Genomic DNA, 70911 nt, shown 5'->3' with positions numbered 1-70911 from the left:
GTTGAATGTGTTATAAAACCACTTTGAGATTCTTTAAATATAAAGCGACATAGAAATGAAATTAATTAAAACCCCCCCCCACAAAAAAAGGGACTTAAGACATCCCATTGTGGTGCTGTAACCTAGATTTAAGGTGCCATTTGGCAATTAGCTTATATACCTGAGTTTCTGTTCCCCAACCTGCCAATCTTGGGTGATTTTATTTAGCTTATATCAAACACGCAGAACTGCATGTTTTGAGTGTCAGGAGGCAGGCAGGAAAACAAATGCATCATTGCAAAGGTTGGCAAAATGTCGTAAGAGGAGCATTTGCATCTTGAAATGTGAAGTCATGCAAGCTATGGCTAACTCAAAATACAGTTTGTGTTGGGAATAAATTAACTTTTTTTTTTTAACTCAGCATTTCAACACCACCCTTACCTTGGAATTTTGGTTTGGCTGAGGTTAAGACGGACTTGCCAGTGACTAGTTACATATTAGCAATCAAAATCGGGGCTCAATTCTGAAAAGTTACATTTGAAAAGATGCAAAATTGCAATTGTCACAGAGGAGAAAACACAGGTCCCTAATCAGAATACCACACTGCTGCCCATTTAACTCCTTAAAAACCTGGAGTCACGAAACATGCTTTACTGTATTAGAGATTTGCAAACTTCTAAATGCCCTCCCCCAAAACCAGCAAAAAAACACCCCATTTCCCCTCAAAAATTGGAAAATAAATTATTTGCTTTATGAATGATGAATTTTTCTTAAAGACTAGGTGCTTATATATTTAGCCCCCCCCCCCCGATTTCTAAAACTGTAACAGGAAGACTTTTATGCAAGCCCATGTACAGTATCAGATTAGTGCAATTGCTGTACACCGAGGACAAGCAAGTCCTGAGTTATACACTGAGATTACAACTCTCAAATGCAAGAGCAAGATGCATTTCTGCTCTTGGAGGCCACACCCTTTGTCACAAGAAAAGGAAGGAGGATTCAATGCCCTCTCTGTCTGTGGCCTTCCTCTTGTTGGTGGATCTTCTTGACTAGGCTCCAAAGAACTAGGAATGGGAGGAAGTACAGGGAAATATAACTTTGCTGGCGTCCAATTCATGCTGCTGCACATCTGTTGGATCCATGTTAAGCGAGGAAAACATTGCTCCTGCACTTGCCTCGATTACAAAACAAGCAGCACACTTAGGACTCAGTGTTGGAAAGGTATTTTCAAACACTGCAGGTAATTGACCAAGGAATGCTGTCTGGGATTCCGCCAAGCGTACCTCTCCTGCAACATGGTGGCAAGGTTTTTACACAACCCAACTCCCTTGCTTCTTACCCACTTCAGATTCACCCAGCTCCTGCAGCATGTGAAAGAAACTGGTCTATTTTTGGAAGTACTCACACCAAATCAAGAAATAAACTGTGAAAGGGGAGAAGTTTGTTTCAAGCTGGGCAAACCTTCCCTTTCTAGAACTGCAAGAGAAATATGATGACAAATATGGAACAACCGAAACTGATAGAGCTAGCTTAGAAAAAGAGAATGATTAAATTTCATGTAGCGTTCATCTGAGTTTTGTTTCCCCTTCCTCCTTTTCTTAGCTACTATTATTTCTGCTTGACACTGTGGAAGACTGGAGAAGACATAATTTTCAGATTAATTATCTGTTTTACTGTAATGTTGGTTGCTGTGTGTGTGTGTGTGTGTGTGTGTGTTAGTTATGCCTTCTCCTCCAAAACTGGCAAAACCAAAGAGATGCTGGACTTCTTACTGAACTGCAGCTTACAGCTCCATTTATAACTAAAATTTAAAATAAAAAGGAATTTGTAATTACAATGGTACCTTGGTTCTCGAATGGCTTGGCTCCTGAACAAATCAGCTTTTGAACGCTGCAAACCAGGAAGTAAGTGTTCCGGTTCATGAATGTTTTTTGGAAGCCGAACATCCGACCCAGCTTCCGATTTGAGCGCAGGAATCTCCTGCAGCCAATCAAAAGCTGTGCCTTGGTTTTCGAACGGTTCTGGAAGTTGAACAGACTCCCGGAACTGGTTAAGTTTGACAACCAGGGTACCCCTGTATTGTCAGAATGAACTACTTTTAGTATACCACACATGATGCCAAACCAGGTTTTACAAAATGCATTTTGTCTTCCACACCCAGCTGGCTTACTGTGTGGTCTCGTTCCTGGAGAAAGACGCGACTCTCACTGAGCATGTGAGCCAGGGTTTTGATGTGTAGGGTACAGAGGAGAAAACCAAGCCCTATGAGGAATGGTTAAGGGAGCTGGGTATGTTTAGCTCAGAAGAAGACTGAGAGGTGATAGAAGAGGGTTGTCGCATGAGAGGATGGAGCAAACTTGTTTTCTGCCACTCCAGAGGATCCAAACCAATGGATTCAAACTACAAGAAAGGAGATTCCAACTAAACATTAGGAAGAACCTTCTGGTGGTAAGAGCTGTTTGACAGTAGAACAGACTCCCACAGGTGGTGGTGGACTCTGCTTCGTTGGAGGTTTTTGAACATAGGTTGGGTGGCTTTTTCTCAGGGATTCTTTAGCTGCAATTCCTGCATTGTAGAGGGTTGGAAGAATGACTCTGAGGGTCCCTTCCAACTCCACAGTTCTATAATTCTATGTTCCTAAAGGAATAAAGTTCTTTCAATATGTATAGGGTACATAATAAAGAAGTGTTACACTTTTTCAATTTGTCCAAAAAAATAAATCCCAGTCCCTTCACCCCAAAAATGATTTTTTCTATGGTTTCTACATTTACAGAAATTTTACAACTCTAAACACATCAGTGGCTATTTGCAACTAAGATCTGTCTCAGTCTAGTACTAGGCCCAAGACTAGATATACTAAAGGAGTACAGTTGTACTTCTGGTTACAAACTTAATTCGTTCTGGAGGTCCGTTCTTAACCTGAAACTGTTCTTAACCTGAGGTACCACTTTTGCTAATCGGGCCTCCTGCTGCCGCCGTGCGATTTCTGTTCTCATCCCGAAGTAAAGTTCTTAACCTGAGGTACTACTTCTGTAACCCGAAGTGTTTGTAACCTGAAGTACCACTGTAATCAGCTCTTTTGGTGAACCCCATTCATTTCCCTTGTTGATGAGAATGAGCTGAGTTGCGCACGTCCTCCTCCTATTACTGCACATGTGAGGGGAGAAGCTTCCAGGCCTGGTTGATGGCAAACCATTGCACATGCGAGCATGGCCAATCAAAGGCGCTTTCAGAGTAACCATCTGGGTCTAGCTAGCTTTTCCTTCATACTGCAAACAACAGGGTTTGGACCAATTCAGTGTATTACAGCTCAAGTAGACACATCGGCTGCTTTTACGGTATATTTGGTTTCAGAAATGGCATGTAGTCCATGAAGAACCAACTCAACCTCTTTATCATAGAACTTAGGGGACATATGATCATAGAATTGTGGAGTTGGGATGCACTGGTGCATTAACATATTAGCCACCTGCTCGATTAACAATAAGCCTTAATGCTGCTGGGTTTTAATTGTGTTTTTATCTTTTTGCCAATCACAGCAAGAAAAAGCTGATGGGCACATTACAGCATGAAAGCTCTAATAGCTTATTGAAACCACAAACTGAAGGAACTTCACAACCACGTTATGAGAGAAAGAGCTAGCTCCAATGAATTTATGGGAAAACTCATGAAGATGTATGGTAATGCTACTCAAACACACCACCCAAGTCATGTGGTATTACACTACACTTAAGCAGCTCCTACACCTACCCAATACAGCAGGGTGTAAGGGTGAGTGGGTCCAACACACACTCAACTTCCTGGCCACTAGATACCAAAATTACCATCAAAAAGTGAATTCTGCACCTAATGAAGACCAATGTTTTACCTACACACATCAAAACCACTACCCCACCCCAAATACAGTGGTGCCCCGCAAGACGAATGCCTTGCAAGACGAAAAACTCGCTAGACGAAAGGGTTTTGCGTTTTTTGAGTCGTTCCACAAGATGAATTTCCCTATGGGCTTGCTTCGCAAGACTAAACGTCTTGCGAGTTTGTTTCCTTTTTCTTAAAGCCGCTAAGCCGCTAATAGCCTAATAGCCGTGCTTCGCAAGACGAAAAAACCGCAAGACGAAGAGACTCGCGGAACGGATTAATTTCGTTTTGCGAGGCACCACTGTATAAGCTAAAAAATTACTTTGTAGGACAGCAAACATTATTAAGTAAGTTTGCAAATGAAAATTAACACCAAGACTACTGATGGATTATATCTTTTGACTCATCATTTTTACAGAATGAGTAATATTTGCTATGATGTACACCTCTTGCTTTTTATGTGTCAATCCTAAAAATGTAACTCAGCTACAGGAAAAGGGGAGGGGGAGTCTTTGACACATTGTGTTCATAGATATACTGAAGAATACATTTAAGATTCCAGTGGCGGTTAATCCATTACCAGGCACATGTCACAGTTAAGGCCTCCTAACATCTAAATCATAATTATACTTAATTACAAGCCCTATCTGTAAAGTGTCATCTTGAAAGAATAAAGGCTCAAAAGAGCACTGTACTATCATCAGACTACTGGGGGCACTATCAATAATGACTGCCACTCTATTGGTCACCTAGAATCAAATTCATTTATAAACACTCCTGCAGAACTCACCGTACTGAGAAATCTTCCCTTCCACAATTTATTGTTTTATTTAAAGGTGACAAAGTGAATCAAAGATGCTTCATAAAACAAAACAACACAATTTGGGTGTAAAAAAAAATTGAAAATTTTAATCAAACATCATGCAATGTTTAAAGTCAATTTATGCCAGCCGATGCTGTAAAAAGATGTTCTGGCCATAATTCAATTATGTGTACACAGCCTGTCAGGCAATCAGCAATCACACTCCATCAAGTATTCAGGGAAGAGGGGGGCTCTAGAGGTAGGCCCCCCCCCAAGCTTCTTCTGTCAAAACAGCTATTCAGCATTATTGTCTGATATCCAACCATAGTTGGATTAGGCCTGGGACCACTACACAGCACCCATATGACCATGCAGGGGCCCATTAGATGGACCAGGGCAATTGCGTTTGCAAATGACTTACATATATAAAAAACAAAATGTATGAATTTGTATGAGCACATTACCTTATAAAGTATCCAGTACTGCACATCTATTAAGAACACTTGGACCACTTCACTTGCCTTATGCTAAAAAGCAGAGGATTCTGACCATAGATTACTACTGTTCTGTTATCAGAGTTAAGATAATCATGAATTGATGCTATTTTAGTGGGATTTTCTTTTAATAAACTGTTCTGCATTGCCTTTTGAAGAGACATTTAGTGTAATACCACCGCCCTCTTTGTACCTTCACTACATAATGCATAGCTAAGATGTCCAATTCCCTCAGCACTGCACAACCAGATATAATGGCACCTGAGCAAAAACAAGCCAATAGCAGTTTTAAAAATAGCACACCCTACTAGTTGCAGCTGATTTTTTTATTTAATTAATTTATACGGTCTTTCTGGAATCTACATTGCCAACCCCATTCTGCTAGGATTGCATCCCATCCTTCTGAGCACTGGCTGTTCTTTTATTGTAAATCCACACGTTTGAAACGAGTTTATACATCCACACATTTAATAATTCTAGACATTAAAACCTCAATTTAAGGATTTTTAAAACTGGCTGATGAGAGGGAAAAGGAAGAAACACCCTCCCCCCCCACACGCACCAAAAAACCCCCCTCAAAGCCACCCAAAAACTGAATCAGCAACCATTAATTATTAATACAGTATATTCAATTTATCTGCAGAATCCCAAAGCTGCATTAGAGAGGAATATCTTTCTAAAGTCAAAGAAGACACTCCTAGTTTGAAACCATGTTAACGAAGAAAAAACACTATGTGCTCAATTAGCAAACATAAATCTGAAATTAGGAGTAATTGCCATGGAAAAAAAACCAACCCCCCTAAATTCCATCACCGGAACAGGGAAGCACCAGATGAGAGAGTCCTCCTCGAACAACCATTTTATAAAAAGGGTGGTTCTGAATCAAGCAGAGAAACAAATAGGCATCACTTCAGCAACCCCTCCCCCTTGCATTTAGCACCCCAAAATGAACATGGAAAAACTGGGATCTAAGCCTATAGGAGAACTGAAAGGGGGGGGGGGGGAGGCACTCTCACTCTTCCTCACAACCAGCACCAGCAACCCTGTAAATCTGCATGAAAGGGCTTAATATTTAGGGCAAATTTGCTTGTCTTGAAATGCAAAACCTGGCAATTAGATTTCATTTCTAACCCTTTCCTCAGAATCGCCATGCTCTCTTTTTTTGTGCACGGGTAAACCTGGCAAGGACCCAGTTAAGACACTCGTCAAAAAGCTACCTTGGCTTTGGCTACCTAATTTTTTCTTGGGGTGTGTGTGTTGTGCCTTTTAGTGGGAGGGGGGGGAAAGAGGACCCCCTTCTTGCTGCATAAACACACCCATTATTTTTAAAACCACCCCATTTTGAGACTTGTGGTTCTGAAATGAAAGGGAGCCATATTAGCTCACTTTTTTGTGTGTGTGTCACCATACACCCTTTGCAAATCACTATCACCCCACCCTCTTGCCACAATGCTGGGAAATTTGAACTCCACTTTTAAGCTAAATTAATTCCGGCTGTTCTGTTAAAAATACCAAAAAGGGATGGGGGGGGTGTATACAACAAGAAGCCATTAATCTTTTCTAACCACACAAGTCATGAGGACGACTTTTCCTTCCAATCCACTGTGTTTGAGCGTGCTAGAAGAAACAAGGCTTTAGATTAAGAAGCCACTCTCCCTTTTCCCAAAGGCACACCCCTAGTCTCAATACTAGCTTCAAAGAGAGATATTCATCACCCCCAAACAGATAAGATTTTCTATTTAAATGACACCCAACTACTGATATTGCCACTGTAGTCCTACCATGTCTAGATTTTCAGCGATACCCCCAAACCATCATAAAAGCTGCCTGCTTAACAGGTTTTGCTTTCTTAAGTGCAGCTGCAATAAAACGGGTTTTTATAACTCAGCGGTTCATCTCGCAATTAACACGGCTGTAACTTCATGACTACCTCAATATCGCCCTTATTTAGGATATCTTCTCAATCCCGCGGGGTACTAGCGTAGGCAATGAAGACGATGATTTAGCTGCCCTCTTCAAATAGTAGTGGGGGGCTGCCTTTAAACCATTCTCTCTTTTTTAAAAAAAGGCCACACCTCCTGTCCCCTACTCCACCCATCCCTTCCGACATTTGGATTTTTCCTGGGGAGAAAAATGCTTTAATACATTACAGCAAACCTGAAGGCAGAGGTTGACTTAAATTAATGATATAGCTTATATACAGCTGCAAACCTCAAGAGCCTTACAGTATCATGCTCTAAACACACACACACACCAGTTTCTATCAAACCACATCTCCCCTTTCCTCCCCAAAACATTTGGATGCTTCTAATACTTTCTTATTTTCAAGAAACTCCTTTATGTATAAAAAACTGGATTGCAATCAACTTCACCTCCTCATTCCAATAGTGCCACACATCTCAAATGTCGGTACTATACTGTAGGTATGCTGGGTAGAAAAGTGTCCCCACCACCACCACCCTGTGGTATTTTAGACCACAAAAAAATCAAAATAGAAATTAATACAAAATACATAGGGCGAAATGCAAAGGGATAAAGGAACAGCCAGATTCAGACTCAAATTTCTGTGCTCTCTCTCTCTCATACACACACAAAAACCAGCCCTTTATCCCCTGAAATATCAATTTAGATTTCATCATAGGTTCTAAAGGGGAAATCTTTTAGAGGCACCAGATAAAATGTTGTGTGTGGTGTTGGGGAGGGAAAAAGGAAACCCCAGCACCCCCAAATACAGCCTCAATACTTCAGACCACCCTAGAGATGGATACTAGGCGATCAAGTGGGCCTTATAATCCCCCCCACCCGCATTAAAAAAGCCCCACCTGCTCCAGAACCATCTTGGCCCTTTGTATTTCCACACCTCACACACGGCCCTCTCCAAATTTAAGATAAATCGCACCCCCCCACCCCACAAAAAACACCAGGTGTGTCGGGTAATGGAGGATGGGGGGGTCACAACTGAACTCCACCTGAAGCCTCAAACCCCCAAAGGCCTGTTAGCGCGCCCTCGTCAATAGCACCCCCCAACCCGCAGGTTCCGCCGTCGTGTGAACAGCCAAGCCCGGGTTGCGGGGGGGGGGGGTCCAAGGCGAGAGTCAGGAAGACAGAGCACCCTCTTCACTCTCCCTTTGTAGGCGGCTCTACCCCGGGGGAGGGCAGCCATTGGGAGCCCGACTGCCCTCCAGTGGGGCAAATACCCGCCTGGAGCCACAAGGGCAGCGCTTTGGGAAGGGCACGGCTGGCCATGGGGAGCGGGGAGAGGGGCCTGAGGGGCGGATGGACGCGGATTCAGCTACGGGGAGAGCGGCCGAGGAGGATGAAGTAAGGGACAAGATGGCGGAGGCCTGAGCGCTCTACCGGCTCGAGCCGACCTATCCTCTTCCCTCGCACCAGCGCCGCCCTGCGAGCGCTCAAGCGGAGGGTTACCGGGGGCGAACCAGGCCGATACCCACCTCGTCTGATCGGGCTCGGTCCGCTCTATCCGGATACGAGCTTCCCGGGGGCGGAAGGGAAATCTAGGCGGAGGATGGAGGCGGATTACGCTGTCCCCCCCTCCCCCTTGCTTTGTAATTTGTCCAAGGCCCGATGCGGCAGCCTCGGCGTCTAAGCACCGACTAAACGGCCATCCGGGTCCCAGGCCCCGGCGGCGGCGGCGAAGCCACGCCCCCACACGCTGCACGGGAGGCGGGGCTAAGGGGGCAAAACCCCGAAGGAAGGGAGTTCGAAAACAGAGAAGCGGGCGGGCGGGGGTTCGAGGGAGTTCAACGGGCAGGTGTTGCAAAGGGAGTCTGGAAATTCGGCGTAATCCGTGCAATAGCGGGGCGGCTCCTGATCTTTCCTCTTTCCCTCACTCTTTGCAAAGCAGAAAGTGGTTGTATTTATTTAAATAGGGGCCATTGGAGGTTTGAATTCCAGCAACGCGTTGCAAAAGCAAACCGACCAGAGTGGCAGTGATCCTGGATGTAATCTTAAACGGTGCCTAGGAGCTGTTTGAATATATATGGGTGTGCAGTTTTAAGTACGCATAACATTTCTTTTTTTCACCAGGCCTTTGGTTCTTAATTATCTGTGGCCTCCTTGAGTGGGTGAGATGTTTTAATCCTGATTTTTTTTTTTTTTAGGATGTTTCATATTTCTCCTTACCACTTTGTTTTTTTTTAATGCTATCTAGAATGGATGTGTGTGCGTTTATATTAAAATAATAATAATAATAATAATAATTAATTTATTATTTATACCCTGCCCATTTGGCTGAGTCTCCCCAGCCACTCTGGGCGGCTCCCAATCAAGTGTTGAAAACAATACAGCATTAAATATTAAAAACTTCCCTAAACAGGGCTGCCTTCAGATGTCTTTTAAAGATAGGATAGCTGCTTATTTCCTTCACATCTGAAGGGAGGGTGTTCCACAGGGCGGGCGCCACTTCCGAGAAGGCCCTCTGCCTGGTTCCCTGTAACCTCACTTCTCGCAGTGAGGGAACCGCCAGAAGGCCCTTGGCGCTAGACCTCAGTGTCCAGGCAGAATGTTGGTGGTGGACACCCTCCTTCAGGTATTCTGAGTCGAGGCCGTTTAGGGCTTTAAAGGTCAGCACCAACACTTTGAATTGTGCTCGGAAATGTATATTGTATGTTGCTTTGAGATACCTTGGTTTTTTTAAAAGAAAGTGACCAATCAGTTTAACAAAATACGTAAGAAGGCGAAAGATTTGCACGATCTGAGAAGCCAGGGTAAAAAATAAAATGCTCCAGGGTTTTCAAGAGCAGATTTGGGGATGGCACAGAGTGCACGGTGGGGTAGAAGAGGTGTGTGTGTGTGTGTTTAATCAAATTGTGCACTAGTCCCATTATTTATTATAATCCTTCCAGAAATATGCCTGGGGCTGATGGGAGTTGGATATTTGGAGGGCACCCGGTTGGCAAAGGCGGGTGCACAGGATTGCAATTTTCAGCCTAGGGCTATACCCAAGGGTGAGAAAGCTGTTGGCCTTCACGAAGTCGCTGGATTGCAGTTCTTGGGGCTGATGGGAAATGAAGTCCAAAAACACCTGGGAAAGTGGCACAGGAATCTCAATTGTGCTATGCCAGGCAAACTCCAGCCCTCTAGATGTTTGGGACTACAATTCCCATCATCCCTGACCACTGGTCCTGTTAGCTAGAGATGATGGGAATTGTAGTCCCAAACATCTGGAGGGCCGGAGTTTGCCTATGCCTCTGCTATGCACACAGTGGGAATATGCTTACTTCTGAGTAAACATGAACAAGACTACATTGCAAACACCATTGTTCTTGGCATTACGATCAGCAGTTGTAACAGGAATTTAGTATATATATATATTTTAATGGAGCGAGTAAAAAGTAGAACAACAAATACGACCTTACAGGGAAAATACCTTCTCCCCCACCCCACCACACAATGAGGCAGAGTTCTGCCATAGGAGGACTCCAGAAAGACAGTTTCAAACGAACCCCTTATTCTAGGACATTTTCAAAAAGAAAGGCTCTCCTCTTTACGAAGAGCTCCAGGAACAGCTTGGAGACCAGAGCCCAACCATGTAGTTAAAGGTATCTTTTAAGGAAGATCTGCAATAATTTTTTTGGGCGGGGGTCCGGCTGGCTTCTCATCCTTCTCTTTGGCTTTTTCTTCATACATCAGAATTCTGCAGAAATAAGAAGGAAATATGAATTCACAAGAGATGCCCCTTCATAAATCAGACAGGTGGCAATTTAAGAAAATAAAACGAGCTCTGTTGGACCAGTTAATTCCCCCGCAATCCACCAGGTGTGTTGTGTAATGGAGTGTGGGGGGGTCACAACTGAACTCCACCTGAGGATAACAAGAGTCTGAGGCCGGAAAATTGTTCTAGGATTGGGGGTTATTCTAGATTTCATCATTGGGGTCCACCCCTAGGCTGCTTTTCATATCTAATATGGGATTCTGCATATAAAAGGACTGCTAAAGTGGTCAGGCCGGGCCCTTTAAGTTAACGGCTCAAGCTCACTGTTAAATTTTGGCTTGATTATGTTAACTTTGGGCCAAAGGGGGGACCACAGAGAGACTCAACAGCTGGATTTTCCAGTGTGGCAAGCAAAAACAACTGTGACACCTTAAAAGACAAACCAAATTTATTATAACACAAGCTTTCAGGAACTTTGTCAGATGCACAAAGTTAAATCTTAGTTGACAGGTATTTAAAGGAGAACACTGGAAGGTGGAAGTTGAACCTTAACGAGATGCAAAAAAAATACAGTCAGCGATAATTAGAGCTTAAATGTATGTTGAAGAGACAGGCCTTTAAACCTTTTATAGCAGCAGGCTGCTGAGATGGTTGTATTGAAATCGGTAGTGGGGCAGAGTCATCACTTGTAAGTTAAATTGAGAGAAAGGTTTTTTTTTTTAGCATGTTGCATGTCTTAATTAGATTACCAATGCCAGGATACACTGTATTCTGCTCTGGTCAGACCTCACCTGGAGTACTGTGTCCAGTTCTGGGCACCACAGTTCAAGAAAGACACTGACAAACTGGAACGTGTCCAGAGGAGGGCAACCAAAATGGTCAAAGGCCTGGAAACGATGCCTTATGAGGAACGGCTAAGGGAGCTGGGCATGTTTAGCCTGGAGAAGAGGAGGTTAAGGGGGGATATGATAGCCATGTTCAAATATATAAAAGGATGTCACATAGAGGAGGGAGAAAAGTTGTTTTCTGCTGCTCCAGAGAAGCGGACACAGAGCAATGGATCCAAACTACAAGAAAGAAGATTCCACCTAAACATTAGGAAGAACTTCCTGACAGTAAGAGCTGTTCGACAGTGGAATTTGCTGCCAAGGAGTGTGGTGGAGTCTCCTTCTTTGGAGGTCTTTAAGCAGAGGCTTGACAACCATATGTCAGGAGTGCTCTGATGGTGTTTCCTGCTTGGCAGGGGGTTGGACTCGATGGCCCTTGTGGTCTCTTCCAACTCTATGATTCTATGATTCTATGATAGCTGCCTGTTTCTTGCAAATGGTTCTACAGGTGCATCTGATGAAGGGGGCATGAGTCTATGAAAGCTTACACCAAGTTATTAAGGTACCACAAGACTTTTTGGTTGTTTGAATAGCTGAAGTCGAGTTCACAGGGGACCAGTGGCTGTGAAGGAGTTGGTAGTCTTGAACTAGGCTGGGGAGAGACACAGAGACTTGACTTGCTCTCTGTGCTGAATCCAAGGCTATACAGTGGTACCTCGGGTAAAGTACTTAATTCGTTCCGGAGGTCCATTCTTAACCTGAAACTGTTCTTAACCTGAAGCACCACTTTAGCTAATGGGGCCTCCAGCTGCTGCCGCACTGCCGGAGCACAATTTATGTTCTCATCCTGAAGCAAAGTTCTTAACCTGAAGCACTATTTCTGAGTTAGCAGAGTATGTAACCTGAAGCGTATGTAACCCGAGGTACCACTGTACAGCTCAGGGCCTCTCATAGAAACTTAATGGGGGGAGCAAGATCTATTGGAGAGTTAACATTGTGAGCCCTTCCACTTTATGCTCAGTGTCCAGCAGTGAAAGTAGAACATAGTCGTCATGTTTATTACATGCCATAATAAAAGCCATATACAGTGGTACCTCGGGATGCGAACGGGATCTGTTCCGGAGCCCCGTTCGCATCCCGAACAGAACATAAGACGCGGCAGCGTGTCTGTGTGTGCGTGGGTCGTGTTTCGCTGCTTCTGCGCGTGCGCGTGATGTCATTTTGACTGCACGAGCGGCGAAATCCGGAAGTAATGCACTCCGTTACTTCCGGGTCGCCGCAGAGCGCAACCCGAAAGCGCTCAACCTGAAGCGTATTTATCCCGAGGTATGACTGTATCGCTAAGACACCACAGCCTTCCATGTAATACCTTTAGGACCGCCTCTCTCCATATTAAACTTCCTGGACCCTGAGATCATCTTCTGAGGCCCTTCTTCGTGTGCCGCCTCCTCAAGAGGCCCGGAGGGTGGCAACACAAGAACGGGGCCTTCTCTGCAGTGGCTCCCCATCTGTGGAATGCTCTCCCCGGGGAGGTTCATCGGCACCTTCATTATAAATCTTTAGGCACTAGGCAAAAACGTTCCCCTTCAACCTTTGGCTGACTGACATCCAGTGCCCTTTTGTGAAATGTGTTGGGCGATTCCTGGGTTGTTTTTGGTTTTGTTTTTATTATGTAGTTTGTGTTTTTATATTGTGATTTTTATGTGGCGAACTGCCCTGAGACCTCTAGGTATAGGACGGTATACAAATTTAATTTAATAATGATGATGATGATGGTGTAAGGAAATCAAACCCAAGTTTTGCGTGGGCAAAAATCTGATATATTTGAGACTGTGCGTTAATGGTACTTACATTTTAAGGATAGCTGATCGCTTGCCCAGCATCATACGGACAAAGTCCCGGTAGGAGATGGTTTCGCTCATACCTCCAGTCACCTCAGTGATCATCTTCTTTAGCTCCAGGTGGGTCTTGGCTGCGCCCAGTTTTTCTAGCATGCGCTTCAAGGCCATGATATCTTGGGGGAAGGGAGACAGCAAACCGGTATAACTAAAGTGGACTGCCATAGAGTGCGCTAAAATGATAATAATATAATAATTTATTATTTATACCCCGTCCGTCTGACTGGGTTTCCCTAGCCACTCTGGGCGGCTTCCAACAAAAGATTAAAAATACATTAAAACTGTTATGTACTGAGTTGAATAGGATCCAAAATGCAGCAGTCTGATTGGTCCTAGAACCATAGGATTCAGAATGCAGCAGCCTGATTGGTCCTAGAACAATAGGCTCCAGAATGCAGCAGTCTGATTGGTCCACAGGAGCCACCCAATCCAGCTCCAGATGGAAGTGAATCCGCAGCCTGATTGGCCTACAGGGGAATCCCGGAATTAGCCAATCACGTGGGGCCTATTGTGTAAATAATGTAAATAAAGCAGACATTCTGGGGGAACTTCCATTCTTCCTCACCACGATGAGCTGAATAAAGAGCATGAAATCCACTCTCGACTCCGAGTATATTTCAAAAACATTAAAAATGCTGTAGACAAAGACAATTAACGAACTAGGGAGCAGGAATGTGTCTGGTGCGGAAATTTGTGCATACACAACTAGGAAGCCGTGCTATGAACACAATTCACCCACCTATATCTCCTTGTGCATTGAGATCAAAGTCCATGTATTTCTCTGGGTGGGAGAAAGAAAAAAACAAAACAAACAGGTTAACGTAAGTGTGCAATAGCCGCCTTGCTAAATTGGACGCAAAGTCTGGCCACTCCGAAATACCTGTCTCCAACTATGGCCAGCTACGTACCCCTATGAAGGTCACAAACAAGGTGCAATGAAAGGACTCGGTCTTCATTTCCGGTTCCTAGCATCTAGTACTTGAAGGTATACTGTGACTAAATATGGAGGTTTTAGTCTTAGCTCTCCAAAAGCTTTTACTAGATATATGCTCAACGGGCGTGCCTCATTCTTTTCTTTCTCTTTAAACAGATAAATTTTATTTCATACAATCGATACACAATCTATGTATTAAAAATCTATTTAAAAAATCTATAAACAATTGATTTTACAGCTTTTTACAACTTTTATAAAATTAAACCATTTTACTATTAGAGAACCAGAAAAAATATTAATAATGTAAGCAGGACTTAGTAAAGTTGCAAGTTGTTTTAAACTTGCTTTTCAATATTGTGTTTTAATGTTGGAACCTGCCCTCAGACCTTAGCGTGAAGGACAGGTAAAATAATAATAATAATAATAATTAATTAATAGCAATTAATGAAGGGTGCAGATACTTTGTCTAGTGTCAGACTTGTTCTTCTTTTTGTTTAAAGCTTTCTACTTTTCTTTAAGTGTGTTGATTTCATGTCTTCATAAATACATATAATTAATTACCTGCCCTGAAATTCCCAAAGCTTATAATATGCAGGAATGAATTACCAGCTTCCACTTCCCTAAGCCTCTCTCCTTCCTTGCATTGCTTCTACTTTAACAATGTTCAGCTGTTCCCTTACCTTCCTTATCACATCTATTAGGCTTCTGATCATAACCCCCACGCCCTTGCATAGTCATTGCTGGATGCTGTTGTTTATCAACTATATTGTGATGGTTTGCTTTAAATCTCTGATTATTCTGTTATATGTATATAGTCATACCTTGGGTTACAGCCGCTTCAGGTTGCGTTTTTTCGGGTTACGGACCCGCCGAAACCTGGAAGTACCAGAACGGGTTACTTCCAGGTTTCAGGGGTTACGCATGTGCAGAAGCCCTAAATGGATGGAATGGAACACAGTACTCTAGCCAGAACGGTCAGCTCTGAATTGGATCTGTTCAGTGATTTTGCTCAGTGTTTCATCTCAGTGATTCAGCTCAGCTCAGAGGGTGGCTGCATCTGGCTGTGCTCTGATGTCCGTCAATCCCAACTTCGTCGCCAGTGTTAAGTTGTGGGTGAACATATCAGACGACACAGCGATTCTTCAAACAGCTCTTGTTTATTCACAGGCCAGAACACAACTGAGCTGAAGGGTTCAGTCAGCCTGCTTATATAGAGCTCCACTACAACGCAACAGTAACCATTTTCTGTAACTATACCATCACTGAACGGCACTTTCAATCCCTTATTTGCATATGTGGACCTGAGTGAAAACTATCTACAGTATCCCCCTGCTGGCCCAGGGTGAAAACTTCAGTACATAACACCAGGGAACTCTGGGAATTGTATCTCTGTGTGGAATTGGGGGGTGGGGGTGGTTCCTAAACAACTCTCAGCACCTTTAGCAAACTACCATTCCCAGAGTTCTTTGGGGGAAGCCATGATGGTTTAAAGCAGCATGACATTGCTTTACACGTACGGTGCAGATAGAATCTGTTGTAAACAAAAATTGCCCTTTTCCCTTATGGGGTATCCAAGAGCCCATATAGAGTCCTTACATAGGTTCCCTATTGGTAGGAGAAGATAACAGAGGCCAACCAGAGAATATTGAGAAGCAAAGCAGCTAGTAAGCTTGATCTTTATTGATCTGTTGCAACAGGGTGCTCCCCTCACACACAGGAGAGGAGGAGGAAAATTCCTATCACAAAACCGCATACAGTGGAACCTCGGTTTTCGAACGTAATCTATTCCAGAAGACCGTTTGACTCCCGAAATGTTCGAAAATCGAAGGGCTCTCGGCAATTTCAGTGGGGGGAAAAGAGGAACGCGCTTCGGAAGCCGTTCGAGTTCCGAAAAAGGTTAGAAAACCGAAACACTTACTTCAGGGTTTTCGGCATTTGGGAGCCGAAACGCTCAGCAATGGAGCCGTTCAAGAACCGAGGTTTGACTGAAATGGAAGAAGGAAGTCTAAAATGGACCAGCTCCTGTTGCCTCCAGGGAAGGAAAGCTCAACACTGCCTTACAAGGCGCTGGACAGTTAATATGATTGAGACATTAATTTCTCCTCTGGCTACAGTGATTCAGCTCCTTGCCAAAGTTCAGCCCCCCTGCCCTGTCCAAAGCACCCCCAAATGACTCCTCTGAGAGTGTTAGGTGATGGGGCTTGGGCAGGGGTAGGCAAACTAAGGCCCGGGGGCCGGATCCGGCCCAATCGCCTTCTAAATCTGGCCCACGGACGGTCTGGGAATCAGCGTGTTTTTACATGAGTAGAATGTGTGCTTTTGTTTAAAATTCATCTCTGGGTTATTTGTGGGGCATAGGAATTCGTTCATCCCCCCCCCCCAATATAGTCTGGCCCCCCACAAGGTCTGAGGGACAGTGGACCGGCCCCCTGCTGAAAAAGTTTGCTGGCCCCTGGGCTTGGGAATCAGCAAACAGGCCTGGGGTCTCCATTCTTTTTTATTTTCTTTTAAAATATATTTCTTAGTTTGGGCAGCTGGCAGCTGGCTGGTTACGAAACAAACAAGCAAAACCAGTTTGCCACCCAGATTTCGCATCATTATTAAATATTTTCTTTTGTTTACAAAAGTACGTGTGTCTTCTCTTCCTTCAGGTTGTGTTTTCTACAGATCAGTTACATTTGTTGTGAGAGGTTGGGTGTTATATGCAGGGGGGGGGGGGAGAATCCGAATGGGCATTGTGCAGTTTTGCATTTTGGGGGGGGGGGAAGGGGGGGGACTCGCGTAAATCATTCTGCCACCATGACTAGATGACCCCAGAGTTAGATGGGAGTTCATTTATGTTGCCCTGATGCTGAATGTATTTACAGTGGTACCTCGGGTTAAGAACTTAATTCGTTCTGGAGGTCCGTTCCTAACCTGAAACTGTTTTTAACCTGATGTAACACTTTAGCTAATGGGGCCTCCCGCTGCCGCTGCGCCACCACCACATGATTTTTGTTCTCATCCTGAAGCAAAATTCTTAAACCGAGGTAGTATTTCTGGCTTAGCAGAGTCTGTCACCTGAAGCATCTGTAACCCGATGTACCACTGTACTTCGGAATAAGCACCACGTTGTCATAGAAAGGAATATTGGTTGGGTATACCTTCAGAATAGGCCCGTTAATATTAACAGACCTAAATTAGTCACGTCTGTTATCAAAATTGTAGCGTTGCAGGGTACCCCGATGGTCATCTAGTCCAACCCCTTGCCATGCAGGGGGGTCTCCTCTGTGCAGGGCTAGAATTAGATGCAGCTTAAAAGTATTTTTTTGTTACCCATTTCTGCAACAACATGGGGCTTATTCCCCCCCCATCCCACACCCCCTCCCGCAACCTCAAGTCCTCCACGGATGGCACTCACTCTTAAATATTGCTAATTTGTCAGGTAGGTCTTCGTCAGTGCTGTATTTGGGGTCATCCATAAATTCCTGTAGAAAGGCAGGTGGGAAATATTGATTAGGGTAGGAACACATCCAGTAAGGTCCAGTAAAAAAGGTAAAAAAAGGACGCCTGGATGGTTACGTCCAGTCAAAGGCAACTATGGGGTTGCGGCGCTCATCTCGCTTTTCTGGCTGAGGGAGCTGGTGTTTGTCCACAGACAGTTTTCTGGGTCATGTGGCCACTTCTGGCACAATGGAACACTGACAGAAACCAGAAATGCCATTTACCTTTCCGCCACAGTGGGACCTATTTATCTACTTGCACTGGTGTGCTTTCGAACTGCTAGGTTGGCAGGAGCTGGGACAGAGCAACTAGAGCTCACCCTGTCGTGGGGATTCGAACTGCCAACCTTCCGATCGACAAGCCCAAGAGGCCCAGTAGTTCAGACCACAGTGCCACCCGCTCCCAGTGCCGTCTAGTGACTGAAGTAGGTAATGTCATGATGCACAACAGCTGCCAGGGAAAACAGGAATCAACCCCTCAAGACAGCAGGAAACATCAAGCCAGCTGAAGGGTGGGGGATGAACCTTAGAGAGTCGCTGCCAGTCAGTGCAGGCCACCCTTTGTCAACCTGGCGTACCCAGATGTTGTTGCCAATGTTAGAAATTCCCCAGGCGTGTTTTTGCAACCGGCTCGGGTCCAGTTTGCGACCAGGTGAAAATTTCTGGATGCTAGGTTTGCAACGGATACCTCCACCTGGAAGACTGGCTTATTTACGACTTTACCGCAGTGTAAGAGCTCTGCTTCCTCCCGGATTTAGTTTTGCACACCAGGCATATATGCTGTGAAGCTAATCCTTCAGTCAGCCTCGCTCCTCCCCTTATGCTCCTCCCTGCTTATTTCAGATAATTTAACAGGAAACCTGCCTTCTGTCAAGTCAGAACGTTTGTCCACCTAGCTTAGCATTGCTTGCACTGACTGGCAGCAGCAGCTGTCTAGGGCATCAGATCTTTCTCAGTCCCACCTGATACGCCAGGGCTGGAACCACACACCTTTCCCATGCAAAGTGTGTATTCTGCCGCTCAACTGTGCCTTCCCCTCAACTTTAATGACCCCCCGTATGCCTTGCTTACTTGCTCAATTCATCCTTTTAACTTATTTGAGAGGATGGGGAAACAAAAACCTTTTTTTAAAGCAGCTGTAAAACCGCTGTGGCAACCGGACTCTCTGCGGGTCCACGTGCAAATTACGGTGACGTCACATGTGCTAGCCAGTCAGTGCTATCCACAGTCGCCTTCTACAAAGCTGTGGAACTATTTGTCAAAAAGCTTGGCTCTGGGGTGGGGAATCTCAGGCCTGGACCCTGAATGCAACCTTCCAAGCCTCTTCATTTGGGCTCCAGGATTCTCCCCACACCACACCCCCTCTCTTAGTCCAAGCCCCTTTGCTGACTCTGCCTTGCACCCTCATTGCGGGGTTTTTGTGTGTGGTTTGGCTGGAATTCATCCTTGGACTCTGATAATGTCTTGTCTGTTTGCCTGGATGGGAGAAATTGTATATAGGTAACAATGACATTGGTTGCTCCACCCACCTTGGCCTCTGGCCCTACCCACCACTCGCATCCGGCCCTGCAGAAGTTTGTTTAGAAGGGAATGTGGCCCCCTGGCCTTAAACACCCCCCACCCCTGGTGGAGAAGATAAGGTATGTGAAGGGCACCTTACCTTGTTGAGGGAGTCCAGGAATTCCTCCTGCTGGGCTTTTAACACTGCAAAAGCTTTTCCTCCTAGGAGTCGGAGAAGAGTTAATGGTTGTCATTAATGTCCTGGTTTTCAGGTGTAAAAATGGTGTGTGGGGTTTTTTTTGTCGAATCAGCAAAATGTCGGGGAAAACCCGGATGTATGGCAATGCGATGGAAAAAAAGCAGTGGAAACAGCTCCAAAAGCTTAAAATCAGTATTTTGGGGAGAGTCCCCCCCCCAAAAAAAGCTCAATAATTTTGGTGGTTTCCTTAAGAATGTTGGTGCTGACCTTTAAAGCCCTAAACGGCCTCGGTCCAGTATATCTGAAGGAGCGTCTCCACCCCCATTGTTCTACCCGGACACTGAGGTCCAGTGCTGAGGGCCTTCTGGCGGTTCCCTCACTGCGATAAGTGAGGTTGCAGGGAACCAGGAAGAAGGCCTTCTCGGTAGTGGCACCCGCCCTGTGGAACGCCCTCCCACCAGATGTCAAAGAGAAAAACAATTACCAGACTTTTACAAGACATCTGAAGGCAGCCCTGTTTAGGGAAGCTTTTAATGTTTAATAGGTTATTGTACTTTAATATTCTGTTGGAAGCCGCCCAAAGTGGCTGAGGAAACCCAGCCAGATGGGTGGGGTATAAATAATAAATTATTATATTATTATTATTATTATTATTATTATTATTATTATTATTATTAAGAAAGCTCAAACCATTTTGGGGTCCTTCTAAAAAAACCTCAGCAATTCTGCCAGTGTCAGGGATTTTATTTTTTGAAATATGCCAACCCTAGGGTGAGTGGAGTAAGAGTTGTTCGGCTGTGGAATAGACTCCCATGGGAGGTGGTGGACTCTCCTTCCTTGGAGGTATTTAAGCAGAGGTTGGAGGCCCATCTGTCATGGATGCTTTAGCTGAGATTCCTGCTAAAGGGGGTTGGTCTAGATGACCCCTGGGTCCCTTCCAACTCTTAAGATTCTATGATCTCACCCCGTTGCGGGGATTCGAACCGCCGACCTTCTGATCGGCAAGTCCTAGGCTCTGTGGTTTAACCCACAGCACCACCCGTGTCCCGTGAAATATGTTAAGTAGATATAAAAGCAATAAAGCATCTGAAGCAAATTTAAGAGCAGATGGAACAAAATCAGGCATCTGGATAGATCTTCTGAAACAGAAAAGTTTCCAGTGGACATCTAGAAGAGAACATTAATGGCGCTGGCCTAATCTCACTATGGCTGTTGAACATCTCTGGAGTCTCCCAGTTTCTGCCATTTCCTCTTTCCGACACAATTTCCTGACTTGCATGTGTGCTGGCGGTTATGTGCTTCAATTTCTGTAGACTGCTTTGCTTTTGGTTCGCAGTGTCGTTTGGCTAACCAAAGAGGAACTTAGCCCAAATTTCCTGACTCGGTTTTTTTGTTCCCTGCCTTCCCCCAAAGGCAAAAGTTGCAAAAGGGAAATGGATAGGTAAACAGCAGAAGCAGCAGCAGCTACCAAATTGAGGCATCACAGCTGTAGTGGGGAAAGTGAGGGGGGACATTTACAAAGCTGGGGGATGGGAGTACCGGTTTAGGGTACACTCTAAGGTAGGGGTAGACCACGTGAGGACTCCAAATCCCATCACCCCCAACCGTTGGCCATGCTGAAGAAAATGCTTCGGGATGCGAGACAGAAAAGGGGAGAAATTACACTAAATGGAACTTCCCTCCCACAGTTTTTTCTTTAGTCACACCTCCTCCAGACATTTAAAGCATATTTCGATACCTCTTAGGGACGCAGGTGGCGCTGCGGGTTAAACCACAGAGCCTAGGACTTGCCGATCAGAAGGTTGGCGGTTCGAATCCCCTCGACAGGCTGAGCTCCCATTGCTTGGTCCCTGCTCCTGCCAACTTAGCAGTCCGAAAGCACGTCAAAGTGCAAGTAGATAAATAGGTACCACTCCGGCGGGAAGGTAAACGGCGTTTCTGTGCGCTGCTCTGGTTCGCCTGAAGCGGCTTAGTCATGCTGGCCACATGACCTGGAAGCTGTACACCGGCTCCCTCGGCCAGTAAAGCAAGATAAGTGCCGCAACCCCAGTGTCGGCCACGACTGGACCTAATGGTCAGGGGTCCCTTTACCTTTACCTTGATACCTCTTTAAGCGGTTATAGCTCTCCCCACAATGAATCCTGGGAATGATAGTTTAGCCCTCATGGAGCTACAAACTCCAGGACCCTTACTGAACTACAGTTCCCAGGATTCTTTGTGGGGAGGCCTTAGAAGCATGGCGTGAATGTGTCACGGGTTACAGCGAAGGGACAGGCCAGAATTCTGGGGTTTCAGTAGGCAACAGGAAAATGGGTGCTGAGTTTGCTGCTTCTTCTAAAGCTTGGAAACTGGCCATTGCCCACTTCCTTATGCAGCTTCTTGATTGGATGTCATATATTTATATACAGTGGTACCTCAGGTTACAGACGCTTCAGGTTACAGACGCTTCAGGTTACAGACTCCGCTAACCCAGAAATATTAACTCGGGTTAAGAACTTTACCTCAGGATGAGAACAGAAATCGCGTGGCAGCAGCGGGAGGCCCCATTAGCTAAAGTGGTGCTTCAGGTTAAGAACAGTTTCAGGTTAAGAATGGACCTCCGGAACGAATTAAGTTCTTAACCCGAGGTACCACTGTATATGAGCGAATGGAGATGCAGGACCCGCAATTCAGATTGGAGTTGCAGTGCTGAGGAGGGGAGGTTTAATCCAGCCACGCTTAAAAAAACCCCAAAACGGAATTGTTTGCATTGGCTGCTGTTTTCTCAGCAGAATAAGGTTGTGTGCACATAATGGTGGCACGGACTTCCTCGGGAAGTTGTGGGTGCTCCTTCCTTGTAGGTTTTTATGCAGAGGTTGTCATGGGTGATGCAGCAGAGATGAAGAAGAGTTTGGATTTGATACCCCGCTTTATCACTACCTGAAGGAGTCTCAAAGAAGCTAACATTCTCCTTTCCCTTCCTCCCCCACAACAAACACTCTGTGAGGTGAGTGGGGCTGAGAGACTTCAGAGAAGTGTGACTGGCCCAAGGTCACCCAGCAGCTGCATGTGGAGGAGCGGAGAAGCGAACCCGGTTCACCAGATTACGAGTCCACCGCTCTTAACCACTACACCACACTGGCTCCCTCACAACCCGCTTCCTTCCGATTAGAAAACGGAAGCTGTGGATGAGCAGAGGTGTGTGCAGTTTGGGCAGCCCTTGTGCATGCGCAGATGACAACACATGCACAAGTGACAGCTTCAGTGCGCTGGAGTTCCGAGTATGGAAACATGAGGCAATGGGGACCGGGGGAAAACTTCCCCTCTGCACAGCAACGTAAGTATCAGGGAGGGGGAGAATTCAGATCAGGAAAATGGCATGTTGGCAAGGTTTAAGCCAACCCCCACCCCCAGTTGCTAGGACCAGATTTAGGTTCCCACCTCAACTGCATTTGCTCTTGAAAAATTAAATACCAGAGATTTGATTGTGACCATCTTGTCTAGTGCCAAGGAAAAAGAAAGTGTGAACAACTGTTAAAAATACTCCTTGACTTGTTTGAGGGAGTGAATCCGGATTGAGATCGGTGGAAGATTTAAGGAGCCAATTCACGAACCTGTTACAGTATCATCAGTTACATGATATGTTTAAACTAGATAAGAAAAATGGGTTTCTGGACCAAATCTGAAAGAGATTTATTACAGAATAAGGATAAACTATATTGTCTAAAATGTATAAATTGTAAACACAGGACGAGCTGGTAAAAGCTTCAATGATACACTGGGCAATGGACATAGGGCATAATATAGATCTAAACCTTTGGAAGAGTGATTTGAAATTTACTGCATGCTACACACTGGAAGAAAATTACATGAAAATGATTCATAGCTGGTATTTAACCCTGAGCAGACTGGCTAAGAAATATAAAATAGAATCGGATTTATGTTCGAAATGTAGGGGACTTTTTTTTCCATATGTGGTGGGCGGGTAAAAAGGTTAAAGGAAATGATTTATAATGAGATAAAAAAAATGTTTAAAACAACTTTCCCCAAGAGACCAGAGGCATTTTTGCTAGGAATCGTTCAGACAGAGGCTCCCAGGTCCCAGAAAAACCTATTTTTGTATGCAACAACGGCAGCCCACGTTTTGTTAACCCAAAAGATATTTATATTCCTCCAAGGATGTACCCAGTTCTCTCTCACGTCTCCCCGTTTTATTTTCACCACAACTCTGTGAGGACGCAGGTGGTGTTGGTCTGTCTCCCGTTGTTTCCCAGCGTGATAGGGTAGGCCGGACTTTGCCAACCTGGTGCCCTCATGATATTTTGGACTACAACTCGCCTCAGCCAGCTTAGCCAATGGTCAGGGGACGATAGGAGTCATAGTACAAAGTCTGGAGGGCACCAGGTTGACGAAGGCTGTGTACACACCATGCGCCTAAAGCACATTCCCACCCCCCTCCAAACCGTAGCTCCGTGAAGGGTCAACTATAGTTCCCAGGATTCTTTGGGAGGGATGGGAAAGTGTTTTAAAGGTATGGTGCAGCTGAAGGTTTGGCAACCCAGCCACGATCTCCTTTGCAGGCTGCTGCCCCGCTCCTTCTCCCCAACGTATTGCCAGATTTCCTCTTGCCCTGCCTTGGTTGCCTCTGCTGGTTATATGCTCCTCTCTGCTTTATGGTCGCTAACATTTCCTGCATCCAAACCTCTCTTTTTCCATACTAGTGTTCACCTTTGGATACACCACAAGCCTCCCATCTTCCTGCACTCTGGACAGTTACGATCTCTTTCCTGGACTAAGATGGTTTCCTCAGCAGCTGATACCTTGGGGGTCCATGGGTCTCCTCTTTGCCTTTTCCTCGGAGGGTTCCCCTCGACTTCTTCTCTGCTGAACTGATGTCTCGCCTTCTCAGCTGCTGCCTCCTGCTCCTTCTCTGTGTGCATATAGATATTTCAGTCTGTAATATATATGTGGAGGCAACTTCCTCTTTTGCTCTGAGAAACCACACAGCTCATTGACACTCGCACAGACCATGTGGAGAAGGAGAGAGGAAAGGTTTTCTGAGAGGGCTTGTGCTGCAAAGTGGGAGGCCTGAGAGAGAGAGAGGAAGTTGCAGGCTGCCCTTCAGCAAAAGGAAGTTGGGGGCTGAAACACAGTCCGGGCGGGGGTTGGTCCTCAGGCGCCGCGTTGTCGACCTTTGCTGCCGTAGGTCTTCGGCTGCTTGCCATTTTGAGTTGCACGCCTAACAGTTCGCACCTTTTGTGTCGCACTGGTGCGGCTAGAGGTTGTCAGCGTGGTTCCCATGGGTGCAGTGGCACCCTCTGCCACCCCCATCCGCTTCCTTGGCCACAAAGCGGTGCCGCCTTTTCCTCCCTTGAAAAGGACACGCAGCTGGCAGATTAAGTTGGAAGAGCGATGCGCTTTCCCGTGCCTTCTTTCAGCTCTGTGTGCTTTTTGTGTGTGGCTAAGGTTAGTTCTACTGGGTGTTGTAAACAAAAATTGCCCTTTTCCCTTATGGTGTATCCAGGAGCCCATATAGAGTCCTTACATAGGTTCCCTATTGGTAGGAGAAGATAACAGAGGCCAACCAGAGAATATTGAGAAGCAAAGCAGCTAGTAAGCCTGATCTTTATTGATCTGTTGCAACAGGGTCCTCAACTCACCACACAAAGGAGGGAGGAGGAACCCAGAACAATGGTGCGCAAGGCCTTATAAAGACTTTTGAAATTGCCACCCTGTAGATCAAGACCACCCCCAGAAACATCATACATACATCACAGAAGGGGTGTAACCTAAGACCACCCCCCAGATAGATCATACCTTCATCACAGAAAAGGCAGTCTAAAACAGAAATTTGAATGTTGTTTTTCTCCTGTCTGGTAGGTTACTTGATTGGATTTCCTGAGGAGCCTGGCTAGTCTTTTGTAATGATAAATACCAGTTCCTGGGCCAGGTCACAGGCTCACACCCTATTCATATCTTAAATGTGCCCTTAAGACAGGATTTGTGAGGAAAGAGACAATGGGGAGGTTTCCCACTTTGACCTTGCAGAGAAAACATTTGCTCAGTTTAGGAATCAAAATGGTTCCAGGTTGGTCTTCCTGTGCTGATCTATGTACGTGCTTGGTTGGTACGCTTTTGAACATTAGCATATATCTAAGACCTCAAAATTCCTATCACACGGGCCTGGCTTTCCCCCAGATCCCTTGGGGAAAGGCGAGGTGTGCACAGCGAATCTCTTCGCCGTTCTGTCTCTTGGGAAAGGGGCTGATGTGTTGGACAGGGAGGGAAGCGGCCAGATAGTGGTTAAAGCAGAGAGCCTAGGGCTTGCCGATCAGAAGGTCGGCGGTTCGAATCCCCGTGACGGGGTGAACTCCCGTTGCTCGGTCCCTTCTCCTGCCAACCTAGCAGTACGAAAGCACGTCAAAGTGCAAGTAGATAAATAGGTACCGCTCTGGCGGGAAGGTAAACGGCATTTCCATGCGCTGCTCTGGTTCGCCAGAAGCGGTTTAGTCATGCTGGCCACATGACCCGGAAGCTCCCTCGGTCAGTAAAGCGAAATGAGCACCGCAATCCCAGAGTTGTCTGCGACTGGACCTAATGGTCCTTTCTAGTGAGGCATTATTGTGAAATGTTTTTAATTGTTTGATTTTACTTTGGTTGCAAATTGCACTGGCTCTCCCCCCCTTTTAGTGGGAAGCAATATTTAAAATTTAATAAACGTAGTGTGGTCAACACCATCAACTCCAGTCAACATGAAAAGAAACTTTAAAAAAAGAAGAATATTATGAATCTTTGAGGCTGCAGTCACTGAACGGTTGAGAAGCACCAGTGTCTGCTGTTCACCAGACCTCTGCATCCTCTCAAGCGTAGCTCACCAGCCCTGTGTTTGGGGCCTACCAAGTGATTTGAAGAGAGGGGAAGAAACAGGGAGAAATTCAAATTACCGAAGCAACAGACAACTTAAATACACCTCTCTCTGAAGTTCACACTTCCCCAAATTTTGCAATGCAGTTCTCCTATCAAATAACATGCACAAAATTCCAAACTAGTTACAGGTAGGTAGCCGTGTTGGTCTGCCGTAGTCGAAACAAAATAAAAAAAATTCCTTCCAGTAGCACCTTAGAGACCAACTAAGTTAGTTAGCTCATACCAATAACTAACTTAGTTGGTCTCTAAGGTGCTACTGGAAAAAATTCCAAACATCAGGGTTCAGAAAGTGTGCATATATTTGTGGGAAAATACGTTCTATTAGGGACGGCTAGCTTGAGCCATGGTTTTCCCATTAGTGATGTATGGAAGTGAGAGCTGGACCATAAAGAAGGCTGGTTGCCAAAGAATTGATGCTTTTGAATTATGGTGCTGGAGGAGACTCTTGAGAGTCCCGTGGACTGCAAGAAGATCAAACCTATCCATTCTGAAGGAAATCACCCCTGAGTGCTCACTGGAAGGACAGATCCTGAAGCTGAGGCTCCAATACTTTGGCCACCTCATGAGAAGAGAAGACTCCCTGGAAAAGACCCTGATGTTGGGAAAGATGGAGGGCACAAGGAGAAGGGGACGACAGAGGGCGAGATGGTTGGACAGTGTTCTCGAAGCTACCAGCATGAGTTTGACCAAACTGCGGGAGGCAGTGGAAGACAGGAGTGCCTGGCGTGCTCTGGTCCAGGGGGTCACGAAGAGTCGGACACGACTAAACGACTAAACAACAACAGCTTGAGGCAAAACTGCTTTCAAAAGACTGCTTATTAGGAGATGCGCAGATTAAAATGCTGACTTGCAGACTCATCAGGAAATGTGGAGAACTGAACTCAAAATGAGAAATGAGAAGCATGAAAATGAGAAGCAAAATTTATGTTCCTGGGGTTGCGACCATGTTTGGCAGGTCATCTGCAGGACTTAATTTCCTTCTGCAGGGCCTGTAAGACAGAGCTGTTCCGCCTGGCCTTCAGTTTGAGTTAGCCTGATCCTCTGTTCCCTTTTCCCTTTCCTCTTCTATGAAGAAACCCTTTCTGGGACCCCACATTTAAATTCTTCCCTGGTCTCCTTGCTGGCCCTAGTAGGACCAACTTGGCCAGTTAGCCCTGGTGATCATTCAGTGTCTACTGACTGGAGTTTAACCCCCCCCCCCCATGACCCCTGAATTTTTGAATTTTAATGATATTAATGCTGCATTTTATGTTGTATTCTATGCAGTTTTATGCTGTTTTTAAGTTGCATTTTAATCAATGTTTCATATTTGCTGTTAGTCACCCTGAGCCCGGTTTTTAAACCGGGAAGGGTGGGGTATAAATAAAAATTTATTATTATTATCTGTGATTTTCAAGAAGTTGGTTGGCCTTCAATAAGAGCTGTATTTCCCAACACTGAGATGCGGTTCTGGGCGGGGGGAAACCAACAACTCTACCTGCTAAACTGAAAGTAGAAGCCTTAGTAATAACCCACACGGTCAGGTAAAGTGAATTTCATCCTATTTTAACTGCAGCTGCATCAGGTTCACTACTATTGAAATAAATAGACCTGTCTTAACCATGTTCATTATTTTTTGTGGGTCTTCTCTGAGTAAAACTTAGTTGAACACTACCCAATCTTTTAAGAATAACCCCCAAGCCTTGGGAGCGAAAACCAACCACATTAAATACGTGATAATTTTCTGCAATGGCACCCAAAAGCCCCCTCCTGCTTGACTGAGATTTCCCCAGTCTGCCAATTTCAAGGTGTGCTGTTGCTAACCTTAACAGTGCAGCTTCTTTATGTAAAGTATATTCTGGTGAATCATTAAACATGGAAAAGCACCGTAATGTTCGGTCTGGTTGAATTATGGGTTGTCTCATCACAATCCTGGTTTTGCATGAAGTCAAAGGAGAAGGGCTTATCCACACTTATTTCCTCTGCTCTTTCCAGGCATGGCCCATGATTTAAAGCTCCATTTCCTAGGGCCTATGTCTTTTCTCTGGCCCTTTCCTCACGGAAACCGGTTCTTTAAAGCTCCTGAAAACCCGTTCCTTAAAGCTCAATTTGAGCAAACGTCAATCCCCGGAAAACCCGAACTGACATTTGCTCTGATTCAGCTTTAAAGAGCGGGTTTTTGTGGGGAAAGATTGCCTGGAAAGAGTGGAGCGAAAGGTTAGGGTGGACAAGCCCCTGAAGTAAAGGCAGATTGTGGCCATGGGAGCAAAAAAGGTGAGACACTGAGAGGGGAAAAAATGGTGGTTTAAAACAATGGCAGAAGTTTGAATAAAGCAGTGATGGAGGAGAACTGAGAGGAAAAACCACGATTTTAAACAACAGAGATTTAAGAAAACTACTACAGTGGTACCTTGGGTTACATACGCTTCAGGTTACATACGCTTCAGGTTACACACTCCGCTGACCCAGAAATAGTGCTTCAGGTTAAGAACTTTGCTTCAGGATGAGAACAGAAATTGTGCTCCGGCGGTGCGGCAGCAGCAGGAGGCCCCATTAGCTAAAGTGGTGCTTCAGGTTAAGAACAGTTTCAGGTTAAGAACGGACCTCCGGAATGAATTAAGTACTTAACCTGAGGTACCACTGTACAGTCAAACCTCGGATCCCAAACACCTCCGTTTTGGAACGTTTCAGTTCCCAAACGCCGAAAACCTGAAAGTAAATGCTCCGGTTTTTGAAAGCTGAACATCCAACGCTGCTTCTGCTTGAGTGCAGGAAGCTCCTGTGGCCAATTGGAAGCCACGTCTTGGTTTTCGAACATTTTGGAAGCTGAATGGATTACATTTGACAACCAAGGTTTGACTGTACTAACAGCCACTATCCTGCCCTTTCATTGTTCCTCCCTTCTTGCTATACTCAAACGTCTCTCTCTTCCTTTCCTTAGCTGCTTTGTGTGAGGGAGATGATGGCCGCAGAGCCCTTAAATACCCCACAGTCCCTCCATGCAATGCATTTTACTCCTGGCGCTATGTATTGCCTTCAACATGAAGTTCCAGATTCAATGTAGTCGTTTAGAACAGGTATTTTATTTGTTAAGTTGTGGGCGAACATATCAGACGACACAGCGATTCTTCAAACAGCTCCAGTCTATTCAGAGGCCAGAACAGAACTGACTGAAGGGCTCAGTCAGCCTGCTTATATAGAGCTCCAGTACAACGTTACTGTAGCAACTTTCTAAAACTATCCAATCACTGAACGTCACTTTCGATCCTTCATTTGCATAACTATCTACTGTATCCCCCTGCTGGCCCAGGGTAAGAACTTCAGTACATAACATTATTAACAAGCAAACACCCGTATATGTACAACACCCACCAGCCGAACTTAACCTTCTCTAAGCTGACCTGCTTGCTTGAGTCTGTTTGTCTCAAAGGCACAGTAGCGTTTATGATTGTAGTGCGTGTGTGTGTGTTGCAGAACGGGAGGGGGGCGAGGACGGAAACGGGGAATGTGAGTGCAAGGGAGAGTTGCAAAAAGCAGGGCGGAAAGGTGGGAGGGAGGAAAAAACGAGACGAAGGTGAAAATGAGGGTACAAAGGGGGTTGCAAAAAAGGGGGGAGTAGGGGGCCTGGGAGTGTTGTCCATTTTTCTAGGCTGCTACAGGATGCGACTGTCTGCAGTCTACAGTTAAAGTATCTGTGTTTCCGTTTTCATCACTCATCAGAACCTCTGCATAAGGAGTACAGCAATCGGACCTAAAAAGGAGGACAAGGTTATAATTGTGTCAAGAACATATTACAGAATAAAACATTAGTTTGCAGCAGGGGCATCTGGTTATTTTTATGACGACTTTTTTTGTTTTATTTATTTTTTACTGAACACTTTGTTCTTTCACTGGATTTCCATGTGAACCAGTCTCAAGCTATTCTTACTCTTCTGCAGAACCCATTGGACACCCGTCCTTCTCTCCCTCCCCTCTCTCTAGTCTTGGGTGGGAGGGAGTGAATTGGGGGGGGGGAGAGGGAGTTTGAGCCTCCATTCTGTCCTCTGCCTGGACATCTCCATTTTTTTGGGGGGGGTGTGTGTTGGACCCTTGCTTTTCAATCAACATCTGCATAGCTGCATTTAGGTTTGAAAGCAGCTCCTCCCCACAAAGAAACTTCTTCAGTTTACTTGGGTTGGGAGTAAAATTTGTGATTGTGGGAGGAATGTGATAGCTGTATACACTCTGCAACTGTTTCTGGTATGTGTGTATAGCCTCTTCTCCTGCATGGAAGTGAATTGATAGAAGAAGAGGAGTTTGGATTTGATATCCTGTTTTATCACTACCCGAAAGAGTCTCAAAGCGTCCCACATTCTCCTTTCCCTTCCTCCCCCACAACAAACACTCTGTGAGGTGAGTGGGGCGGAGAGACTTCAGAGAAGTGTGACTAGCCTAAGGTCACCCAGCAGCTGCATGTGGAGGAGCGGGGAAGCGAACCCGGTTCACCAGATTATGAGTCTACCACTCTTAACCACTACACCACACTGGCTCTCTCTCTGTTAACTAGCATGGGGGAAAATAAGAGGTTGGAGCCCTGGAAACAACTGGAGGAAGAAAATCTCACCCCTCTCCCAACGAGCTTTGGGGATAATATGACAATTCTCAATACAGTGGTACCTCGGGTTACAAACACTTCGGGTTACAGACTCCGCTGACCCTGAAGTAGTACCTCGGGTTAAGAATTTTACCTCAAGATGAGAACAGAAATTGCGCGCTGGCGGCAGCAGGAGGCCCCATTAGCTAAAGTGGTACCTTAGGTTAAGAATGGTTTCAGGTTAAGAACGGACCTCCGGAAGGAATTAAGTTCGTAACCAGAGGTACCTCTGTAGGTATCATTGCTGTTCAGCTTTCCCAAATTAAGCTCAAGAGGGCGCTGTTGGACAGCTCTGTTGCACTTCCTTGACATCTGACAACCTAAGATAAAAACTGTATGTAGATTGTCTTCAGTGCGTATTTTGTTGTGTTCACATATGATGAGAATCATGGCCAGTAGTTGTTCTTGTCATGGGTTGAACCTCTTGTAGCTTCCCATGAGAACAAACTGAGGCTGCTGGTTTGTTGTTTGCACCCATCTGTCTTGGTAGACAACGGAAGAGTGTGTTTTCAGGGGTAAAGTCCATTATTATTATTATTATTATTATTATTATTATTATTATTATCCATTCATTGCTTTTTACAAAATATCCCAAAGCAAGTTAGAAAATGGTAAAATGCAGAACAAGTTCCCCAAATGCTTAAATTCCGCAACACAGAATAAACTCTAAGAATAATAAAAGTGAAAAAAGAATGAGTGGAATGAAGGCTCATCCACTCTTCTGTTTCTCCGCAGAAAACCCGACTGACGTTTGTTCCGATTCAGCAGTAAACAGCAGGTTTTCCTGGGGGAAAGTGGGGGGACGAGAGAACAACCTCTCAGACTTGTGCCTAGAAATCATGGGGCGAGCGTAAAGTGTGGGTGAACCTTGAGTCTCTCTCCACTAAAAAGCAAACACCAACTGAGGCCAGTTTCAAACCACATCATGCTTAAATTGAGATCCAAAAGCCTGTTTGTACCTGCAACCTAAAGGCTGGCACTGCTGCAGCCAGGTGACCTCTTCAGGGGAGGGCATTCCATTAGCAGGGAGTCAACACTTAAAAGGCCCTGTCTTTTAAGACACTGGTGCATAATTGGTTAAGGAGACCACCTGATTATGGTCTGGAATGCTGGGACCTCAAATCCAGTTGTCTTCTGTCCCTGTTCCTCACCATCAGCCCTGTTAGTAGGAGGACCAGAGAATCACTCCCTGGTCTCTAGGACCCTGCTTTAGGTGTGTGCTCTCTGACACTACATAAGCAGAAGAGATTTTTCACATAAAACATTCTGCAAGTGGCTTGTTTGGTCCCCCCCTTCCCCTTCATTTGGGGGTTATCTGCGTAGGAAATAAACTGAAGGTATCGCTGTGGGTTAAACCACAGAGCCTAGGACTTGCCGATCAGAAGGTCGGCGGTTTGAATCCCTGTGATGGGGTGAGCTCCCGTTGTTCGGTCCCTGCTCCTGCCAACCTAGCAGTTCAAAAGCACGTCAAAGTGCAAGTAGATAAATAGGTACCGTCCCGGCAGGAAGGTAGATGGCATTTCCGTGCGCTGCTCTGGTTCGCCAGAAGCGGCTTAGTCATGCTGGCCACATGACCCGGAAGCTGTATGCCAATAAAGCGAGATTAGCACCGCAACCCCAGAGTCGGTCACAACTGGACCTAATAGTCAGGGGTCCCTTTACCCTTTACCTTTATCCTCAGAGAACAGGAATGGGGCCTCCTCCTTCGATGCAAATATGTAAAGGCTCAATAATCTAACATAAAAGTGAATCAGGACAAATGCTGCATTAACAGGTCATCAGGAGGAGGCCCGTGGACATACATACCGATAGTGACAAATGACCTCCTTGCTGCCACCAGCCCCCTGTGGGTTGCAAGATAGTTGAGATTCCTCTGGTGTGGCGCGGACAGTGACAGCACTTTGAGCATCCTTAGCAGCAAAGCTCATGTACCAAAGGCGCTGAGAGCAGGTAGGTCTGTGCTGAATGCCGCCTGCACAAGGCATGTTAAAGTCTAGGAGGACGTGGATTGGTGAGATCTGGTCTGTTTCCTGTTTGGGTAGAGAACATGTTGATTGGTAAATACCAAAGAGTATCCACCAGTAAATGCCACCATCAACTTGGGCAGGTGCTTAATTTTATCCAGCATGGTACTCTCCAGATATTTTGGACTTCAGCTCCCATAACTCCTCACTATTGGCCATGCTGGCTGTGGGTGATGGGAATTGTAGCCCACAAAATCAGAAGGGCACTACATTGGCAACCCTGAGCTAGAGGCTCAGTCCGTTTTCGTCAGTTTCACATGCTGTTCATTCATCAATCTGCCAAGCCCAATTTCCACACGAAGGGTTTTCCAAACAACAATGGAAATTTGTCCTGAAATACATAGGTCTTCATCTATGTTTTATCTCAATGCATTCATTTCTAAACATACCTCATCGCCAAATATACATTAAATACTTTTCTGACCCAAGAATTGTGTGATAGAGTTCAGGGGCCTGGTAGAGAATGAACAGATAACGTTAAGAAGAGGAAGAGTTTGGATTTGATATCCCGTTTTATCACTACCCTAAGGAGTCTCAAAGCGGCTAACAATCTCCTCCCCCCCCCACAACAAACACTCTGTGAGGTGAGTGAGGCTGAGAGACTTCAGAGAAGTGTGACTAGCTCAAGCTGCACGTGGAGGAGCGGGGACGTGAACCCGGTACACCAGATTACGAGTCTACCGCTCTTAACCACTACACCACACTGATGACACAGTGATTAATGGAGTGTTCCTTCAGTTGGCATTCGGTATATGGATATTAGCAGTGGCCATGAAAAATCAACATGGAGTGAAAACTCACCAGGGCAGTTTCAGGAACGACCATGATGGGCAGTTTCAAGTAGTTTTGAGCTGCCGAGCTTTGAGCTGTGAACGTTGCAGTGCTGAAAGAACATCCAGTGATTATGAACTGTGTATATCCGGGGGGGGGGGGCGTTATAGATGAGAAGGGACAGTCTAGCATCTATACTTTGTTGCCCTCAGCAATCCAGCTTAGCTGTGCTACATCATTGTATCCTACTAGTATGTCATCTGGATCCACCAGTTCCTAATTCTTCGCTCAGAAAACATTGGAGTCTTGGTACCATCTTCCTCTGCTCCCCCTTCTTAGGGCTGTGAATGTGCACTGTCTGAAACCTTCAAGAGCTTTACTGTAGACTAGTGGCTCCCAGAACATTTCTGTACATTTACCGCTTTAAAATTGTGATGTTGTTGGTGGACTACTTAATGATTTTTCTGCCTCCTGTAGCAATTGAAATGGGATGTGCTTTTTCATTGTATTTCTATTGCTTCTTTTATTTTTTATATTGTAATACAATAAAATGCAATGTTAGAAGGAAAAGGAGCATTAAGAACACAATTAGAAATCAATATGTATATTTAATGTGGACGTTCCACGGAACAGCTGAATGAAGCCACTTGTGATCCACAGGCCAGTTTGGGAACCCCTGGCGTAGACAATATTCATCTAGATAAGGGTTGGCAAACCTTTTCTGGCGGGTGGGCCTTCTCTCCTTCTCTCCCCACCCTGGTGGGCCAAATTGGACAGGTGGGTGGGGTTGGGGTCTCCCACCTGTCACTTGATGTAATTGTGCTGTTCAGGTGATGCTGTGCTTTGAAGCACCGATTGTTGGGACTTCAAAGTGCAGTGCAGGGCTGTTTGAAAGCCCTTTTGCAAACAGCCCCATGCTGCTGGTTTTCAGAGGTTCAAAACGATGTGCAGCCCTGCACTGATCGTTTTACCTGTGGTTTTCAGAGGTTCAGAGAACAGCACTGGGACAGACTATCAATAAAAGGGGGGGGGGTGTCCACTGCAGCCACTGCTAAAATAGAGATTTCCCTCCTCCCTTTCAACAGCAGTAACCTCCTGGAGGAAGACATATTCATAAAAATGGCAACAACTTGCCCCCTCAAAGCAAGCTCAACGACTTTTGTGTCCGGATTTTCACTTTGATAATATGGCAACCCTAGTACAGTGGTGCCTCGCAAGACGAAATTAATCCGTTCCGCGAGTCTCTTCGTCTTGCGGTTTTTTCGTCTTGCGAAGCACGGCTATTAGCGGCTTAGCGGCTATTAACGGCTTAGCGGCTATTAACGGCTTAGCGGCTATTAACGGCTTAGCGGCTTAGTGGCTTTAAGAAAAAGGAAACAAACTCGCAAGACGTTTCGTCTTGCGAAGCAAGCCCATAGGGAAATTCGTCTTGCGGAACGACTCAAAAAACGGAAAACTCTTTCGTCTAGTGAGTTTTTCGTCTTGCGAGGCATTCGTCTTGCGGGGCACCACTGTATAAGGCAACTTATAATCGGTACCAAGTGCAGTAACTCCAAGTCTTCCGTGGGCTACTACCTACCCAGAGAACCCTCAGAACCTGACACCTCCTCTCTCTCCTCACTCCAGACGTCCACTCCTATCATCTCTTTCATTCCTACCATTTGGGCAATGCCATCCTACCTGGAGGTAAAGCTGTCACTCCCTAAAGCTGCTGTGAAGGTTGCGTTGAGTAGGGTGCTCTCTCCTGGGTTTAGGAATTTTTTGGGTGGTGTAAAGCTGCTCAGGAGACCCTGGTCATCCCAGACTTCAAAAGAGAATGAAGCCGCTTGCCCACTGTTCACCACCATGACAGAGACCTCCAGGCTCTCACCAGGCAACATTGCATCTGGAGAAATAGGAAGACATGCTCGTAATTGTTAAGTATAATGGTGTAATTGACATTGAAATGGAAAATGCCTGTATGTATATAGCTGAAGGTTTAACTGGAAAATTCCATTGGGCAATATTGAAGCTAAGAAGAGCTCTCTGAGAGCCTAGATGGGTTAATAATTAACTGTTGATGTTCTCTGTTAGCTCTCACTTGGTGTTTAATTTTAGGTCATGTGAGAGAGGTATTCAGTTGCAAATCGCCACTTTGGGGAGTTGGCCATTGAGTTTTTCTCTGGAAGCCACAGAGAACAAAAGATGTGGTCTCCCGAAGAGAAAACAGCTCCAGGCTAATGGAGTCTGTGTGGTGAGAGACAGACTTCTGGTTTTAGGTCTGTTTGGAATTATTTCATTTTTTTAAGAAGGTGGAACCTATGCTGGATGTGCACGTGATATTATACAACTAATCTGAATGTATCGTTATTTGTTCTTTTGTTTGTTTTGAAGCAAGTTCTGTCTATTAAAGCTTCTGAATCTTATCTATGGGCCTGGACCATTTTTATTCAAAGAGGAGTCAGTTTTTATGCCTCCTACTGCTTCAAAGCTGTGCAATATTAATACCTGCAATAGTAATGTAGACAGCTATCAGCATTTGGGTGCTTGTAGCGGCAAGGAAACACCACCACCGGTAGTAGCTGCTGCGAGGAAGCACCTGGGGTGTGTGCATGTTGCAGGTTGCTTTGGATCTATTCTGCTTTATTATAGGTCCTGTGATGCTTCTCCAGCGTTACCACATTCTATCTGCTGCTGGCTTGTTCCATCGCAATGGGAAAGGGGGAGAGAACCACACTCACTCTCTTGGTTTGGCAGGGGCACAATCTGCACGGACTCTGTGCTGATGGGATAGCTGGTGACTCGTGAAAAGGGGAGGTTCCCGGGAGACAGGCCTTCCACAGTCAGCAGGGTAGTCTAAAAGATAATGGAGAAAGAACAATTGCTATTGATCTTTTACAGCACAGCTGTGGAATCTGTGGCCTTCCAGAAGTTCTTGGACTACATCTCGCCTCACCCTTGACTTTGGAGCCATGTTGGCTGGGGCTGATGGGAGTTGTAGTCCGGTAGCATCTGGAGGGTTCTCCCATTCCTGCTTTTCTCTGATGATGATGATGATGAATTCAATTTATATACCGCCCTTTGTCAAAAGATCCCAGGGTGGTGTGCAACATTAGAGAACCCATTTTTATAGAACGGAAATGGTTTATTGAATATTTGCAAACAAATTGTAAACAGTTAAGAACATTGGCAAAATAATAACCTGTGGTTTTATAAGAGTATGCATTTTGAGGAGATGAATAAATGAACAAATTAAGTTGGATATACAGAAAATATTAAAAAATAAATTTAAGGAACCACAGAAAGAGGGGGAAGGAAGTCAAGTTCTGAAATGTTAAAATGGCTGTAAAATTATTGAAATGTATAAACCTGAAATTCATAAGCAAAATATTTTAAAAAGAACCCATTTTATGGAGCATCAATAATAAAACATAATAACAGACAGCATAATTATAAAATATTTATAATAACAACCACCCCCTCAGCTTTAACAAGCCATAGATTGTTTAATGGCTGAAGGCCTGGGTAAAGACGAATGTTTTTGCCTGGTGCCTGAAGACAAGGAATGAAGGTGCCAGGCAAGGCTCTCTGGGGAGAGCATTCAACAGTCAGGGAGCCACCACAGAAAAGGCCTGTTGTCATGTTGCCATAGTCTGAACCTGCTGCGGCCTGGGAACATCTGAAGTGAGCAAGTGTCAGGAGCAAGGAGGAGGAGCCACTGCTTCTCCTTGGCCTCCACTCCATCTCAGTAACGGAACGGATTGGGCTCCAGGAAGGGGTGGCCCAATACATTTTGCTTCTTGAGGCAAAGGGCAAAATGGTGACTCCTTCCATATAGAAAAGCCCAACAGATTGGCAGATAAGACTTACTTCAACACGGGCCACAGAACAGTGTCCTGCACTGCACCTGAGGGTAGCAGGCTAGTTCATGTATTTATCCGTCTCTTACATTTCTATCCTGCCCTTACTTCCAAAGAAGTCCAGAGCAGGAAATGACAGAAAATAAATAAGAAAAAGCAAATCAATCACCTATACTATTTTACCCTCAAAACAACCCTGTGAGGTCAATTAGGTTGAGAGAGAATGTTCCAGGTCACCCCGTGAGTTTCACAGCTGAGCAGGGATCATGAACCCTAGTCTCCCAGGTCCTAGTCCAACGCTTTAACCACTACACCACCTTGTCTCAAAGACATCTAAAAACATCTCAAGACAGTCACATATCCTCACAGTGAATGATTTCAGGGTTGCCGAGAACTGAACCTTCCAAATTTCAGTGCCCATAGGCGCCAGCTCTAGGGAGCCCTGGGTGCCAGGGGACCCACAACTTTTTTTGGGTGGGTGCCCACAATGCGGGACTCCAACACGACTTCTAGTTTCTACTGGAAGTTGCGTCAGACCCCAACACAACCTCCCAGACGATGTCTGAGGCCCTGCAGAGCCTCAGAACACAACTTCTGGTAGAAACCGGAAGTCAACGTTGGAGGTCTTGCAAGGCCTGGGACATGGCCTCCGAGACCTGGCAACGTCTCAGAAGCGACATCCAAGACCCTCCGAACGTGGTAGAAACTGGAAGTCGTGTGAGAGGTCTTGGAAATGAGGCCCTGGAAGCATCGCAACGCTGCCAACGTCATCAGGACATCATGATGTCACGTTACGTCATGGGCACCATTGGGCGCCCATAAGCTGGAGGCCAAGTCAGCGCTCCTGTCAGTGTCTGTAGCAGTGCTGTCTTGGCAAAGAACTTCAGGCCTGGAGGGCTGTGATCAGACCCTGGGCTGGAGATCCCTGCTTTAGCTAAAAACATGGGAGAGAGAACTTACTGGGTTATCTAAGGAAACGGGGGCAATCGCCCAGGGGCTTTCAAGGGCATCAAAGGCTTGTTTCAGAGAGATGGAATCTATGGGCTTCCCTGATCCAGAGATAGGGACCAGGCGCTGGATCCTAGCACCTTTAGTATCTTCTATCAGCCTCAGGGACACAGTGTAATTTGAGCCTGCAACAAAAATGCAGAAAGTCAGTTTAGTTTCACTGGAGATCCTCTGGTCTTTCTTCCTCCGCTATCAATGCAATGTCCCCACTGAGTTCCTGGGTTTCCCCTCTAATAATAATAATAATAATAATAATAATAATAATTATTTATTATTTATACCCCACCCATCTGGCTGAGTTTCCCCAGCCACTCTGGGCAGCTCCCAATCAAGTGTTAAAAACAGTACAGCGTTAAATATTAAAATCTTCCCTGAACAGCCTTCAGATGTCTTTTAAAGATAGGATAGCTGCTTATTTCCTTCACATCTGAAGGGAGGGTGTTCCACAGGGCGGGCGCCACTACCGAGAAGGCCCTCTGTCTGGTTCCTTGTAACCTGACTTCTCGCAATGAGGGAACCGCCAGAAGGCCCTCGGCGCTGGATCTCAGTGTCCAGGCTGAACGATGGGGGTGGAGACGCTCCTTCAGGTATACAGGGCTCTTAGGGCTTATAGTTGCATCCTGAGCTAATTGGGGTACAGTGGTACCTCGAGTTAAGAACTTAATTCTTTCCGGAGGTCCGTTCTTAACCTGAAACTGTTCTTAACCTGAAGCACCACTTTAGCTAATGGGGCCTCCTGCTGCCGCAGCACGATTTCTGTTCTCATCCTGAAGCAAAGTTCTTAACCCGAGGTACTATTTCTGGGTTAGCAGAGTCTGTAACCTCAAGCGTCTGTAACCTGAGGTATTTTTCACAGTCTGGAAAGCAGAATTTTCTTTACTGGATATAATGTGTGGTTGGTTTGTACTTCATTTCTGTTGTAGTTTCATGTGCAGCAACAGCAGAGATTTTAGACTACCCTCTTGGCTGGTCACCTGTGGCGAGTAAGACCAAGATAGCAGGTGATCAGGCTCAGAAGCTTTTGTCAACTGAATGAGAGTAGAAAAGGCCACAGCTCAGTGGTAGATGTTCTGCCTCGAATACAGAAGGATTCATCCCTGGCATCATTGCTTTTCCAGCTACATTGGCTCCTGGTGGAGTACAGGGTCAGATTTAAGGTGCTGGTTTTGACCTTTAAAGCCCTTCACGGCCTAGGACCCTCGTACCTACGGGACCGCCTCTCCTGGTATGCCCCACGGAGAGCCTCAAGGTCCATAAATAGCAACACCCTAGAGGTCCCGGGCCCTTAGGAAGTTAGATTAACCTCAACCAGAGCCAGGGCCTTCTCCACACTGGCTCCGGCCTGGTGGAACACTCTGTCTCCTGAGACCAGGGCACTGCGGGATCTGATCTCTTTCCGCAGGGCCTGTAAGACAGAGTTGTTCCACCTGGCCTTTGGCTTGGAATCAGTTTGATTCCCTCCCTCTCTTTCTTTTTCCTTTCTCCTCCTATGAAGAGATTGCACCCTAATGTTTTAATGTTGTATCTTAATCTTTTAAATTGTATTTTAATCAACTTGTTTTTATTATTGGTTGTTAGCCGCCCTGAGCCCGGTCTTGGCTGGGCAGGGTATAAATAAACAATTATTATTATTATTATTATTATTATTATCTTCAGTTGGAAGGACCTCTGGCTGTAGGTGATGGGAAAGGCCCTTGTGCCAAACCAGGGATGATTAAGGAATTTGACCTTTGTGAAGTCCAATGTGAAGCACACAGGAACAGCCTTCCTGGATCAGGCAAGGGCCCATCTGGTCCACTGTACTGTTCTCACAGTGGCTAACCAGAGGCCCACGGGAAGCTTGCAAGCAAAACCTGAGCACGACAGCCGCTCTCCCTCCTGCGGTATCTAGCAAATGATGATCCTCTGCATCTTTTGGACTAAATGTTAGTATTTCATGCAGCCGGTGCTGCAGATGAGATGGTTGTAAATCTCTGTCTAGGAGATTGTTGTAAATCTCTGTCTGCCTGTCTGGGACAAGTCTGGGAAAGGAAGAACATCTTATCTCTTCCGCTGCGGGTACTGTTTCACTGTACTTTTGCGTTTATTTCTGTCTGTTTTGTTCTCTCGGAGCTGGAGAGAACGGACGCCATTACTCCCTTGTCTGTATATAGTGTGTAAATAAATAGTAGATTAGATCTACGCTGTCTCACACTTCTTGCTGTGTAACGCTAGAAGTATAGTGTGCATACATCATTTGATTTATGTCACTGGAGTGCCCTGGAGAAGAAGGGAGATACCTTTTCCAGTGTTGTGCACATCGGAGGACGCTCAGAGTTCCGGGGGCTTGCAGGTACCCCCAGGGCATTTTTCCAACACTAAAGTGCAGATCAGAAGCTAGTTTGCAGGATTCTTGATTGGCTGCAATGCATTATCAAAATGTATACAGTGGTACCTCAGGTTACATACGCTTCAGGTTACATACACTTCAGGTTACAGACTCCGCTAACCCAGAAATATTACCTCGGGTTAAGAACTTTGCTTAGGGATGAGAACAGAAATTGTGTTCTGGCGGTGCAGTGGCAGCAAGAAACCCGATTAGCTAAAGTGGTGCTTCAGGTTAAGAACAGTTTCAGGTTAAGAACGAACCTCTGGAACGAATTAAGTATTTAACCCGAGGTACCACTGTATTTTGAGAGAAAATACATTCAGTAATTCTCTGTACAACTCTTGGGAAAGGATAGGTGCTTTTTTAAGTCTTTAAAAAACAACAGCAATGCCAGATAATTCTGCCCTCAGTGTGGGTGCTTCACATCCCGGAAAACTTACCTTCCACAGGTTTTCCCTGGACCGGAAGCACGTACTCTTTCTGCTTCTGCATAATCTGGTAGGAAAAGTCAAGCAAGCTCTTGCCTCCGATTTCCACCTCGTAGGAGCCGATGGGAGAGACAGTCATGGTCCACATGCCCCGCTCAGGGATGGGGGACACCTTCACAATCTTGTGGCTGGCTGTGTTGATCACTATGTGAGTGGATGGCGAGACACCTGCCGCAGGATGACACAAAGACAGACAAGGTTGCAGGAGATGGAGAGATGCCTGGCCCTCAGAACTCTCCCCAGCCACCCCCTTCTCTTCAGACAACACCCCTCACTGCCCCTGCTTTGCACCTGCCTTGAGTGTTTGGGCCTGGCTGGAATATGTCCTTGAACTGTGAAGATGTCGCTTGCTGGTCTGGTTGGAAGATAGGGAGGCATGTATGATTGACTAGGCTGCTGTATGAAGGTAACATTTCCACTCATTGCTCCACACACTATTGTTATGTAGGCCTTTGAAGGTTGCTATCCATAGCTGTCAACTTACAGTTTTGAAAATAAGGGACCAGCAGCCTCAAAAATAAGGGAGCAGCAGCCAAAATAAGGGATTTTCCAAGCACAGGTATGTTCAACTTCTGAGCGCCTCCGAGCCAAAGGCAGAAAGCCCAGCCAGCAGCCAAACGAAGCCTCAAGCGGTGGTTCCCACAGCGCAGCAACCCGGCAAAGGGGATGCAGCAAGGAAAACCACCGTCACCTCTCCGCTGGGAAGCGCTGAGCAAAGGCGAGTCCCCAGGCAACGTGGCTGACTTGATCGGCACAAGGCATGCAAGCTCCACCCCCCAGTCGTTCTTAGACTCCTTATTGGGTGAGCAACGCAGCCAAGCAACACAGTTGGAGCCTCCCTCCTCCCTGGTCGGCAGGGAGGGAGGGAGAGGAGCTGCTTCCTATGAAACCCGGGAAATTTAAGGGACATCATCAATAAGGGACAGCAGTGGGACACGGTGCTGGGATAAGGGACTTTCTCGCCAAATAAGGGACGGTTGACAGCTATGTTGCTGTCACGGACTAGTTGGACACAGAGGAATGTTGGGAAGAACCAGTCAGGGAACCCCCAAGGGAAGAAGGCTCAGAGCCCGGGGAGAGGTGGTGGGACTATGATGAGTGGTTCAGAGGGAGAAGATTGGGAAGAGGCGGTGTCGGAAGCTCAGGAGGTAACAGAGATTAGTGAGCTGGGAGAGTCTGTGGCAGAGAGAAGTCCAGAATCAGAGGCAGAAACTAAAGCAGGAGGGGAGGAAGGCAGAGAGGCAGAGATGAGTCTGGCTGGGGAAGAGGCACAGGTGTCTCCCCATCCTGCTGCAACAAACTCCCCTCCCCACTGGTCTCCCAGACCCAGGAGAGGCATGAAAAGAGCGGAGGAGAGATTGGTGACTTGCAGGCGCAGTCTCTGATTGCTTCTTGGGGGGCAAGACCTACCGGAGGTGAGTTGCTATGCTCATTAGGCCTGACACTCCTGTTTTTGCTAATAAAGAGTTAACTCTAACTTGCCTGGTGTGATTTACTGCTGGCTTGCTTATGACAGTGGCTTAGAAGGGCAACCCTCTGGCTGCAAAAGGTTCCCCATTCGTGATGTAGAGGATGGTGACTTACACAGGAATCAGAATTCTAGCCCCTGCCCCCAGTTATACACCTGCAGGAAAGCTCGCTGCTTCATCCTCTGCATTACAACAAATCGTACCTGAAGGCTGCAGCAGAAAAACGGTGAATCCTGAGGCGCTTAAGCTCTTGACGGAGACAGTGATTTCTGTGAGGGTCTCATCCACAGGGAAAGAGAGCTGAGATCCATCCAAGTGCTTATGGACCACTTTGACAGGGGCAGCATTCAGAGACAGCTCCATGATGCCCAAGACCCGGCCAAGTTCACCTTTGGTGGTCTTCACATAGAAGCCTCCGGAATATGCAGCTAGTTGTTCATAGATGTTAGCATAACTTCTCCCGGAAGCCTCCTCGGCAGCACCTGTGGAGAGGAAGGATGGAGTTTTGTCTTGAAACCTGGTCTCCTCCCTTTCTCTGTTCACAGCAGTGTGGGAATGTTCAGGGATGCAGGAGAGGGTATATTGTTTGATTATAGCTTTTCCAACTTGTGTAAACAAGTTCACAATTTACCAGAGTAACATTCCCCTTTTTAAACTCACAGCGGATGCGTTTGCTCAGGCTCGCTAAAGCCTCTATAATAACTGTTCTGGTATTTTCCTCTTATTCCCTCAAAAAAGATAAGACGTGACACAGTCTCCTGTAAAAGTATAAAAAGAGTTTACTCACTCACATTCTGTTCACAATCAGATCCCAGAAGGCAGACTTATCTTAGAAAAGTAACATATACCTGGAAACTATCTCATAAGGAGACAGTCCCTTTGTTGTCTCTTGGCTGGAGGCCAAGAGAGCATGCTTCTTCAATGCATGTAGTGAAAAAGAGAGAGAGATGGCTGCCCTGCCCTGTGCTTTTGTCGTTACCTGCACAGGTGAGGCCATGCCCACCTCTAGTCACATGCAGAGAAAGTCTGTCCCAGCCCAGAAGGAAACAGGAAGTTTACCTGCTGGCTGGACAAACATTCCTCCCCTTGTGTAAACATGTTCACTCTAGGAATGTTGTACTTGACTGCTCTTGTGTTTCACATCCCACAAGCAGGAAAGGCAAACCACAGCTTTTGGCAGCAGTTGCTTATAATAATTACACAATATAAGATGGGTCTGGGGGACGTGGGTGGCGCTGTGGGTAAAACCTCAGTGCCTAGGACTTGCCGATCGTATGGTCGGTGGTTCGAATCCCCGCGGTGGGGTGAGCTCCCGTCGTTCGGTCCCAGCTCCTGCCCACCTAGCAGTTCGAAAGCACCCTTAAGTGCAAGTAGATAAATATGTACTGCTTTATAGTGGGAAGGTAAACGGTGTTTCCGTGTGCTGCGCTGGTGCAGGCTCGCCAGAGCAGCTTTGTCACGCTGGCCACGTGACCCGGAAGTGTCTTCGGACAGCGCTGGCCCCCGGCCTCTTAAGCAAGATGGGCGCGCAACCCCAGAGTCGGACACGACTGGCCCGTACGGGCAGGGGTACCTTTACCTTTACCTTTTAAGATGGGTCTGGTTCTGAATGATCTCTCAAAGGTCCTGCCCAAATTTTGTGACACTGGTTGTAGAAAGAGGCCGCTAAAGAAAGTCAAACCAACTGGACCTCGATGGATTGTCATGGTTGCTATGTACTTCCCCCGTTGTTGGAGGCAATATGTGTCTGAATGCCAGCTGCTGGGAATTGCAAAAGGTAATAAAGGTCCTGTTGCTTGTGTGCTTCCCATAGGCATCTGGTCAGTGTGAGAGCAGGATGCTACCCTAGATGGGAAATCTGCATGACCCGGCAGCACAGCTCTTGTGTCCTCATGAGTCTGGCAGATTCTCCTTGGCTGCAAGGATGGGCTTTTGCACAACTGAAAAGATGGTCAGGTTCAGGAGATCTCTTGTCACCGGAGCAAATAGTTGGGAATCCTTCTGGAAGGGGGCAGGCTTTCCTTTCCTTTGCCCTCCCCTGTGAGAGGGGATATCACTGAGATGTCTATGTGGGCACAAAAGAGGGCAACAGACAGGGATTCCTGGCACGGAGTCTGGAGAGAGACGTAAGACTTCATTTGTAGCACCCTAGAAATGGGATAAATGCAAGAAAGCAAAGTGGCTGTCCAACGAAGCCTTATAGTTAAAGCTATGGTTTTCCCAGTAGTGATGTATGGAAGTGAGCGCTGGACCATAAAGAAGGCTGATCGCTGAAGAATTGATGCTTTTGAATTATGGTGCTGGAGGAGACTCTTGAGAGTCCCATGGACTGCAAGAAGATCAAACCTCTCCATTCTGAAGGAAATCAGCCCTGAGTGCTCACTGGAAGGACAGATCGTGAAGCTGAGGCTCCAATACTTTGGCCACCTCATGAGAAGAGAAGACTCCCTGGAAAAGACCCTGATGTTGGGAAAGATGGAGGGCACAAGGAGAAGGGGACGACAGAGGACGAGATGGCCGGACAGTGTTCTCGAAGCTACCAGCATGAATTTGACCAAACTACGGGAGGCAGTGGAAGACAGGAGTGCCTGGCGTGCTCTTGTCCATGGGGTCACGAAGAGTCAGACATGACTAAACGACTAAACAACAAAAGAAATGGGATGCAGGTGGCACTGTGGTCTAAACTACAGAGCCTAGGGCTTGCCGATCAGAAGGTCAGTAGTTTGAATCCCCGCGATGGGGTGAGCTCCCGTTGCTCAGTCCCTGCTCCTGCCAACCTAGCAGTTCGAAAGCACGCAGTGCAGCTAGATAAATAGGTACTGCTCCGGCAGGAAGGTAAATGGCATTTCCATGCGCTGCTCTGGTTCGCCAAAAGCGGCTTAGTCATGCTGGCCACATGACCCAGAAACTGTACACTGGCTGCCTCGGCCTATACAGTGAGATGAGTGCACAATCCCAGAGTCTTCCATGACTGGACCTAATGGTCAGGGGTACATTTACCTTTACTAGAAACCTAATGGGAGAGCAGGATCTGTTGTTATGTGAATGTAGTGAACCTTTGCATTATATGCTCAGCCTGCGTATATGTGTAAAGAAGCAAACAAACCACACAAACAATCCCAATTAGCCTCATTCAAAGAAAACCAACCCAGGGTATGCTGTGGAACTCCTTAAATCTCAGCGTTCAGATTGCAGTGTGCATGAGCACGACACTATATATCAGTCACTTCATGCTATAATCCTCTAGATGGCGACCAATGCAACAGAAAACACGAAAATTTAAAAACACATTCAGGCTCACTTCCAGACAACTTGAGGTGCTCCCACATTCCTTACTGCAAGCAGTCTATTATTATTAATATTTGGCACCAGAGCATCAAATCCACTTAAGTGTGCAAATTCTGAACTAGTTGGCATCCCTCTCACCAAAAAAAAGCAAAAGGAAAAAAAAGAAGGCATATGGAAGTGGTCCAAGATACAAACAAACCATAATGATAAACCAGGCAACAACAAAGACAGAAACAATTGGCAGCTCTGGCACAATACAGTGGTTCCTTGGTTCTCGAACATAATCTGTTCTAGAAATCCTTTCGACTTCCAAAACATTTGAAAACCAAGGTGTGGCTTCCGATTGGCGCAGGTGCCCCTGAAACATGAGCCGACAACCACATTGGATTTTCGGCTTCTGAAATTTTTTTGCAAACCGGAACACTTACTTCCAGGTTTGTGGTGTTCGGAAGCCAATTTGTTCATCAACTAAGCCATTTGAGAACCAAAGTTTCCCTGTATTGCCAAAGGACCAAAAAACAAAACAGAACATGCATGCTTTGCATGCGAAAGGCCTGAAATTCAGTCCCTGGGATGTCCAGGCAGGGCTCCTCTGGAAGTCCTAGAAAGCTGCTCTCAGCCAGTGAAGACACACCTGAGCCAGGTTCACCAGTGACCTGACTCTGCATAAGGCTGCTTCCACATATTCCTATATAGGAAACCCTGGCTCACTTGGAGGACATGCTGAAATTTTCGTTCCTCCAGCTCACTCTGGTTGCTCTAGCATGGCTGGGAAAACTGTGGCCCTCCAGATGTTGCTGGTCTGCAGCTCCCATCATTGTCCCTGCTGGGTGAAGCTGCTGGGAGCTGGTCAAGCAAGATCTGCAGGGCCACAGGTTCCCTGCGATAGAAAAAAAGAACAACATCTTCATCATGCCCCTGCCTTATCCATGCTTCATATATTACGGAGGCAGCATGGGACTGGATCACACAGATGGTCTTGTATTGAACAAATTTCCCCATAGCCATTACAGACCAAGAATTCCATGCAGGCAAGTCAGTGGGAAGATGAAGGAGAGGCAGATTTCTCCAATCCTCTTCCACCTGCCCACTTGGTTTCAGTGCTGGCTACAAAGGAAGAGAAAAACATCCCTCCTGTTCTGCCCTTTCACCAGCCTATCTGGGATGAGCCCCCCCCCCTTTAAAGAGCAGTAACTTTGGGTTAAACCACAGAGCCTAGGGCTTGCTGATCAGAAGGTCGGCGGTTCGAATCCCCGTGACGGGGTGAGCTCCCATTGCTCGGTCCCTGCTCCTGCCAACCTAGCAGTTCGAAAGCACGTCAAAGTGCAAGTAGATAAACAGGTACCGCTCCGGCGGGAAGGTAAATGGTGTTTCCGTGCGCTGCTCTGGTTCGCCAGAAGTGGCTTAGTCATGCTGGCCACATGATCTGGAAGCTGTACGCCGGCTCCCTCGGCCAATAAAGCGGGATAAGCGCTGCAACCCCAGAGTCGGCCACGACTGGACCTAATGGTCAGGGGTCCCTTTACCTAACTTTTGTGGGCTGATCACAAAGGAGTCGTCCCCACTTCACTAACATGGCTGTTGGGCCACAGGCCACCTCATTTTCTCCCCCATTTTCTGTTCATATTGTGGATATTTCACCCCTCCCATTGTGAGAACCTCATGATGTTTTCTGAAAGCAGGGGGCGGAAACTGCTCATTGCTTCTTCTGCTCCAGCCTGACTCTGTGGGAGTCTGAGTGTTATCTGTGTAGAGATAAGATGGCTGCATAAGAAACTGTAACACTCATGCAGTCTAGAAGCCTCCGTTAGTCTTTAGTTTTTAGTTTATTTTGGTTTGCAGTAGCTGTAATAGAATAAAGAAGTTACGCTTCAGAGCCGTTGTTCGTGTGATTCATATTCTGCTCTGCTCTGCTGACTTTGGTGCTCACAGCTCTAAGTTCCGTGTCAAGGTCCCCAAGCCACCCCAAATAACTCACACATCACACGTAATTTTTGTTTAAGGGTTTTGGCATAATTTTGGCCACAACTTAATTAAAATACAAAAAATGTGAGTGGTTGCTTAGGCATTGGTTGCGACTATCTGCCCCCAGTGGGGACAGACTGACATTTCGCAAGCTTGCGAAAGGCAGAAAAGGGGAATACATTTTGGGGATAGCGACAGAGCAGGGAACCTGCCCTCAGCCCTCCCCAAATGCAACCAGGGGCTCTTGCGTGGCCCTAGCCCCTTGACAGGGTTCGGACAAAAGCAATGGTGAGCCCTTATATTCCTTTAACGGAATACCTTTGCAGCAGCAGCATTAGAGGGGCAGGCACAGCCAAGCCACGCCCCTCAACCAACCAAACCATAAACCAGTGCCTAACCGCAACCTTACAAGTTGTGACGATTTGCTACACAGTAGGCAAAAACCAAATGGCACCAGCCAATCAGCCACATGGACAAAATTCCTACCGGGCCCCTGCCCCAAGAGCAGACGACCCCATGACAGGCATAGCAAGGTCAAAGCGAACAACCCTAACTGTAGGGAGGGAGAGACGGGCAATCCGATGCACGGGCGAAAAGAGGAAGTGCAGGGAGTTTTAACATTTCCGGCTGTCAATCACAAAATGGCAACATTAACTTCTTCCCAACAACAAGGGAAGCCCAATCACAACAGTGGCCAATGGCCAATAAGCCCGCCCCACAACTTTGGAGTGTCTTGTTGGCCCCCACCGCAACACGTGCTCTCCATGAAGGAGAACACGCTTTGTGAGTCCGTTGCACTTAGACCTGCTCTCCCGCAGTGGAAGGTCTCTGGAAGTGCCTTCCCAGCTCGCCTGGCCCAGTCGAGGCAGAAGAGGTTGAGCCCAGTCATTGGCACCGGCTCAAAGGCGAAGCTGACACATATTACTTGCCAGGATTTACATACCTCTGCGTTTCCGGCTGGAACAATAACCCGTGAGAGCAAAGTTCACCACAGACTTAGAGGAATCAATCAGGACGGTGACTTTATCTTTCAGGTATTCATCTTTAGCTCCAGCATCAGTAAAGATGAAGATCTCAGACCTGGAGAAGATGAAACGGGATCTTATGGAAGAGGGTTGAACAAGCTAACAGTATGCTGTACAGGGAGGCGAGCAATTTGTGGGATAAGCTGCCTCATACAACCAGCATGCTTAAGTCTAATAAATGTATGAAGGGGTTAAGACCATAGTGTAAACTGCCCTGCCAGGCTTACCTGGGCCATTCCTCCTAACCTTGGGAGAAACGGTTATCAAGCCTTGGTTCTTCCCATGCCACCATGTGAATACTACCAGCAAGGAGTCTAAGCTGGGTGCTTCAAGCTGGACTACTGTAATGCGCTCTACGTGGGGCTACCTTTGAAGGTGACCCGGAAACTACAACTAATCCAGAATGCGGCAGCCAGACTGGTGACTGGGAGTGGCCACTGAGACCACATAACACCGGTCTTGAAAGACCTACACTGGCTCCCAGTACGTTTCTGAGCACAATTCAAAGTGTTGGTGCTGACCTTTAAAGCCCTAAACGGCCTCGGTCCTGTATACCTGAAGGAGCGTCTCCACCCCCATCGTTCAGCCCGGACACTGAGGTCCAGCACTGAGGGCCTTCTGGCGGTTCCCTCACTGTGAGAAGCCAAGTTACAGGGAACCAGGCAGAGGGCCTTCTCGGTAGTGGCACCCGCCCTGGGGAACGCCCTCCCATCAGATGTCAAAGAGAACAACAACTACCAGACTTTTAGAAGACACCTGAAGGCAGCCCTGTTTAGGGCAGTTTTTAATGTTTAATGTTTATTGTGTTTTTAATATTCTGTTGGGAGCTGCCCAGAGTGTGGGTGAGGTATAAATAATACCATTATTATTATTATTATTATTATTATTATTATTATTATTATACCATGTGGCTTAATCAAGCTGTCAGTGTTTCCGTACAAATAATTCAGAAACATTTACCACTTTGGAACCTAAGTTTGGAAAGAAAGAAAGAAATCCAAGGATAAGGGATTTAATAGAGCACCAGACTTCTGGGTACTCAAGCCAAGGTGGTAGTAGGACTGGAGGAACAAGGGTAACAAGAAGATTTGTTTCAGGAATAAGGGAAGAAAGGGCAGACCGTGGCAAGCTGTGCTCCAAAGCTAACTTCAGACCGCTTAGTGCCAACTCTGGGCAGTCACCACCGCCATCAGCTTTGAGCTTAGAGATGAAGGACTTAAACTCATCCACGTCATGAGTCTCTTGGACCGGGCCTACACCTGCAGGGATACATATGAGAGGGACTGAGTTGTGAAGACATGAACCGAACGCTGCAGATACAGACATACCCCAAGCCAGGGGAAACCAATATTACCCCCTCCACGTTGGACTACAATTCCCACCAGCCCTGACCATTTGCTGTGCTGGCTAGGACTGATGGGAGTTGTAGTCTAAAAATATCTGGAGAGCACCAAGTTGGCTATCCCTGCTCTCTAGTATTTTATTTATTCAGTTCACTTTCTATCGTCCCCCTTTATGGGAGCATGGGGTCAATGACATTTTAATAACGAAACAAAATACAGTGGACGCTCGGGCTGCGAACGTGATCCGTGCGGGATGCACGTTCGCAACCCGCGTCTGCGCACGTTGCGATTCGATGCTTCTGTGCATGCGCAAAGCGCAATTCAGCGCTTCTGCGCATGCACGACCACCGAAACCCGGAAGTAACCCATTCCACTACTTCCGGGTTTCGGCAGTCCACAACCTGAAAAAACGCAACCTGAAGCGGCTGTAACCCGAGGTATGACTGTATACATTAAAAATACCTGTCACAATTATGGTGCAATTCAGGGGCATACCAGTCGTGATGCACGCCCTTCTATCTATGAGCAGTGATAGAAGCAAAAGCTGAAAGGAAGAAGCTTCTACTTCAGTTGTCCTGAAAAGCCTCAATGCATTCAGGAAGTCTGCACTGGACAGCCTGGGGTTGGAGCTATTATTATTATTATTATTATTATTAAAAAACAGTGCCACAAAACAATTCTGAGAAACAGGAGGGCAACACAGAAAACTTTAGATTACAGGGTAACTTCACATTTGATCTGTACTGCTTTGTACCACTTTTGATTGCTGTCTTTCGATGTCATGGTTGTTTTTATAACACTTCTAATTGTTCCGTTCGCAAGCTGTCCTGAATTTTTTATTTATGTATAGAAGGGCAGCATATCAATTATTCAAATTTATCATTCCCTGGGCTCCTTCAAGACGACGTTTGGGATATAAATGCAGCCGTCGCCACCACCTACAACCTTCCCCTTCTCGTTGCACTCCAACTCCCATCAGCACCCCAGGCACCAAGGGCCAATGGTGAGGGAAGATGGGAGTTATGGTCTCTGATAAAACTTGGAGGGCCACAGTTCCTGTGGGCCATCACACACTGTTTGGGTTCACTGTGAAGAGTGAGCAAAAAGGATGGCAATTCCAGACCAAGTGGACTCATGTGGGAGAAATCCTCACCTGGATCATTGAACGGAACGAGAATGTAGTTAAAGGGTGCGTCTGGGGAGCTGGAATACTTTCGGATGAGCTCAATGCAGGTGGTTTGGGCCTGTTTTATGTCATCTGACATGCTGCCGGTTGTGTCTATTACAAAGGTGAGTGAATAGCCTTCCAGACTGAAAAACTTCTTAAAGGTATCGCTGCCCACCTTGTCCAGGAGGCCGTACCCTAGTGAAATGCAGAGTGAAAACAGGTTATGTTTAGAGCTGGTTTTCAACATCGTGATATATCACCTGCAAAATATTTGAAATAAGGATGGAGCTATGTAGAGACATTGGCTATTTTTTGTATAGCGCGCACACACAAACACAGTAGGGCAGGGCAAGGTATGGATGCATTATCAAAAATCAGTTTGAAGTCCACATCATGCTAACGGTTTCATAATATTCAACATGGCGATATATCGCGAATCACAATGTTTGTGTGTGAACTATGTAAAAAGCAAAACAAAACTACGATGTGGGAAAAACCGTGAGGCCAGTCACCACTTCCCTCATGATTCCTTCTGTCCCTTGTTCCTCAGTACTATAAAAGAACAGTTATAACAATATGTTAAAGGTAAGTAAAAATGTACAGTGGTGCCTCGCAAGACGAAATTAATCCGTTCCGCGAGAGTCTTCGTCTAGCGGTTTTTTCGTCTTGCGAAGCAACCCTATTAGCGGCTTAACGGATTAGCGCTATTAGCGGTTTAGCGGCTATTAAAGGCTTAAAGGCTTAGCGGATTAGCTGCTAAAAGGCTATTAAAGGCTTAGCAGATTAGATAAAGGGGGGGAAAAGCGAAAAAAAAATCTCAAGACTTGCAAGACATTTTCGTCTTGCGAAGCAAGCCCATAGGGAAATTCGTCCTGCGAAGCAACTCAAAAACGGAAAACCCTTTCGTCTAGCGGGTTTTCCGTCTTGCGAGGCATTCGTCTTGCGGGGCACCACTGTATAGGGATGCGGGTGGCATTGTGGTCTAAGCCACAGAGCCTAGGGCTTGCTGATCGGAAGATTGGTGGCTGGAATCCCAGCGACAGGGTGAGCTCCCATTGCTCGGTCCCTGCTCCTGCCAACTTAGCAGTTCGAAAGCACATCAAAGTGCAAGTAGATAAATAGGTACCACTCTGGCGGGAAGGTAAATGGCATTTCTGTGTGCTGCTCTGATTTTGCCAGAAGCGGCTTAGTCATGCTGTCCACATGACCCGGAAAAACTGTTTGGGGACAAACGTCGGCTCCCTTGGCCAGTAAAGCAAGATGAATGCCGCAACCCCAGAGTCGTTTGTGACTGGACTTAACTGCCAGGGGTCCTTTACCTTCACCTTTTTAAAAAATGTATCAGTTTAAACCCCTAAGTAGTAGCAGTTGCCAGGACATTACAGTCATGCCTGGGCTACCGAACGCCTTGGGAGTCGAAAGTTCCGGCTCCCGAACAATCGGAAACTGGAAGTGAGTGTTCTGATTTTCGAATGTTCTTTTGGAAGCCGAACGTTCAGTGGGGCTTCTGTGGCTTCCGATTGGCTGCAGGAGCTTCCTGCAGCCAATCAGAAGCCATGCTTTGGAAGTCGAACCGACTTCCGGAATGGATCCTGTTCGACTTTCATGATACATCTGTACCCTGTTCGCCTCTATGTAAATTACATCCTTATTTCAGACATCATGATGTTTGTTCACCTTTTAATCATTGCTAACCATGGTTTAAGGTGACATGCAAAACGGGCCAATATACCTTTAAAAAATCCAACCCCGGATAAAATCCCTAAAGCATAAAAACAAGGGCAGCACATAAGGACAGAAACAAAACACAACACCTGAAGAAAACAACCACCAAAAACCACAGGAGCTAAAACCACCAACCAAGCTAGTAAAGGTAAAGGGACCGCTGACCATTAGGTCCAGTTGTGGCCGACTCTGGGGTTGCGGCGCTCATCTTGCTTTATTGGCCGAGGGAGATGGCATACAGCTTCCGGGTCATGTGGCCAGCATGACTAAGCCGCTTCTGGCGAACCAGAGCAGCGCACGGAAATGCCGTTTACCTACCCGCCAGAGCGGTACCTATTTATCTACTTGCACTTTGACGTGCTTTCGTACTCTAGGTTGGCAGGAGCAGGGACCGAGCAACGGGAGCTCACCCCGTCGTGGGGATTCGAACCGCCGACCTTCTGATCGGCAAGTCCTAGGCTCTGTGGTTTAACCCACAGTGCCACCTGCGTCTCTACCAACCAAGCTACCAGGACTAAAATAACAGCAAGATCATAAGTGGCCTGGAAGATAGAAAAAAGTATGAACTTTGTGCTGAAAAGACAACAATGTGGGCACTGGCGGAGGAAGAGGGGGGCGGGGGGAGCACACTGCCCCTGGCAGTGCGATCCTGGTGGGGTGTCATCACGGCTGCCCCCCCATCCGCGCTGGGTGCCAGGACGCTCCCCAGGATGCTCGCCAGCAACGCCCCCGACTGCTCTCCGCTCCCTAGTGCTGGAACTCTGCCACTAAATGTGGGTGTCCCTATGGTTTTGACTGTGAACCATACCATCTCCTACAAAGAAGTCCCTTGTGGCTTGTATGGCTAGTTCCGCTGCTTGTTGATGCAGCTGATGATGTGGGGAGAGGCGGGGGTCATTTGTCTCCTTGTTGATCCCCCCCGTGGGAGAGAAATATTGCAGCGGATCGTTTCTTCCACCATGTCCACATTTGCCTACAAAGAGAATACAGGAAATAATAATAATAACCTGGACTGGATTAGAGCAATGTTGCATCTATGTACGTCAGGCATATATATATTAATATTTTTTATAATATTTAATATTATTTTATAATATTTAATATTATTTTATTGTATTATATTAAGTTTCTACATATACAGTGGTACCTCGGGTTACATACGCTTCAGGTTACAGACTCCGCTAACCCAGAAATAGTACCTCGGGTTAAGAACTTTGCTTCAGGATGAGAACAGAAATCGTGCTCCGGCAGCGCGGCGGCAGCGGGAGGCCCCATTAGCTAAAGTGGTGCTTCAGGTTAAGAACAGTTTCAGGTTAAGAACGGACCTCCGGAACGAATTAAGTTCTTAACCCGAGGTACCAATGTGTGTGTATATATATATAATTATAATACAATAAAAACAAATCCGCAATAAATTTAAAATCCAAACAAATATAAAATGCAAATATAAGACCACTAAAATATGTCTCTGTATGTTGATACTATTAATGGATAAGTTGGAATTTTAATCTACTTTTTATTATCAATTCAGATAGGTAGCCATGTTGGTCTGACGCAGACAAAATAAATAAAAACAATTAAAAATTGTCCAGTAGCACCTTAGAGACCAACTAAGTTTGTTTTGGGTATTGCGCATGCACACTTCTTCAGATATGAAAGCTTATACCCAGAACAAACTTAGTTGGTCTCTAAGGTGCTACTGGACAATTTTTTAAAACTTTATTATCAAGTTTCTGTAAATTTGTGGCTCTTCTTAGAAATGCCCCCCCCCCCCATAATAAAATACAACATTAATCACAACTATAACCCCTCTCCCAACCACCATATCACGGGGGCTAAAGTAATCTGGAATTTACCCGTCTGGTTTCCAGTACAGTGGTACCTCGGGTTACATACACTTCATGTTACATACGCTTCAGGTTACAGACTCCGCTAACCCAGAAATAGTATCTCAGGTTAAGAACTTTGCTTCAGGATGAGAACAGAAATCGTGCGGCGGCAGCACAGCGGCAGTGGGAGGCCCCATTAGCTAAAGTGGTGCTTCAGGTTAAGAACAGTTTCAGGTTAAGTACGGACCTCCGGAACGAATTAAGTACCCGAGGTACCACTGTACAGTACTAGAGCTATTGTGCACGTGTTAAAATAAAGCAAAGCAGGGGTAACAAAACAAAATAACTGGTAACAAAACAAAATAAACTCCAGCAATGATCTCTGGACTTACCTTTGGGTTTGGACGTGCACTGTCCTGCTTTGTACCCACTTGTGAGCAGGTCATCCACCACAATGTTTCCATCACATGAGAACTGGCCTCTGTTAAGCAATGTGGAAGTTGGTAAATGTAATGCTTTTTGATTACCAGTAATTTATTTGAGAGGAGGGGAAGGTTGCTCAGCACTATGACCCCAAACCACATTTAATATACTTTCTAAAGATTAATAAAATCACCATCATCATCCAACCAACCAGATCAAGGGTTGTGCACAAGGATTCATTTTTCCAAATACTGTATTTTCTGGCGTATAAGACTACTTTTGGACTTTTTGGACGCGGGTGGCGCTGTGGATTAAATCACAGAGCCTAGGACTTGCTGATCAGAAGGTTGGCGGTTTGAATCCCCGTGACGCGTGAGCTCCCGTTGCTCGGTCCCTGCTCCTGCCAACCTAGCAGTTCGAAAGCATGTCAATGTGCAAGTAGATAAATAGGTACCGCTCCAGCGGGAAGGTAAACGGCATTTCCGTGTGCTGCTCTGGTTCTCCAGAAGTGGCTTAGTCATGCTGGCTACATGACCCGGAAGCTGTACGCCGGCTCCCACGGCCAGTAAAGCGAGATGAGCGCCACAACCCCAGAGTTGGTCACGACTGGACCTAATGGTCAGGGGTCCCTTTACCCTTTACCTAAGACTACTTTTTAACCCAGGAAAATCTTCTCAAAAGTCGGGGGTCGTCTTATACGCCGGTTACAGCAGCAGCTCCTGCAGCAACTCCCCACCAAAGGACAAAACGACAGCAAATTAAATCAGAGGACACCAAGCTCTCTAGATGAAGCAGAAATACGCTTGAAAATTGGCCCCAGAAGCCCCCCCAATCACCAGCAACAGAATGACCCTAACCGCTCCCGGTAGTAGACCACGTGGTCCAAAATGGCGGCCTCGCGTTGACCCAGCAACTAGACACGTGGCCACTGCCTCAGTCCAAGCAGCCCCCGCAGTAAAAGAAAAGGAAAGTCTCACAACAACAAAGGGAGGGAACCAACAACAGCATTAAGCACACCCCCGGCCACTGGGAAGTGGAGCGGATTTCCGAGCCGGACTGGAGACTTTTTTTTTTAAAAAAAATTATTTGGTGTGCGTTGGAAGAGGGGAAGTCTTATACGGCGAGTATATCCCAAACTCTATATTTTAACTAGAAAAGTTGGGGGTCGTCTTATACGCCCAGTCGTCTTATACGCCGGAAAATACAGTACTAAATAGTTGAGAGAAGGTATATGCCAGTGTTTTTGGTAGGGATGGGGAACTTGTGATCCTTAGACGTTGTTGGATTAAATTCCCATCATTCTTGACCACCGGCCTTGCTGCCTGGGGCTGGCAGGAGTTGGAGTCTTAATAGCAGATAAAAAATTTCAGGAAGTATTGAAGCCATGGGGGGTGGGGAACCACAATTTTTCCTGTTTCCCCCAAGAAAAAACACACCACAATTTTCAGGGGAAAAATACAATATTTTTAAAAAAGCCCTCTTGACACTGTTGGCCTAGATCAGGCTTCCTCAACCTCAGCCCTTCAGATGTTTTTGGCCTACAACTCCCATGATCCCTAGCTAGCAGGACCAGTGGTCAGGGATGATGGCAATTGTAGTCTCAAAACATCTGAAGGGACGAGGTTGAGGAAGCCTGGGCAAGATGACCTTTGGTGTCCCTTCCATCTCTACAGTTCTATCATTCTATGACACGGCAAAAGTCATTTTGTAACTTTAGGAGCATGGGACGCATTAAGTATAACTTGGTTTTACCATATGTCTGGAAGATTAAAAAGTAGAGTTTATTTAGACAATAGTTACGAATTGAATTCATCCGCTTTACATTTTTTTTGGCACAAATGGGTAGGGGACGTAGCATCTCTTTGGGTTTGAGGAGCATAAACAGAGGAGTTTCTGCGCTTAGAAACACAGCACAAAAGGAAGTATGGATGAGCCCTCTCTCTCAGTGGGAGACCACAAAAGAAAGGAGGAAAAAAATTAAGGTGCCACAGGGTTACACAGGGAGTAATGCTCCTTTGTTGCCACCAGCTCATGCGCCAACAATAGAACAATAGGTTCAACCAGTTCTCAGTAAGCCTGAAATAGAGTCCTGTAGTGATTTCATGCTCTTTATTGCAGCTTGTAAAACAGTGATGGAATTTCCCCCCAAACCTCAGGCTTTTATATACATTATTTACACAATGAGTCCCGTCTGATTGGCTGATTCTGCTTCTCTCCTGGAGCCTGATTGGTCTTCTCCTGCAGGCCTATCAGTTGTTGCATTCTACGAACCTACCAGTCTAATAGGCTGATTAACTCCCTCCTGGAGCCTGATTGGTCTTCTCCTGCGAGCCAATCATTCTAGGATCCTACCTGCCTATTATTCTAGGGTCCAAGCTTAGTACATAGCAAAGCCCATGGAAGGAGGTGAGGGGAGAATATGAGACTTACCCTGGGAGCCTTTTGCAGTTGTCACAGGTCTTCTTAGAAGCAGGAGCAACCAGGAAAACAGGACTGGCTGGGTTTACTGTAGAACACACAGGAAAGGGGGAAAGATGCTGTTTTAGCAGAGACATCACCTTGCCAACAAAGGCCCGTATAGTTAAAGCTATGGTTTTCCCAGTAGTGATGTATGGAAGTGAGAGCTGGACCATAAAGAAGGCTGATCGCCAAAGAACTGATGCTTTTGAATTCTGGTGCTGGAGGAGACTCTTGAGAGTCCCATGGACTGCAAGAAGATCAAACCTCTCCATTCTGAAGGAAATCAGCCCTGAGTGCTCACTGGAAGGACAGATCCTGAAGCTGAGGGTCCAATACTTTGGCCACCTCATGAGAAGAGAAGACTCCCTGGAAAAGACCCTGATGTTGGGAAAGATGGAGGGCACAAGGAGAAGGGGACGACAGAGGATGAGATGGCTGGATAGTGTTCTCGAAGCTACCAGCATGAGTTTGACAAACTGTGGGAGGCAGTGGAAGACAGGAGTGCCTGGCATGCTCTGGTCCATGGGGTCACGAAGAGTCAGACACAACTAAACGACTAAACAACAACAACAACAACGAACTTCTCTTAAAGCTGTAATTCAGCAGCTCAGACAGATTTATCACGATTCTGTAAACTGATTTGAGACCACAAGTGGAAAAAGCAGGCTATATGTTTTTAAAATTTGCTCAGTAAAAAATGCAAAAGGTTCTTTGGAACGCTTGACTGATTCCCACTGACTAGTTCGAATGAATTTGTCTAACTCTGTAGGATGGTCAAACAGGGCAGGGTCAAACAACAGCATTAAGGATTGCAAAAAAAGTGAAGAGAGAGAGAGAGAGAGAGAGAGAGAGAGAGAGAGAAATTTTACCATGATTGGAATAATTTAATTTTTGGAAGGTTCAGTATCATCAGCTTCTTTTTTGGAAGGTTCAGTATCATCAGCTTCTTTTGAGCCTTCTAAATTGTCTTATAGGGACGTGGGTGGCGCTGTGGGTTAAACCACAGAGCCTAGGGCTTGCCGATCAGAAGGTTGGCGGTTTGAATCCCCACGACGGAGTGAGCTAGTAGTTTGAAAGCACGACAGTGCAAGTAGATAAATAGGTACCGCTCCGGCGGGAAGGTAAATGGCGTTTCCGTGCGCTGCTGTGGTTCACCAGAAGCGGCTTAGTCATGCTGGCCACATGACCCGGAAGCTGTACGCCGGCTCCCTCGGCCAGTAAAGCGAGATGAGCGCCGCAACCCCAGTCGGCCACGACTGGACCTAATGGTCAGGGGTCCCTTTTCCTTTACCTTTTAAGTTGTCTTAGATTTAATCTAAGGTTACCAGATTTTTTTTCAATGAATCCGGGGACACTTTTCAACTTCAATGGATTTTGTATGGGGACTGATTTGTAAATCCGGGGACTGTCCCTGGGAAATGGGGACATCTGGTAACCTTAAATTTTAATCAACAGATTTTGTGACGATTTCCGTCTGAAATCAACATCCAGCCCAAGGAGGGAGGGGACACCCACCAGCTGATATCTTTGCATCACCATTGGGACTTACGCAGGTGTTCGTAAGGTTTGGTTTTTCCCAGCTCAACCCAGTTGGTGTTACTGTAGAATTTCTGGAGGATGTGAAGAGCTTTTCCAGCGCTTCGGCGAGCTGATTCCAAAGCTGACGAGCTCACGGGGACTTTCAGGCTGGCCAGCATAGAGTTCTGCAGGTTTCGAAGTTGGCTTATACCTGGCAATCAGAAGAATTTTAAGAGAGATTAAAATAAAAGATCAGAATTTGTTTATGTATGCCACAGCCGCCGCGAGAATCCTACTGGCCCCAAAATGGAAAATACAAGATTTACCAACCATCCAGGAGTGGCAGGTGATGATGACAGATTTTGCAGAACTTGCCAAATTGACAGGGAGGATCTGGGACCAAGAGGACCACAGATACAATAACAATTGGAGTAAATTTATTGAATATTTAAAGGAGAACAGCAAAAGCTTAAAGACACTAGCAGGACTGGAATAATACCTTCAATATAAAATAGTAGAGTTATGACAATAATATACGCAATAAGTATGTGACGTATATACCAGCTGCTGAGAGGGAGGGAAGTCAAGACTCGGCAGAGTCAAAAGGATTATACTGTGATAATAAGGATTGTTGGAAAAAGGATTATATATATATATATATATATATATACACACACACACATATATATATATATATGTATACACACACACACACACACACACACACACATATATATATAATATTAAAAAAAGAAAGAAAAATGCTTTAAATCAACATTAAATAAAAAGAAATAAAATAGAAGAATTTTAAAGCCCCAATTTCTCCTGTGTCCCCTGAAGTTGTATTCATTCAACTTGTTTTTATTATTGCTTGTTAGCCGCCCTGAGCCCGGCCTTGGCTGGGGAGGGCGGGATATAAATAAAAATTATTATTATTATTATTATTATTATTATTAAACCCGAGAAACACCAGATTCCCAACGGGATGCTGTTCCCTCTTCCCTGGAACCTCTTACTCCAGAGATGGTGACGTTGTGGCCTTCAAATGCTGCTGAGACTCTAATTTCCCTCAACTCTGAGCGCTGTCTGTTCTTGCAGGGGCCTGATGGGTGGTAGAGGCCACAGGATACCCCTCCCTGTTTTGATCCAAGATTGGAGGTATGCTTGGCTGTAGGCTTGGTGATTTGTAATTTCAACGGTTCTGGCATCTGGGTGGGTCAAGAGGCTGTAGGTTTGGGGGCAGGGTCTCCGTCGGTCAGTGGGAGCAGAACTACAGTGGTACCTCTAGATACGAACAGGATCCGTTCCGGAGCCCTGTTCACATCTAGAGGTAAACGTAACTAGCGATGGCGCGTCTGCGTGCGCGTGCGCCGCTTTTCGCCGCTTCTGCGCATGTGCGTGACGTCATTTTTGAGCGTCTGCGCATGCGCAAGCGGAAAAACCCGGAAGTAACGCGCTCTCGAAGCATATTTAACCCAAGGTATGGCTGTAATCACAAAAGGTTCAGTCCCAGGGCTGGACTAAGGTGCTAGAGCAGTCCCAAGGCTGACGTGTGACATTTTGCTACCGAGTTAGTATGCAAGATGGTTTCAAAACCCACCAGGCTGGCAGCTGAATTACAGTGGTACCTTGGGTTACAGACACTTCAGGTTACAGACGCTTCAGGTTACAGACTCCGCTAACCCAGAAATAGTACCTTGGGTTAAGAACTTTACCTCAGGATGAGAACAGAAATCACTTGGCGGCAGCGGGAGGCCCCATTAGCTAAAGTGGTACCTCAAGTTAAGAACGGTTTCAGGTTAAGAACGGACCTCCAGAACAAATTAAGTTCTTAACCCGAGGTACCACTGTACTTCACATCTGGTGAAGAAACCTCCTCTGCACCTCACGGGCTTCCATGGCAGGCCTCGTGGCACACGCCTTGCACCCCAGCCCTCAGTATCTGCTGCCCAAAGTGGCCGCCTCCCTCTGGGAACTGTAGCACCATGAGGGGAATATGGATCTCTTAACAACTCCCAGCAGCTGTAGCAAACTACAGTTCCCAGGATTCTTTGTGGGAGGGGGGCAAGCCGTGACTGCGAAGATGGCATAATAGTGCTTTAGCTGTATGTTGTGGATAAGGCCCAACAGTCGGTGGAATCAGAACCAATGCCAGGTAGAACTATTTTCCCTGCTGACGGGACCTAACTCAAAGGGTTCAGTTGCCCTCTTTCATCGCCGCTGGACACCACCCCATTTGGCTTGCCTAACATTCATTGCACACTTTCTCTCTGTTTCCCACCTGCCTTTTCACTCCATTCCCTCCTTCTGGCCTGCCACTGTGTTTGACAACCCCAAACACTTCCTGTCCTCGTCCATACAGCTTCCCTCTTTTTTCTCTGCCTCTTTTCCCGTCTTCTCCCCTAGCCTCTGCAAAGAAACTCTGTTAGTTTAAGCAATGTTTTAATGGGTGTTGTGCATTACAGTGGTAGCTTGGGTTACAGATGCTTCAGGTTACAGACTCTGCTAACCCAGAAATAGTACCTCGGGTTAAGAACTTTGCTTCAGGATGAGAACAGAAATCGCATGGCAGCAGCGCTGCGGTGGTAGCGGGAGACCCCATTAGCTAAAGTGGTGCTTCAGGTTAAGAACAGTTTCAGGTTAAGAACGGACCTCCAGAACAAATTAAGTTCTTAACCCGAGGTACCACTGTATGTATTATTCGTATGGTACCGTAAGGTGCATTGCAATGCATTTGATGGGGGCCCACCTTCATTCTGGTCTGGTGAAGTCAGTTTAACTGTCACTGGGGGTCTTAACTGACAGACAAGGAGGGGCTGGAGATAGTACTCTCAGTATGCAAAAAGATGGAATAACTGCTTATTCTGATTGGTGGTTTCCAGATTTACAATCACCTCCTCTTTGTTGTCAACTGCTATTATGCTTAGGTTCAGCTTTAGATATGGCGATTCCTTTTATGATCAAGTCCTTGCCACAAAGGGACTGGGCAATCTGATCGTCAGCAAACGTAACAAAGCCGAAAGCTCTAAAGGGTTTTGGGATGAAGACACCAACCAATTCTCCATACGGGGAAGAAGTGGACAGAGCTCATCTGCAGTCAGGTCTTTGGTGCGAAATGACCTTAATAGATTGGAGAACTGGGCCCAAGCTAACAAAATGAAGTCTAACAGGGACAAATGTAAGGTTCTGCGCTTAGGCAGGAAGAACCAGATGCACAAATATAAGATGTGGGACACCTGGCTTTTGTAAAGATCTAGGGGTCTTGGTGGGCAACAAGCTTAATATGAGTCAACAGTGCGATTCAGCAGCAAACAAAAGCTAATGCTATTTTAGGCTGCACCAACAGAAGTATAGTGTCCAGATCAAGGGAAGTAATCGTCCCACTCTATTCTGCCTTGGTCAGACCACACCTGGAATATTGTGTCCAATTCTGGGCACCACCATTTAAGAAGGATGTTAAACTGGAACATGTGCAGAGGAGGGCAACTAAGATGGTCAAGGGTCTGGAAACCAAGCCTGATGAGGAGCGGTTGAAGGAGCTGGGAATGTTTAGCCTGGAAAAAAGGAGACTCAACTCAAGGGCTGTCCCATGCAAGAGGGACAACGCTTATTTTCTCCTGCTCTGGAGGGTAGGACTTGACAGTAAGCGCTGTCCAGCAGTGGAACAGTCTCCTTCGGGAGGCGGTGGGCCAGCTTGGGTAGGTGGGCAGGGTCACGCACCTGTCAATCACCTGCCAAAGTCTGGGGATGGGGAGAGGGGTCTGCTTTGCCAGCGTGTTCCCTTTGCTCGTTGGCAAAGGGTTCAGTCCTGCTCTCTGTGGGGATCTGCTCTCCCAACACATCGCCCCAAACATCGCTCCGTGCACCTTCACCCCACAAAAGCCACACCGCCTCTTACTTTGGACAATCTTTTCGCAGTAGAAGAAGTAGCTATTGTCCTTCTTGTGGTCGGTTTCCACTTGATTGTTTGCATCGACAAGTTCCTGCATGGCTTTGAGTAACCGACTGGGAGAGACGTCAGCTGTGCAAGAAAAAAGGGGAAGGTCCCATTACTTGGGAACCACACAAATCCGCACATGAAAATGCAGCTGCTTTTTGAAGTGGTCCTGACCCCCGAAGCACTTATATGCGCAAGCAGAGGTGGATATGCTCTGCTCCCTGAACTGCATGTGGACCTCAGCCTAATGTGATGGGAATACCAAGGGACGGGGGTGGGGGTGGGGGACAAGGCAAAAGAGGTGGCAGAGATAAAGAAAAGGGAATGGCATGGAGAATGAAAAACAGAAGGGCAAAAGGGGCGACACAGAGAGAACAAGAAGGGGAGGAACAGAGGAAACTGGGTGAGGGAAAGGATGAGCTTGGCAGCATGCAGAACAGCCAGATAAGATAATAAAGTGACCCCTGCTTTAAGGTTTGACAGCGGGAAAAAGGATAGGATGAGAAGGATGGGGACATTATAGGCACTCACACAGCCTTCTAGTAATAGTAATAGTAATAGTAATAGTAATAGTAATAGTAATAGTAATAATTTCTTAACATATACCTTGCCCATCTGACAGGGTTTCCCCAGTCACTCTGGGAGGCTTTCAACAGAATGTGAAAAAAAAACAGTGAAACATTAGATACAGTGGTTACAGACACTTCAGGTTACAGACGCTTCAGGTTACAGACTCCGCTAACCCAGAAATAGTACCTCAGGTTAAGAACTTTGCTTCAGGATGAGAACAGAAATCATGCGGCAGCAGCGCAGCGACAGTGGGAGGCCCCATTAGCTAAAGTGGTACCTCAGGTTAAGAACAGTTTCAGGTTAAGAATGGACCTCCGGAACGAATTAAGTTCTTAATCCGAGGTACCACTGTATTAAAATCTTTCTGATACAGGGCTGCCTTCAGCTGTCTTCAGAAAGTTGTATAATTGTTCATCTCCTTGACATCTGATGGGATAGTAGATCCACATGCCCAAATCTCCCCTAAGATAAATGGGGTTTAGTGACTACTTAGGGGTGGGAAGCTGACAACCAGGATTTTTTTAGATCTCTAGGGTGGGTGGAGGGACGCGGGTGGCACTGTGGGTTAAACCACAGAGCCTAGGACTTGCCAATCAGAAGATTGGTGGTTCGAATCCCCGCGACAGGGTGAGCTCCCGGTGCTCGGTCCCTACTCCTGCCAACCTAGTAGTTCAAAAGCATGTCAAAGTGCAAGTAGATAAATAGGTACCACTCCGGCGGGAAGGTAAACGGTGTTTCCGTGCGCTGCTCTGGTTCGCCAGAAGCGGCTTAGTCATGCTGGCCACATGACCCGGAAGCTGTACGCCGGCTCCCTCGGCCAATAAAGCAAGATGAGCGCCGCAACCCCAGAGTCAGTCATGACTGGACCTAATGGTCAGGGTTCCCTTTACCTTTAGGGTGGGTGGGTGGGTAGGTTTTTAAGAGGAAAGTCTCAGACTGGCAGCCGTGACTCTCAGATCTGTTACCAGGGGCCAGGAGGTCTACTGCGTTAAAGCAGTTCGCAAGGACTCCTGGGCTCTGTCAGCTGGCATAGATGGGAGCAATGAGACCAAGCATTTGTGGATCCAAGTCTCCTGGTCCTGCTGGGAAGCAAATGAGGTCAGATTCCTAGCAAGGCTGTGCAGGGTCGATCCTCTGCAAAAGCCACAAGGTCCAGTTGCATCGGGCAAGGAGAAGTCTTCACGCCGATGCCTTCTGAGCTTACCTTTGTAGAAGGCCTTGAAGAGCCGAGTAGCATCCAAAGGCTTCATATTTTCCAGCTCTCCTGGGGCCACAGGTGTTTTCCCAGGCAACGGGTTCCTCTCCATGTAACGGGCGACAGCCCGCAGCACCCCTGCTGTCGTGATGTCAGCATCTGTGAAGACTGCCGGATCTATACCTCCCGATTCGTGGTTGGGGAGGAATCCGCTCACGTTGTCCAGGCAGAAGAGCAGGGAGAGCAGCAACATCCTTTGAAGCTGGGTGGAGGGGGAGAGAAGGGAAAACATCTTCCGCAGATGTTCTGCAGTGTGCTCCTCACCAGCTTGTTAAATAGCTGAGCCTGCACTGGAACCTCTTATCTATTCAGTCTACTCCCTCCTACTTATTGGCAGACAGATAGGATTTCTGGGGAAAACCTGACTCCCAACTCCCATCTGGGGAAGGGCTCTAGCTCAATGGGTCTGGACCTCTGGGTCAAGCTTCTTATGCAACATATCTTAGGTCCCATCCCCAGCATGTCTAGATAAGGCTGGAAAACAATTCCAGCTGATGCCCTGGAAAACCCTTGCCAGTCTCTTCTGAGCTAGATGAGTCAATTATGCAGATTCCTGTGTTTATTGATCAACCACCGTTCACCACAATCTCCCAGATAGAAAAGGGAGAGGAGCCACAATGAGAGTCAATGTGGTGTAGTGGTTAAGAGCGGTGGACTCGTAATCTGGTGAACTGGGTTCGATTCCCCACTCTTCCACATGCAGCTGCTTGGTGATCTTGGGCCAGTCACACTTCTCTCTGAAGTCTCTCAGCCCCACTCACCTCACAGAGTGTTTGTTGTGGGGGAGGTAGGGAAAGGAGAACGTTAGCCACTTTAAGACTCCTTCGGGTAGTGATAAAGCAGGATATCAAATCCAAACTCTCCTTCTCTTTCTTTCTTTCTTTCTTTCTTTCTTTCTTTCTTTCTTTCTTCCCTATGAATAAATATAAAAGGACTATCAAATGTCCTGTAAAATGTGCATCGTTTTAAAATTTATTTTTATGATTTTATTTGCATTGCTTTTCTTCTTACAGGTTAAACAATGGCAAGGAATTCTGGGTGCAATGCTCCTCATACATCGTGGGTGAGGAGGGGCAGAGAGGCTAAGGAATATGCAGATCTGCATACAAATGGCATACAAATGCATTAGTGTATTAATGGACTTTGAAATGTGATAAGCCAGCCCCTCTGCTAAGTGGCGCCCTGGATGTCTAGCCTAAAGTTTTAGAATCATAGAATCATAGAATCATAGAATCATAGAGTTGGAAGAGACCAGAAGGGCCATCGAGTCCAACCCCCTGCCAAGCAGGAAACACCATCAGAGCACTCCTGACATATGGTTGTCAAGCCTCTGCTTAAAGACCTCCAAAGAAGGAGACTCCACCACACTCCTTGGCAGCAAATTCCACTGTCGAACAGCTCTTACTGTCAGGAAGTTCTTCCTAATGTTTAGGTGGAATCTTCTTTCTTGTAGTTTGGATCCATTGCTCCGTGTCCGCTTCTCTGGAGCAGCAGAAAACAACCTTTCTCCCTCCTCTATGTGACATCCTTTTCTATATTTGAACATGGCTATCATATCACCCCTTAACCTCCTCCTCTCCAGGCTAAACATGCCCAGCTCCCTTAGCCGTTCCTCATAAGGCATCGTTTCCAGGCCTTTGACCATTTTGGTTGCCCTCCTCTGGACATGTTCCAGTTTGTCAGTGTCCTTCTTGAACTGTGGTGCCCAGAACTGGACACAGTACTCCAGATGAGGTCTGACCAGAGCAGAATACAGTGGCACTATTTTTATTTTACTCTGGTGGCACCACCAGGAGGGATGATAGAATTGCAGAACTGGAAGGGATTCCATAGGTCATCTAGTCCAACCCCCTACAAGGTAGGAATCTCAGCTAAAGCAACCAGGACAGATGACCATCCAACCTCTGCTTAAAAACCTCCAAGGAAAGAGAATCCACCACCAGACTGTTCCACTGTTGAACAGCGCTTCCTGGTGTTGAGTCAGAATCTGCTTTTTTTTAACTAGAAGCCATTGGTTCGAGTCCTACCCTCCAGAGCAGGAGAAAACAAGCTTGTTCCCTCCTCCATGGGACAGCCCTTGAGATATTTGAAGAGGGATATCCTATCTCCTCCCAATCTCCTCTTTTCCAGGCTAAACATACCCAGTTCCCTCAATCAACCATTTCTCATAAGGCTCGGTTTCCAGACCCTTGATCATCTTGGTTGCCCTCTTCTGCACACGTTCCAGCTTGTCAACACCCTTCCTAAATTGTGGTGCTTGGAATTGGACACAATGTTCCAGGTGTTGTCTGACCAAGGCAGAATAGAGCGGCACTATTACTTCCCTTGATCTGGGCACTATACTGGGCCTAGAAGAACATTAGCTTTTGTTTGCTGCTGCATCACACTGTTGACTCATGTTAAGCTTGTGGTCCACCAAGACCTCTAGATCTTTTCAAATGTACTGCTAGTAAGCCAGGTGTCCCACATCTTATATTTGTACATCTAGTTCTTCCTGCCTAAGTGGAGAGCCTTATATTTATCCCTATTGAACTTCATTTTGTTAGCTTGGGCCCAGTTCTCCAATCTATTAAGGTCATTTTGAATTCTGATTCTGTCTTCTGTGGCATTAGCTAACTCTCCCAGTTTGGTGTCATCTGCAGATTTGATGAGCATCCCCTCAATTCCTTCATTCACGTCATTTATAAAGATGTTGAACAACAATGGGCCCAGGACAGAACCCCACAGCACCCCACTTGTCACTTTCCCCCAGGTTGATGAGGAACCATTTTAGTACTCTTTGGGTTCATTCAGTCAACCAGCTACAAATCCACCTTACAGTTACCTCGTTCAACCCACATTTTACCAGCTTCCTCACAAGAATATCCTGGGGAACTTTATCAAAATCCTTACTGAAATCAAGATACGCTATGTCCACAGCATTCCCCTGATCCACCAAGCTTGTAACTCCCTCAGACAAAGAAATGAGATTCGCCTGTCATGAATTATTTTTGAGAAACCCATGTTGGGTCTTGGTAATCACAGCATCCTTTTTTAAGAACTCACAGACCGACTGTTGAATTATCTGTTCTAGGACCTTCCCTGGTATCGATGTCAAGCTCACCGGTTGGTAGTTACCTGGATCTTCCCCCTCCCTTTGAAGATGAGGAGCATCAACACTGCAACAAGGGAATGCTTCCAGTTGTGGCTCCTGCTATTATGACAACATAATAATAATAACAATTTATTATTTGTACCCCTCCCATCTGGCTGGGTTTCCCCAGCCACTCTGGGCTGCTTCCAACAAAGATGAAAAATACATTAAAATGTCACACATTAAAAACTTCCCTAAACAGGGCTGCCTTCAGATGTCTTCTAAATGTCAGGTAGTTGTTTATCTCTTTGACATCTGATGGGAGGGCGTTCCACAGGGCAGGTGCCACTACCGAGAAGGCCCTCTGCCTGGCTCCCTGTAGCTTTACTTCTCGCAGTGAGGGGACCACCAGAAGGCCCTTGGCGCTGGACCTCAGTGTCCAGGCAGAATGATGGGGGTGGAGACACTCCTTCTGGTATACAGGACCGAGGCTGTTTTATGTACAGTTATGTACAGTTAGTTCTAACAGACAAGGAAGACGAAAAAGCAAGGAGTCTGTCTGTGTTTGCTTGTGTTGTATCTCACATATTGGTTATATCCACTCAGCCAGTAGCTGGTTTCTAGCAACCTTTTACAGAACAACTGGGGTCTTCTCTAGGTCTGGCTCCATGTCTTCAAACCTATGTCCACTACTAGGAATTTAGGGGTTTTTTTTTACACTGGTGCAGTTGGTTAGAGCGTGGTGCTGATAATGCCAAGGCTGCAGGTTCGATCCCTGTATGGGACAGCTGCATCTTCCTGCAATGCAAGGGGGTTGGAATCGATGATCCTCAGTGTTAAGTTGTGGGTGAACATATCAGATGACACAGTGATTCTTCAAACAGCTCTTGTTTATTCACAGGCCAGAACAGAACTGAACTGAAGGGTTCAGCCAGCCTGCTTATATAGAGCTCCACTACAACGCAATTGTAACCACTTTCTGTAACTATCCAATCACTGAACGTCACTTTCAACCCCCTATTTGCATATGTGGACCTGAGTGAAAACTATCTACAGTATCCCCCTGCTGGCCCAGGGTGAGAACTTCAGTACATAACACTCAGGGCCCCTTCCAACTCTACAATTCTATGATTCTATGACTACTCCATTTTATAGAATGCAGCTGGATAATTTCCCTTGCCCTTTTCTGCAAGGACTGGGGAAGATCCTTGCCTGAAACTAGAGAGCCTGAGGGCTTGTCCACATTTACCTTTCCTCTGTGCTTTACAGGCAAAAGACCACCCTTGAAAGCTCCAGAACTTTCCCTCAGAAAACCTGCTTTTTACTACTGAATCAGAGCAAACAGCAATCAGTGGAAATCCCCAAACTGCCGTTAGTTGCTCTTCAGCTTTAAAGAGCAGGTTTTCATGGGAAAAGCTGCGGAGTGAAAAGAAGAGAGGTCAAACATGGAGCGTTAACCTGTGCCTGGAAAGAACAGGGCAAAAGGTATAAGTGCAGATAAACCCTGAGTTGCTGCCACAATGCGCTAAAAATTCTGAGCTAGCGAAGAAAACAAATGTCAACTAGTTTGTGGCAATGTTTGCCTGTGCAAAGTTTGAAGGGATGAGACTCCAGCCCCAGGCTTCACTTATGCCTTTGCAGAGAATATTCTTTCAGGTGTATTTCAAGCTCTAAATCTACCCTCTGGGTTCTGCCCCTGGGGACGAACCACACATTAGGCTTAATGCCTCGTTTGCTGCTGTCCCTTTAACAAATTGCAGGCAAGGGGGGAAATCCCAGTTCCTGCGAACTGCAGCTCTGAATACCACCAGTCCCTTGTGCCTGTAGTTCTTTCATTTTGGAAAACAAACATGATTGCATAGCTGTGTGTGCCTTAATCAGAATGTGTGGCTTTGGCCCTGCTTAGTGTGAAACGCCCTTCACCTGCAGATATTTTGGCCAAAAGAAGAAGCCAAATCCATGCAGGTCTTCAGCCAAGTCAGTTCTTCGGAAAAAGATGTTTACAGCAAAGTGAGTTCAAGATTAAGGTCATGTCCACACAGGAACGGGCAACTTTATCAGTTTCAGTTTCTTATTTTTCCAATCATAAGTTCAACTCTCCCCATTTCCACATCAGCATGTAATTATTATTATTTTTTAAGTCATCAGTATTGTTGTTTGGTTTTTCCTAATGTATGCCCTTTTGTATGTACTTTTGCTT

At 46.2% G+C, this 70911-nt stretch overlaps 3 protein-coding genes across 8 annotated transcripts in view; all 3 read right to left on the bottom strand.

The window, feature by feature from the left end:
- PRRC2A (proline rich coiled-coil 2A) overlaps positions 1 to 8788 on the bottom strand; it is a 40735-nt gene extending 31947 nt beyond the window's left edge. For 4 of the 6 annotated variants that reach the window (XM_080991540.1, XM_080991542.1, XM_080991545.1 and 1 more), the window contains exon 1: positions 8586 to 8788. The gene's annotated coding sequence lies outside the window, so the exon portion shown is untranslated. Of the gene's footprint in view, positions 1 to 7063; positions 7186 to 8585 lie in introns of those variants that run through there. The other 2 variants (XM_080991544.1, XM_080991541.1) reach the window with 2 other exon arrangements.
- Positions 8789 to 10449: 1661 nt separating this feature from the next.
- AIF1 (allograft inflammatory factor 1) lies at positions 10450 to 24651 on the bottom strand. Its single transcript, XM_080993414.1, has 6 exons — positions 24447 to 24651; positions 19609 to 19670; positions 17867 to 17933; positions 14272 to 14313; positions 13486 to 13648; positions 10450 to 10789 (listed from the first exon to the last, which is right to left on the bottom strand). Exons 1-6 carry the CDS (start codon positions 24457 to 24459, stop codon positions 10702 to 10704), a joined length of 435 nt encoding a protein of 144 aa, XP_080849540.1. The 5' UTR covers positions 24460 to 24651; the 3' UTR covers positions 10450 to 10701.
- Positions 24652 to 29596: 4945 nt separating this feature from the next.
- On the bottom strand, positions 29597 to 65984 carry LOC308469354 (von Willebrand factor A domain-containing protein 7-like). Its single transcript, XM_080991677.1, has 17 exons — positions 65588 to 65984; positions 63775 to 63897; positions 59908 to 60087; positions 58329 to 58404; positions 55868 to 55956; positions 54455 to 54619; positions 51907 to 52116; positions 50531 to 50669; positions 49329 to 49465; positions 43336 to 43614; positions 41616 to 41831; positions 38760 to 38932; positions 36681 to 36795; positions 35641 to 35845; positions 33991 to 34072; positions 32972 to 33195; positions 29597 to 30283 (listed from the first exon to the last, which is right to left on the bottom strand). Exons 1-17 carry the CDS (start codon positions 65868 to 65870, stop codon positions 30178 to 30180), a joined length of 2802 nt encoding a protein of 933 aa, XP_080847803.1. The 5' UTR covers positions 65871 to 65984; the 3' UTR covers positions 29597 to 30177.
- Positions 65985 to 70911: the final 4927 nt, after the last annotated feature.

Source organism: Podarcis pityusensis (genome assembly GCF_964106645.2).
Source record: "Podarcis pityusensis genome assembly, chromosome: 2".
In the NCBI taxonomy this organism is placed as follows: Eukaryota; Metazoa; Chordata; class Lepidosauria; order Squamata; family Lacertidae; genus Podarcis; species Podarcis pityusensis.
The sequence above is the reverse complement of the archived record's forward strand: the minus strand, read 5'-3'. Positions and strand labels throughout refer to the sequence as shown.

What these genes read in the sequence shown, in the direction of transcription:
- AIF1 (XM_080993414.1), bottom strand. An exon ending in CAATGCACAAGGAGATATAG is followed by an intron (nt 13,649 to 14,271) that starts GTGGGTGAATTG and finishes CCTTCCCCCAAG; the next exon opens with ATATCATGGCCTTGAAGCGC. An exon ending in CGATCAGCTATCCTTAAAAT is followed by an intron (nt 10,790 to 13,485) that starts GTAAGTACCATT and finishes TTATTTCTGCAG; the next exon opens with AATTCTGATGTATGAAGAAA.
- LOC308469354 (XM_080991677.1), bottom strand. Translation starts at nt 65,870, where the DNA reads ATGTTTTCCCTTCTCTCCCCCTCCACCCAGCTTCAAAGGATGTTGCTG. An exon ending in TTGGAGCACAGCTTGCCACG is followed by an intron (nt 49,466 to 50,530) that starts GTCTGCCCTTTC and finishes CATCTTCTCCAG; the next exon opens with GTCTGAGATCTTCATCTTTA. An exon ending in AGTGACAGCTTTACCTCCAG is followed by an intron (nt 34,073 to 35,640) that starts GTAGGATGGCAT and finishes ATGTTCTTTCAG; the next exon opens with CACTGCAACGTTCACAGCTC.